Source organism: Erithacus rubecula (assembly GCF_903797595.1).
Source record: "Erithacus rubecula genome assembly, chromosome: 3".
NCBI lineage: Eukaryota > Metazoa > Chordata > Aves > Passeriformes > Muscicapidae > Erithacus > Erithacus rubecula.
In genome coordinates, this window is record NC_136689.1 from 66153357 (window position 1) to 66225445 (window position 72089).

The 72089-nt window shown below is 42.0% G+C and overlaps 1 protein-coding gene across 1 annotated transcript; it reads left to right on the forward strand.

Moving 5' to 3' along the window:
- Positions 1-25792: 25792 nt before the first annotated feature.
- On the forward strand, positions 25793-49850 carry PXDC1 (PX domain containing 1). The gene is made up of 5 exons (XM_079299701.1): positions 25793-26341; positions 39214-39305; positions 39588-39705; positions 42458-42569; positions 48237-49850. The coding sequence occupies exons 1-5, from the start codon at positions 26086-26088 to the stop codon at positions 48352-48354; spliced, it is 696 nt and encodes a 231-aa protein (XP_079155827.1). The 5' UTR covers positions 25793-26085; the 3' UTR covers positions 48355-49850.
- The last annotated feature ends 22239 nt before the right edge of the window (positions 49851-72089 follow it).

The window sequence follows — 72089 nt, forward strand, 5'->3', positions numbered from 1 at the left end:
AATTTCTTTTTTTTTTTTTAAACTCCTAAGAATTATGATGTGAGTTCTGCATTCTGATGAAACTTCTGGACTAATTATTTCACACAGTTACTAAAGTCAATTGAAAACAGTGGGCAGAGAAAAATACTTAGAGAACAGAAGATGTTTTTCTTAACTTGAGAACTGCTTCCCAAAGTAGAGCAGCATGGTCATGAAGTTTTTTTCTCACCTGCAAGCCTCAAGTGGGGCTTGAGGTTCTTTGAAACTTTCATGAACTGCTGATGAGAGACAAAGTAAGGGCCAAAAAATAAAAACTCAAGGAGAAGAGTTTAAGTGATTAGGTTAAAAAAATTTACTGTTCATCACATGGTTTTCCAGCAGCTGTTTACAGTGTAGCTGGCTTCATAGAGTCATAGAATGGTTTGGAAAGGACAGTAAAGATCATCCAGTTCCGTCCCCTCTGCCATGGCAGGGACACCTTCCACTACACCTGGCTGCTCCGAGCCCCATCCAGCCTGGCCTTGAACACTTCCAGGGATGGGCCATCCACAATTCCTCTGGGCAACCTGTTCCAGTGCCTCACCACCCTCAGTGTAAAGAATTTCTTATTAATATCTACTAATCTAAACTTACCATCTTTCAGGGCAAAAAGCCATCACCCCTTGTCCTGTCACTTCTTCCTGGAGTATATTCTGAAGTCCTTAGAAGGTGAAAAAGTTCATCTTAGGTAATCCAGGAGTCTGTGCTGCCAGTTTTTATTATAGTTGTCCCTGGTGACTCTTTCAGTTACAGGACTGCTGTTGCTACTCTAGCATTGTATTTATCACCATTGTAGGGTGCTATGTAGACATTGCACTAAATAATATAATGGTAGCCTCTTTCCCCAGAGGGTTAGTGGTTTTGAACAAACAAACAAACAAATTAACTGAAGGGGGGTGGGGGGAGGGGGGGAAATCAGCATATATAAAGATTTAGCCAAGGCAACAGTCCCAAACACAGAGATTTCTCTCCCTTTCTATAGTGCAAGCAAGCAAGTCACATGTCTTCTGGGAAGACGCAGGGTACGGTTAATCATATATTTTGTGTATGAAATAACAACTCATATTAATGAACCATTCAAAGGAAGTGGCTGTGAGAACTTTTTCTATGCTAGTGTGCCTGATTTAGGAAGCTGTGGGTGGTGGAATGAGAGGCTTCTTTTAGATTTCATTTAATTCGAGAAAAATTTTGAATGCTTTCTGTTCCTGGTTCCTGTAAGTAGTAGTCAAAGTGTGAATATAGACCATGATTTTCCTCCCCTGTGGAAATACTGCTCAATCTGTGTTGGAAAAGCAATGTTCAGGCTCTTGCAAATTATTCAGGAGCAGGGAGTAGTTGTTAGTTTTCCCATGAAGAGAGCATGGGATTTCATGCTTGAATCTGGAGCTGCACAGGAAGAATCCTCAGAAGTTAAAAACATTAGAAGCAGAGAAACAATAAAAATAGGGGGATGCCACACCTCACTTTTCCCCTGTGCAGATCATTTGCTATAGAGACACAGCTCAAAACCAGCTGTGGCTGTGTGGAGCTGTGACTATGTAAGATGTCATTGCCAGCCCTACCCTGTGGGGTTCACTTTGGGCTGAGTCACTGCTGAAATTACAGTGGCCTCTGGACTGCCAGAGGAAGCACCTGCCTCTCACAGCCCACACTGGCTCTGCAAAACAGAAAAAAACATGAGGCTGCAGGGCAGGAGTCAAGGGTGATTTATTTCCATGAAGTAAGTGTTTTGAAAACACACAGATCAGGAGAGAAAGCAGAGAATAACACAAGGGAAGAAAAAATGAAATCAAGGGCTCCCCAGAGTTTAGTTCTCAAGGATCTATTTCTTGATTTTTAATTTTTTTTTTATTTTTGAAATGTCATGTGGTCTTCTTCACACAAGTTTGTATTACCTGAATGTTAACTGTATTGATTTGAATGTGCTTATCTAAATCATGAAGATATCAGCAGGCTGGTATCTGACTCTCATGGGGAGGAGTCCACAAGAGAAGAACCACCTCAGCAGGCAAACAATCTGAGAAGGGTATAATCTTGACTGCCTGATCAGAGGTTCATAACAGAGGTGTGTGCCAAAGGCTGTTGGTTGCAAGAGTGTGTGATGAATGTTTCTTTTGGCTTTCTCTCTGGAACTTGATGAAGAGACATGTGGCTCTTGATCCAAGAGTTGATAATAGTGAAATTATCCAAGTCAACTGACAATAAATCAGAGGAGGAGGGGAAAGGAAAAGATCCTGTAGTGATGTAAAGCCTTGTCTTTGTTTTGGGTGAGATAGAGTTAATTTTCTTCCTACTAGACAATATGGTGCTGTGACTTGGACATTGGATGGCAATGTTAATGACACACTGATTTTTAGTTGTTGGTGAGTAGAATTTACTCTAGGTCAAGGACTCTTCAGCTTCTCAGCTGATTCACACTGGCCAAAGAGATATTCCATATCATATAGAGTTGTGTTTGGTATTTAAGAACAGAGAAAAAGTGGTACAACATAGACAACAAAAGCTGTTTCAGTGGCTTCATACTAAGATTTCAAACAAATGCAGAAGTTTGTCTTTACTTTTCTGCCTCTGTGCAGGAAGGCTCCAGTGGAGCTATGCAAGAAATGTTTTTCTGATGGAGGTTTATTCAAGAGAGTATATTGCCTGGGGTGGGATTAAAGACTCATAAAATAAAGATATTTTAGACCTTGGATGACCAAAGACAGACAGAGGGAAGGCTTTTTGTGGACTTTGCAGCTTGTCTTGAAAGACAACTCTTTTGGGCTGGAGATATGAAGACATAGGAAAGAAATGGGATATTGCTGTGGGTGAAAAGGCACAGCAACAAAGAGATTTTAAGAAGGGCAGTGGGAAAATACCAGTGGATGCTGCTTCCTTTCTTGTAAGATTCCTTCCTGCAGTTTAATGAATTAGACATGAGTTGTTTGCAAATCAAACTTTAGCAGAGACCTGAGGTTTCCAGGTAATAGATTGCAGCAGAAACAAACTCTATGAGGGATTGCCAACACGAGTGAGACATCCACTGAGGTTATCAAGCCAAAGTTTAGCCTGGTGTGCACACTGTTCCAGCAGATGCAGAGGAAGTTACACAAAGGCTGTGATTTACCCTGGCATGTGCAAAGTCCTCATTGTGCCTTGTTCAGTAAACTTAAAATCTCTCAGGGGAGAGGAAACATAAGAAATTCCACACTTTACTTTCCAGCTCAAGAAAATTATCATAGCTTGCCCTAAAGAAACCTGCAGCAAAGGCTTGGCTGCACTGAAATTAGTGGCAAAACACGTGATTTTGTGCTGCTTCACATCTGATGGCTTTTTCCTGGCAATTAACCTCTCTGACTTCTGTCACACCTTGAATCATGCTCATGAATGCGTCTATTGCCTCCAAACTGGAAAGTGCTTTTTGTGGGCCAATACATTCATTGCAACCACCTCCTTCTTCTTTCTTATTCTTCTTGTCTCCTGTTATTTCCTTTTTCCCAGAGAGAAATTATAGTTGCACATTCTGCTTTTCCCTTTCTGTGTACATGCATGTATTTTCCAGATGTCAATCCTCAGGTGGACATGGTAGTTCTAGGTGGGGTCTGAAACTCTAAGAAGGTGGTCCACCTCCTCTTGGAATTTGGGTCTGACCTAAGAAAAGCCTTGAGGCAGCTCTGGGAGCTGTTGCACAGTGGTTATTGCTGTCCTGGGAGAATTTTCTGGAAGTTTTTGTAAAAGATGATCTAGGGCCATATTCAGATTTACTCTTTGGTTTCCAGCTCTGCAGCTCTGTGGCCTTTGTGAGATGAGATGGAGTGTAAATGCTCATCCTAAAAGCCTGTTAATCTAAACCTCATCTGAAACAAATGCATTTTTTTGAAAAGGCTTGTCATTTTATATCCAGTCACTGGTGCTGGCTCTTCCTTTGCACACAGCTGTCTCATCTTTTTATGTGTGGATGTACATTTAAGAGGTCACCTACTAAGAACTGACATAATTTGATTTTGCATTTGACCTACAAGGTTGCATTCTTTGTTGCTCCCATAGGCTGTATTTCCTGGGCTTTGGAAGAAAGTTTACAAACTATTTTGTGTGTCTGACCATCCTTCTTTCCCAAGTGCTTGTCCCACAGCTGCCTGGCAGGTGCTGCCCTTTGCCCTGCAGCAGTTTTCTCTCTGCTCTCACTGGAGGGGAGCATGCATCTCACTGCTCCTTTTCTCCCTTCCCTCTTCTATTTTGCCTGGGGAGTCTGATGTGCTCCAAACTGTCCAGTTCTCCCCTCTTCCAGTTGGCTTTTCAGGGTGCTTTTGAGGCTTGCCAGGAGACAAGCAGAGCTCAGGCAGGTAGGGGAGATGTGGCACATTGGAGTGCTAATGACTGGCCCTGTGTGATATGCACAACTGCAGGGGTGGCCCAGGCTGCCAAAAAGGTACTGGCCACTCTTTGTCTCACTGTCTTGCTGGGAGAGAACATCAAACTCCCTCCAATTCAAATCAATAGATGTCTCTGCCTTTTCTTACTGTGTTTGAGCTCATCACACAGCAGTGATGGAAGTTACAGAGTGCCCAAGAACATTGATCATGGGAAAATTGTTTCTCTGAGCTCTTCTGCCTCAATAGCTCTCAGTCAGTCTCCATTGCTTAAGGTATCCAGGGCTTTTCCAGAGACTTTTTTGGTTTTAAAGCAGCAGTAAGAACTTAATGCATATGGATGATAGATCTCAAAAGGACATACTGGACAGAATAAATGTTTTCCATTAGCAAAGTTTTCAGAGAAGGCATTCCTATGGTCTTCCTCTTGTATGCTACAACTAAATTGTCCTATTTATGTTTACAACAAAAGTGTAGGAAAAAAAAGTTCAGGCACTAAGAATGCCTTTTCATAGGCTTTGTTAACCTTCCATGTCTTGTTTCTAGGAGTCATCTTTTTTCTACATTGTAAGCTCTGATGCTTGCTGGCATTACTGTATTTACCAAGGCCAAGTTTTCAGCTGATGGATTTGCAGTTCTGCAGCTTGCAGAACTTCCCAAAAACAGTAGGCCCATATCCAGCAGTACAAAGGGATCTTTCTTATCTCTCTTCCTTGTTCCAATTCCCAAAAGTACACACCAGCAAGTCCAATGCACATTGTCTGGTATTTCCTAATAAAAAACAGTTTAGCCTTGTAACTGCAAATGGTCTTTACATGATGGTATAGTTGTGGTGTCCCCTTTCATGATGGTGCAGTGATAATGTCTCCTACCATTAGACTTAGGCTTTCAGAAGAGCTGACCTGTAAATAAGCTCTTTTTTGGATGAAATGTCCAGAACTGAAAGCTAGGTCTGCCACTGTTGTAAGCCCCAGAGCACCAAGTGCATTTGGTGGCAGCAAGCTCAAGTTGAAACACTCAAAGTTTGTGTTTAAAACCTCCAAACTTTCTGCATTACTGTATTATTATGCTAGTTTAAATTGGATGTTATGTGATGGCTGTCTAGGAATTATCTGAGTTGTGAGTATGAGTTTGTCAAAATGCATCAATTCATCTTTTGCTAGACAAGAAGGAAGTGACATAGCAGCTATAAAAAAACCCTCCCAAACCTGTCCTTGCAGAGTGTCCCTAAAAGATCCCTTTTCAAAATACAAAAATGTGATTTGTATACGTATGAAGAATTTCCTTTTCCTTTCCTCCTCACAGAGGTGTTCATTATGTTTCAGTGTGCCCAGGTTGATTCTGTGCTGGGCTCTTCTTCTACCCAAATACCTCTCTTGCCCCCAGTAACCAAGATTCAATTTGAGAATATTTTTATTGATGTACATAGGCCAAATCCCATCATCCTACATGGGATGTTAACACAATTACAGGAATATGTGGCTTTTCTCTAGATTTGAATTCATGAAATAAAGGCTGAGCCTGACTTTGAAGATATTCCAGATTTATTTCTGATGGCAGCCATCATGCTTGGCAAGAGAGAAATGACCTCCTTGTTGATGAAGGCAGGTATTACCCACTAATCTTGACTGAACACATACCAACCCATGAAATGTGAGCCCTTCAGTTAATTTTGTTGAAGAAAAAAAGCGATAGAAAAAGCTGAATTTTTCCTATGGATCTGCTTCAGAAGAGGGCTACACTGTGAGTGAGAATGCCAGGTCTAACTTCTGTGATCAGGAGCAACTTCTCATAAGGTGTTCTGCCAAACAAACTCTTATAATGCTTTTGCTCTTACAGAATCTGAAAATAGGCTTAAATTTCTGGAAACATGGATAAAATCATGAAAGGAAATGAATAGGGTAATGAAATGCTCCTGAAAGTCACAGATTTCTAATGGAGAAGATTAAAGAATCAGTGTATATATGGGTGTAAAGAGACCATAAAGGGACCATTATTTCTTTTTTTATTCTTTTTTTTTTTTTTTTTTTTTTTTTTAATCTATTACATTTCATGCTCTTTTCTCTGGAAAATATTTTGGATATGAAATTGAGGAGAAAAACTTTTGTCTAGTTTCAGAACAACCAGCCAAACAGAGAAACTTGTTTTACTGCTTCTTTTTGTAACGCATCTTGAAATGAAAATGTAAGCAAATGAAAGTGAGAGGAGTTTAAACAAAAATTAATTTTTAAGCATTTTCTTTTGGACCTACAAAGAGAGGGGAGGCTGCTTCTCTGTAAGGAAAATGCTGCTTTTATCCTCCTTTTAGTTTTTGAAGGGGAAGGTCTTTGTAGCATTTACCACACAGGAGGGATTTATTGCCCAGAGCTGAGCACAACTGAGAAAATAATTTTGACCTGATACATAGAAGTAATGTCTAGACAGAGAGCACTGAAGTGCTCAAGGGGAAACTCAGAGTAGGAACCAGTTATGACAAATTGAGCTTTTGAAGCGACAAATAGAAGCAAACATGTAAAAACCTGAAGATTTCATAAAGTAAATGTGAGATTTGCTGCTGACCTAAATCAAACTGGAAGACAGGACAAGCTAAATCAGAATGTATTAGTTTCTGTTGCCCTCCTCTTCCAAAGAGGAGCCAGAGCAATTGCTGGTGGGGACATGCTGTGCAGCCAGAGAGGTGAAACCACCTTTTATATTTGGGTTGGTTTTCTAAACAAAGCCAAGGCTTCCTTTTACCTAGTTCAGTTGGAAATCTGGATTGATCTCACAAGAATTTTCATTAGGATGACCTAGAGGTGAATGGACTACTTTGTGTGGGCAGGTATAGTAATTAACTGGGCTGAGCTCTGTAGGCAGTGAAAGGAGCAGTATTTGTGAGGTCCCAAATGTGTCATTTTTGGGGGCATTTTGCCTTAGCAAAGCTAAATGATTATTTGATGGTGTTATGGGTTGTAAAGACACCAAGGTAAGACTCATCTGCTTCTGCAGAAATTAAATTGATGAGTGATTTCAGATTATTTGTGTTTCTGAAATGTTAGAAGTGGAAATCTGATATTGGGATGAGAATTTTGATTACAGAATAGAATTATCTAAGGAAAGACTTATAGCAAATTGTCATTTGTGCCCCCACAAAATATCCTGAGTTCTTGATGTGTATCAAAGCATTCAGCCTTTCTCTCTGCAAATCCACTAAAGACCCTGTGGCATTGAAATTGACTCCAGAGTCACAGACTAAGGAAAGTCACTTAAATACTGGAATTTTCTTGACTGGAGAACATAAAAATGAGGAAAGAGCAGGGGGTTGTTTATATTTAAATAAGCACAGTTAATAGGAATTTTCTTTTCTTTCTTTGTCTAGACTCTGATGGTTTTGTTGGTGTTTTTTTGGTTTTTTGTTTGTGGTTTTTTTTTTTTTTTTGCTAGAAAGCGTCTGAATGTTTACCAAGGCAAATAATAAATCCTCATGATCTTAATGAAAATGGAAACAAGAAGCATGCAATAGATGCTTCTCGAATTTCTTTGAGACCACATTTTTCCTGCTGCTGTGTGGTATAAAAAGTGTTTAATTTTAAATGGCAGTAAATTATTGAAGTCCTCGAGTTCTGATGTGTTCTCAGATATCAGCTTTAAGACTATGTGGATATACTCTACATGGTGGAATATCTTGCACCTCAGGTTTTTGGTCCCTTTACTTTGGAGGGAACTGGAGCAGCAAAGGGAGAACATGCATTTGGAAGTGTTAGGTGATCCTGTGCAACATCCTGTAATAATATCCTATTATGCTTGTCTGAAATGATTTGATCTCTCCTTTTTTTGGTGGGGTAGGGAGGTGAGGAGAGCAAAGTAGATGTCAAGAAATGATCTTCCTTCATTTATTAGGCCAAATGACTCTAGAAGAGTTAGCCTAGTCCAAACCTGGATTGACTGACAGTTAAGTGACTGCTTTATTGTTCACAGTCAATGACCATAAGAGTTACACATCACTTAAAGCATGGCAATGGTTTTAACAGAACCTGTTTCCAGCTCACACTCTCCCATGGAGCCAAGAGAATGACTCCACCATCTATCACAGGACAGGAAATGACCATAAATACGGCAGAAGAGAAGATGGTGTTATTGCAGGCTTTTGCATTTCTGGTATGTTTAATTTTCTTTGCCTGTAAAAAGGACATTTTAGGTTTAATCCCTGAAAGCAGGTTCATAGATATATAGAAAATGGAAGTAATTTATGGGGCATGAGAACAGCACAAGGGGAAATGTCTGAGAATAAATCTAAAAGGGAAATGTTTGCAGTGTCTTGCTTAGGGCACAATCAACATAACCAGAACATGGTATTGCCTGTTGCAAGAGTATGTAAATTACTTGGCAAGTGCAATGCACTCTATTGATGTATTGGTGTTCTTGGGTTGTAGCTAGAGTCCTGTATCACAAGTGATGAGAGATAAGAATTACCTGAGAGGCTTCTAAAAAAGCTCTTCTAAAAGCTTCTTTTGGATAGGTCTAGGTAACAATCCATGGCAGGATCTGATCCAACCAGAATAACAGGGTTACAGGCATGATAAAAACAATTTGCAAGCAAGGTATGAATGCCTAACAAAATACATGTGATAAGACTTGATAGGATTAGCATTGAAGTATTCCTTTGAACCAAGTGGTAAATATTTATCACATGTGAGCTGTATCAGTGATCTCTGGTGTAACACAGAGCATGCCCACACAGCCACATGATGCTGTGTGGGCAGGACAATCCGTTGTCAGGAGGCATTGCTTGGGAAAGTGTTCAAGTATAAGGAAAGTGTTCTCTTCAAGTATAAGGAAAATGAAATTGCTCCTAAATGCAGTTGTGAGCTGGTGTTACATCACTCTTTGGACTATATGCAAGGGGTTGTCTGCAGATACACTGTAGTTTTCTGCTTTCCATCAGGACAAGAAAACCATCTCCTTCTTTTCTGATTTCCTTTGTCTTTTTTTTTTTTTTTTTTTTTTTTTTTTTCTGTTGCTGACTGTTAGTAGGAACACCAAAAATTCACAGCAGAAACATTACTAGAAAGGGAAACCTTAAATCCTTCATGTGCTATTAGTTCTTTCTTACATTTTTAAGGATGTATATACAATGTAAAAATACTGGTTTTAATTTTTTGTCTCAGACAATTGTTTATGATAATTCACCTTCTTTCCCATAATAAACACTAGATTTGTTTCTGGCACATCTTTATTTCTGGCACATCTTTCCCTGTCTAGAAGGATATGTTGGAGACACACAGCAATCTCCTGAAAAGCACTCAGTCCATATATGTAATAAATTCTTCATTAGCCCTATTTGCAACTGTGGTTACAGTGAATAGTATCACATTTTCGCTGTAGTAAAAGGAAAGCCTTGTACACCTCTTGTAATTACAGGCTGATAAATATTACCTGGCATTGAAATTTATTCTTCTTGAACATACAAAATACTATTTTCTCTTTATTCAAAATTCCTGATTTATTTACTTAACTAAAGACTTGAATTTTTAAGAATGATTGAAGAAAAGGAAAAGAAGACATTTTCACCCAGAGATTTTCCTTTTAAATGTGGGAATTGTGTATAATTTCACACCAACATTAAAACAAGGCTTACACTTGTATAAAGTCAGGTTCAAGCCCATGGAGCAGAATTCCATGTGTGAAACCTTATAGTAGAGCCCTTGACAAATTCAGCAAAGCTGGAATTTTATCCTGAGGCTTTACCACCTCCTCCATGGTCATGACCATTTCAACTTTAAAACTCACAGAAGCTTGAGCTTTTTATTCCTCCTTATTTTGAATGATGGAGCATAATTACAGTCCCTGTGCTCCACATTCAATTTTTTCTATTTTGCAAAAGTGCTAAGACTTCAAAGCAGAGAAGACTCATGGGCTGGGCTTTTTACCACAGAACTGCTGAAGAAAATGCCAATTTTTGAAAGGCTGGTTTCTGAAAAGGCATTATAATACTTTAATATTTTATTCTGCATTTTGTAGTTAAAGCTCTAATCCTCCTACAAATTCCCCAAAGCATTTTTCTTGCAGAGTGGAGGGGGTTCATTCTGGAATGCTTTTCAAAATACAGATGTGTATGAAGGAGTGTTTAAACTTGCATGACCCAAGCAGGAATGGGAGTTAATTTGAAAACAGTGTAGCATTTCAAACACGGAATGAGGTACTTTTTCAGCACTGAGCTTACTCATCAACCCTTTAAGTTGCCATATAGATGATCTTTCCAGATCCAAAACCTTTCAATGAGCCCAGGATCTAGTTAGAAACTCTTCTAAATGTGGAAGCTGATCCTGCACATCTTTCAGGAGCTGGTCATCAGCAATCTAGGCATTAAGAAGGATAAAGCCAGACCCATGGGTTTGGATGCTAATGGAGCAGTGTGAGCTGCTGTGGTTTCAGACTCTGTTCCTTTAGGAGGGAAGGTGGTACCATGTTTGGCTCCTTGAAGGGACGTGCAGTAACCATTCTGGACATCTAATGCACATCCCCATACAGCTGAGAGGAATTCACAAGTCCTTGTGCAGGTGGTGGAGAGCAGCCTTCCCTATTCAGGTTTCACAGCCCCTTTGGACACACAAATCTGGGAGCTGAGAGTGTTCTGCAGCTTCCCACATATACCAACTGCCTGTTATCTTTTGACACCTTTTCATTCTTTCTGAGCAAATGTATGTTGATTGCTTGCTTTCCTTGTACAGTTGTTTATGCTGAAATCCAGCTGGGCATGCTTTTCTCAACTCCTGTAGTGTAGATTCAGAAGAATTTCTTTCTTGGGGAGTTGTTCAAACTTGGGCCACTGTAAACAGGGTAAGAGCCTCCCTGAACAGCACTAGTGGATTTAGTCTGGTTTTATATTTGTAGAGCAGATGTTTTCCTGGAAAGAATGGCCAGAAGTTCTATTTCAAAAGCTTCAACAGCAGTTAAGCTTTGATAATACACTCCTTTCTTTGTTTTGTTATGAATACCTGCCAGAGGAAAGGAAAGGGTTTCTTCCTTCTGGATCCCAAGTACATTAATCTCTGAAGTGACTGGTCAGGACAAAGTTGAAGTGTCAGATAATGATATCTGAAGTAGATTTTAGAGTAATTGCTCAATATTGTGTGCTGTTGAGGAAGGTGGGGGAGGGTTGGTTTTGTTTTTGTACATTGCATCTGAAAAATTCTGCTTCCTAAAACTTTAGTTTTTCTGTGGCAAGGGGTGAGTTGTTTTTTTAAAAACTTTTTTTGGATATGTGCCTTGTAAATGTTACTGCTTATTAATTTGTTGCAAAAAAACATTTAGGTTAGATGAGATCTCAGGAGGTCTGTAGTTCAACCTCCTGCCCAAATCAGGATTAGCAATGAGATCAGACCACGTTGATCAGGGCTTTACGAAGCCAGGTCCTGAAATCCCCCAAGGACAGATTGCACAACCTTTTGGCAGCTGAGCCACTGCCTGACTGTCCCAAGGGCAGTTTCCCCCTTCTATCCATGTTCCAATCTGTGGCCATTGTCTCTCTGCTGTGTAGCTCCTTTCTTATCTATTCTCAAAAGTGCAGGATGTCTACTCTCAGGTACCCAAAGCCACCCCTTCCCGAGCCTGAACAAGCCAAGTTCCACCAGTGTCTCCCCACAGACCTGTGTGACAACTTCCAGCCCTCCTGCACTTGTCCTGTCTGACTCTGTGTTCTCACCCTGGGGCCAGAACTGGATGCCATATTCTGGCTGCAGTCTCATGAATGTCAAGTAAAAGGAAATAATTGGTGGTCTGTTGCCCACGATATCATGTTACCTTGGCTATCAAGCAGGCTAAGACAGGTGGCCAGGTCCTGTTCACCCCCACCCTGAAGTCCTTCTCAGCAGCACTGCTGTCCAGCCAGCACTGAAATCAGGGATTTTTACTCAGACTATTCTCCCCCGGTGCAGAAGCAAGCCCTTGAGCTTTCTGAAAATGATCTCTTAATGAGTCAAAAGCTTAGGGACCCTTTCTGAGCACAAGAAACCTGTGGCCTAATGACTGAGATGAATTCCTTCCAGTGGTCTTTCCTCTCCTTGGGAACAGAAAGTTGGTGATGATGTTTCTGTTAAACACACGAACTCCAGTAATGATGTCTGTGTGAGACAGATATGCACAAAAGGGGCTCCTGTGCCACACTGTGTTTCTTGAATCCTATTAGGGAAAGCAAAGCAAAGCATTGCTTCTGTTTCTAAAATCATCATTAGTTGTTAAAGCCACTGTTACTTTTCAGAAATACCATGGTGCTATTAATAAGGCAAAAAGTACAGCAAAAAATGCCCTTTAATTAGTTATGCGGAGATGAACTCTTAATTCTGTAACTGCTGTCTGTGCTTTATTTTGAAGGAGCAGGAAGGCTGCCTGAAAAGGAATAAAGAAGAATGAAAGTCTGAATTCTGAGCTCAGTTATGCCAGCTAGTACGCAGGGCAGCTTGCATCCAAATCTGTTTTAGGAAGGACATGAAGATTTAGCTTGTTAAATCTGTACTAAATGAATTACTGCAACAAAGGAAGAAAGCAAGCCTTGTGGTGGTAGGACAAAAAGGGTTTTATTCCCATTTCTTCACAGAATTTCCTTGGTGAACTTGGTATTTTTAAGCTGTGCTACTTGGTCCAGCTTGGGCGCCTGTGGGTGGGCACCAGATATGAATATGCAGGTATGATTCCAGTAAGCAGCTTGATTGTGAGAGAGTTTGATCATCAAACCTTCTAGTTTGATGTGGTCTGCTTGCTCCCCCCAGTTTATCTGATCTGCTGTGGTCTGACTGGATCTCCTCAGATAAGCAGCTGATGCTTGCACAACCACATCTGTGCTTCATGCTTTCTTGCAGGAGAGAAGGACTGATTCAATGCATGGATCTACCTTAAACCCAGGCAAACAGGATTTGGGCCTCCAGTCCTGTTTGCTGTTTTCTAGTTTGGTTTTTTTCAAATTCTGAATCAGTAGACACAACTGATATCTTGGGTTATATAAGTCCTGAGTGAGAGACTTAACTCAGTGTCAGCAATCTGAGAAAAAAATAAAAGATGACACTATATTCTCAAAGAGTTCAGACTGAAATCTACTATTTTTTTAATGTCCCTTGGCATCTGAGGAAATTGAGCATCATTTGAAGAGGAAAACTGTTATAGGGAAGGTCTGATCACAAGAAAATGAGCAATCTGGAAAGCATTGTGTATTTTTAATCATTTTATACTGACAATAGTGGGAAGTTAGCTGGGAGGCAATGGCAAATTTATATGGTTTATGTATTCTGATGTTTATTTCCCTCAGTTGTGTTCTGGGATCTCTTGTCTGGTAGTGGTAACCATGTACAGGGGTTGATGCCTGGAGAGGCAACCTAGAACAGAAACTAGACAGAGCTAAAGAAAGAAATGAAGTACGTATTTATTAAAAGGCCTTTAAAGGATACACCTTGGGCAGTACAAGAGCCCAGCCAGGCTTCACCAAGATGGACCCAAGATGGACAATATATGAACTCTGAGGCACAAGTTTCACATTTTTATAAGTTTTGGTCCATTTACATATTGGGGTTAGTTGTCCAATTACAGCTTCAGGTTGTGGAGTCCCATCCTCCCAGATTACTCCCTCAATTAGCTTTTTATACTTTTTGGGCTGAAGCTGAAATGATGTCCTTGTTTCTCAGGCTGGAAAAGGATTGTTTTGTCTGACTAAACTATGAAAAAGAACTTGCTAACACTTTATATGAAGTTCAGAGTCACACACCAATGCAGTACAGAATCTGGAAAATATAAAAGCTAAAACTTAAGGCATCAGGGTAGCTACTCAGGCTCAGTATTTCATGCTGGACAACTTTGTCATTGCTCCAGTAGGCAAAGAGAGGTTGCTTTTTCTGGGAAAATTAAGCCAACTCATTTGAGTACCAAATACGGCTTTGGAAAACTACCATGGGATAGATTAACTTTTTGGGCTTACACTGGAAGTAGCTGCTTATCAGTTTTAAATGTTGTGATATAGCATTGAGGAGAATGTCAAGAATAATTACTCAAGGGCTAGCCAGTTTTGCCCTCTTGAGTGTTATGGCATCACCAACCCTCAGAACTAAAAGGAGGATGAAAAAATCTACTGTTAGAGGAAAATGAGCTCTTCTGTTTTAAAGCACACTGCTCTTGAGTTGTACTGTGGTAAATTCCTTTGCAGACCTTCTATCCATCTGGTTTGCTTTTTAAAGAAGATAAATCCTGCTAGCAATTGTCAGAGAAGCTAGAAGATAAATTAGTGTGTGATTTTCAGCACTTAGCATTACTAATACTTCTCTGCTGTAACTGCTCTGTGTGGTTGTTACATACTGGCACTTCTCAGTAGAAGACAGCAATGCAAACAAGTATTTTAACAAGTCTCTGCTGCAACATCATTGATTGTAGCCAGCTATTGTTCTTCTGAATCCTGCCTAGGACAGGCAGCGAGAAGCTTCCTGGGATTTTAGGCCCAGACCTTTTTGACAGGAAGCTGAGGAACAATAAAGAGGCATTGAATCCCTTCCCTCCCACACATACACTTCTCAAAATTGAAAACTGTGGAGAAGAGGAAGCCAAAAGAGTTTCCCTTGTTTTATTCAGGTGCTGTGCAAGGGGCTGGCTATATATAACATAGTTATTTTCTGAACTGCTTTGTAGACAGGACTTTTTCTGACATGGGGTGGTATCAAGCCACTCTAAAGAGAGAAGTTGCTCAACTTCTCACTCAAAAGAAGGTGACATTTGTGAGCTATGGCAAGGCAGGAACAGAAGTTTGCTGCTCCCCCACCTACCAGGACAGGCTTGTATCTGTCCATCACCTATTGGAAAGCACAGGACTGGCAGCTCCCCACAAGCAGATGGCTGACACTTGTGCTGCTTTGCCTTTATGCTCTTTGCTTCCATTCAGGGTTGGAGGATACAAGCCCCTAGTACTGATTTTTCTGTGCAGCTAAAAGACATGAAAGGTGCTGTGCTTTTGAGGGCTTGGACTGTCAGTTTTCTTATTCCCTGTAGGTCTTCCCAAGGTCTCTCATCTCTTTTTCATCTCTACAGATGCCTCTGTCTTCACTAGATTCTTCCTAGTGATTCCTTTCAGGGAGGAATAGAAAGCTGAAATTCTGGTCCCTTTGAAACATTTTGCTTTAAATCTCCAATTCTGTGCCTAATTCTGTGTGGGGGTCATTGGCATCTTGTTTAATTGTGCTGACACATGGTTGTACATGGGAGTGATCAGAGATCCCTGGTGATTTGCACCAGTGAATCTGTGCTTGTGGAGCTACATCACTACAAAATTTTCAGTAAAACTTTCAAGTTCATGGGGACTGTTTTTGGAGATGAGTGAGAAGGTATGCCCCAGTGTCCTCAGTCCCCTCTATTACCCCTCTATTCCCATCCAACCCCCAAGATGAATTATTAGAAATTTATTGGAGGAACCAAGACATCTTTCTTTGCATTTGAGACCCTGTCAGCAGAGAGTATCCTATAATATTAATAGTTCCTTTAATTACAGATCTTTTGGTCCATTGCACAAGCAGCATTATGAGGTTTTAATCAAAAATGTTAAGAGAAAGCAATTTAAAAGCAAAAGTATCCCCAAAACAGATCCTCACAAAACTATTACCTGTTGTATTTTTTAATAAACAGAAGATGCACTGGCATATACATTGGCAAATGAGTTTCCAAAAGCAAATACAAGTCAAATAAAATTGCACATCATAGTGGTATTTAGCTAACTGTGCATACCTCTTATTTAATCTGAACTCATTTTTAGTAGCTCTAGCTGCAGTAGTTACCACAAGATGACTTGGAATGGGATTTAGGTCCAGTCCTTTTTCATGGGAAGAACAGGATCCCCTTAACATAGGAAGTTCACCAAAGATTAGGGGGAGGGAAACATAGTGCTAGTTTAGCACTACCAGTAACAATTCTAGGCAGTTTTTATCTCCTCATCTTGAGTTATCATAATAGGAAATAAGAAAACTGAGAAATCTAAGTGGGAAGGAGTGGAAAAACAAGCCTTAATATTTGTCAGGCAACAACTGACAAGAAGCAGCTTGATCAACAGGCTAGCCCACAGATGCATATCTTACCATATGTTTAAGATAAGGTTGTGTTATCCTATCTCTTTGCCTTAAATAATTGAATCACAGGATGTTAGTGATGGCACTGTTAGGTCTGGCATAAAATAAGAGTTTGGCACCAAGATGGTGTTCCCACCACAAAGAACCCCTTGTTCATGCAGAGGTTCCCATCTGTTTGTGACCATGTCTTTGATAATTAGGCCCTGAATTGAAGTAGAGTAAGGTTTTGAACCCTCATTGGTAAATTCCCAGCTAAACTTCTTCAGAAATATTTTTCTTTAATATTTAGATTCTTAAGATTTCTTCTTTTGTTAATTTTTTATTCCAGTCAGACCATATGCATTTTCCATCAGAAGTCTGTATTTCATCCTTTGTTGCTTTCTCATTGTATTGAATCTTTAATTTATTTAGGTAAAATTGTTTTTAACTACTCTCATTAAAAGTCCTGGAGTTCTCCTCCAGGAGGGCTCTTTGAACTCTCTTAATGTCTGCTTGTTTTCTGGGATCACTGATTGTGAGTACAGCTGCCAATTTCTAATATAAGTAATTTCTATTTACAGAAGTTTCACTGAAGAAGCAGAAGAGATGGTCTTGGACTGAGGGCTGTGTTGGGATCATATAGTGATGACAAGGGGTAAATCTTTGGTGGGAAGGCCTAAAGAAAATATATACAGTAATCCTGTGGTAGGATATTGCAGCAATTCCTGCTGTGTAGCCTTTGCTTTCAGCAGAAAGTGGGGATTTCTACTTTTGACATTGACAGTAAAGACCCTCCCTCTCTCACAAGAAGAGTTGGGTTGGTGCCCCGTGTTGCATTGTTTGTTGGCTCTGACCCATAGGATATGACAGCATTGTGTGCTGAAAACTGGAGGTTTCTGTAGATTTTTTTTAGTTGCTCTAATTTGGAGCTCACTGCACTTGAAAATTAAGTTGGTGTTCAGGGGGATGAGCACTGGAATACAATGAGCTTTTACCTTCATTGTATGGAAACAAGAATGGGCACTGGTTTTGCATCCCAGCTTCTCCCAAATAAAACAAATACCATATCATTAATGCTGAACCTGATAGGTTTTTGTACTGGAAGCATCTATGCAGTCTAGACCAGAGTCTTTTTAAAGTGGGTAGAGGTTGTTTTTCCAGCAATTTACATGGCAACCACTGTATGTCTTTTGCTTCATTCTTCATATTTATCTGAGGCTTTACAGTGGGTTCAGTTGAGAGTCCTTAGTTAATGTTACAGAAAAACCACCACTGTCCTATGCAAACACAAAAACTATGTAGGTTTTTTTATTACCCTCATTTTTTAAATATTGAAAGTGACAAGAGTTTGCTATCAGATTTTGTCTTTATAAGGAGAAAGTGCTCTACTAACTTTTGTGATCTTTTTCAGTTTGTGTTGAGTGAACATGAACCCAAACCACATGAATGTTTAAGGTCTCTGGCCTCTATAAGGTGACAAATAATAATAAGGATTTAGGGAAAATATTTCTCATATGTCTGCTTGGAAGGGAAAAAAATCCCATAAGGCCAACACAGTAATTGACTTAGAATGCTATAAAGGGAAATATCTTTTCTCATGGAGATAAAAAGCCTCGATTCACACATGAGCTGAGCCAAGTAGAACTGATGAATATAGCACAATAGTCCAAACAGATTCACTACAAGCCCCGTCCTGAATAATGAAAAAAAGGAAACAAAGAGGAAGAGGGCAGGGAAATGGTTACCTTCTTGCTCTTGGGAAGAGTTAAAAAAATAGAGTGCTAAGCAATATAGGGAAAAAAGGAAAAATAGTCACATATTATTCATGCTTCACTTGTGTTTGGTACATTCACACAGGCATATTAAGCATGAAAAGAACTCTGAAATGTAAATAGAGACATTCATTGTGTGGTTTTACTTTATTTTTTAAGGAGGAAGGGAATAGAAAAAATGGACTCCCCACCCTGCTCTTTCTCAGAAGAAATCTCTTCTGAAGCCATTCTGGTGAAAGCATAATTAACCTTGTTTTCATTAATGGATCCTTCCTTTGTGGCTCCGATGACAAAAAATGGAAGAGAGCATGGGCCACCCTTGGTGATCAAGGAAACATCAAAATTGAGGATAAGGTTGTTGTGCACAAACTGAACTATCAAAGGTATGACGGGCTTGAATTCAATTCCCGTAATTATACTAATGATGCAGAACGTAGCCAGGCCAAAATAACTCAGGTAATTACTTAGCATATTGCTCCAGTTTCTGCAGTGGCAGTTATTGTTTACATCTCTAATTATTCTGTGTAGACACATCCAATCACTCACGCTTGTTTTGACTTAAAGTATTTGAAGCAGCAAACACCGATGAGCTGTGTCTTATGGATGCTGCCGTGTGAGTGAATGCAATTCAGCAATACTTGTTCATCGGGCTCAGGGTCCAATCCTGCGTGTCTGTCATACTCAGAATTCCTGCTGCTGTGACTCCCTTAGGTACTTCTTTCATTGAGAACTTCTCCTTGCCTTAAGCAGATGTTGAAGGGCTCCTTATTCACATAGCTGAGCACTTTGTGTGCCCTTAATTTTAAGAGCATGAATAGCCTATTGCAGGTCAGCAGGACTGCTCAAATGTTTTACGGCAGAGTTACTGCTGGTTTAGATACAGAGTTTTCATCTAAAACAAGGGCAATTTCTTCTCCTGGGGTAGTGTAGCAAGAGCAAAGGAATTACTAACAATAGCAGCAAAAAAAACCCCTCGTTTGAAGTTGTTATCCACTGTCTACCATTTTTAAATGGAGTGATTTTTTTCACAGGAATGGGGGGAGGTAAAAATGGAAGAACATTAGAACAGTTCATCCTCAAAAAAACCCCGGAAAAGGATTTGTTGGTGTGTGCAAATGGCTCTGTTGGACATTTACACCTCTAGTGGTCATATGCAATGTGGTTGGTTTCTTTCCCCTGCAAAACATTATGTTCTCTGAAGGTTGTATACAAGTTCACATGCCAAATGCTACAAATACTTCAAACTTTAGGATGACTTCTTTCTGTAGTCCTAAACAAGCTGCTTTCTCTGCTCTGTGTCTCAGTCTCCCCTTCCGCAGACACAGAATAATAATGCTCATCTATTTTAACACTTTAGGGCTTCCTATTTCAAAATGCAATACAAATTTGCAGTGTTGGGCCATTTGAAGGATCATTACAAGCCATACTGAAGGCCAGCACTGTGGAATTCTTTATTGCACAGATGGCTGATTGCACTACACTAAGCGTCTGAAAACACAGATAAATTTTGTCCTGTATATTTTTATGCCAATGGTTTTTTTAGCAACCTGCAGGCATATTTACTTTATTTTGCTCTTCTAGAAACATAGTGAAGATATAATTTCTAGGTTGTCTCTGGAGAAAAGGCTCATAAAGGGTAAATTGTCCCACTAGAAATATTCTTCTACTAGATGAAGTTAGTTTACCCTTTGGCAGGAATATACCTAGCTTTCAGCTGCAGTTACAGCTCCTTGAGCATTTATAATACACTTTTTAATGGAAGGAATTTCAGGCTGTTCTATTAAATCCAATTCAATGTCAATTCTGAGGGAGAAGAAGTGGTCTTTCAAGCATTTTTTTTACCCAGAAAGCGTGCTACAGATTCTAAAAATAGGCTGTGCATACATTAATGCCAATATTATGAGGTAGCCAAAACTGGATAGATGCTGAGGACTTTTTAAACTCCTGTTCGCTCCAGGAAGGCTCAGTGCTTCACAGAATCTGCCTGAGGGAGAGGGAAGGAGAACAAAGTGAGAATACACAGTTCCAGCAGTGCTCTGGCTATGCATGCAAACCTTTTGCAGTCAAAACTCCCCACAGGAGCATGAAAGGATGTTTTAATCTGTAGTTCATTTAATCAATGGCTCCCCCTAAACAGAGATATTCAGAAGGAAGAGATCTTGTCATGTGAACTAGAGGCTAAACCAGGTTGCTTTTACTTTGGCTTGTGCACTGAAAAAAAACCCTTTTAGCAGAATAGTGCCTATTGGGGGAGAACAGAGAAAAAAACCATGCCCACCCCATGTTGTTTGCAGGTATTACAGAGGAGAGGGCTGCTTTTTAAAACACATTATTTTCTTCCATTTCTTGAGTAAGCATATAAAATTTCAACCCCTCTTGCTTTACGAATTATTTTATTGATCAGTTGATGAGGATTTTCATTACTCCAACACTGCACTGGCAACAGAGCCAAATGAGCTGAGCTTCTTTGCTAAGACTCCCATCTCCTGTGTTTCCAAATCTGATAGCTGAGGATGGAAATGTTACCCTGCTCTTCACTGGAGTGTCCAGGCCATACTGGTTCTCATGACAGAAAGATTTTTAAAAGGCACCAGACAAGAGCTGACAGATGACTCGAGATCTGGGAGTTATGGTGGCTTTTTGACTTAAGTGACTTCAGGAATTGAATAGTAAGGAGCAATTATTAATGGAGCCTTGGATACAATTTTTGCTTCTTTGTGCAAAGAAAGCCTTGCACAACCAGAGAGCCTCCTAGCCCAGGACAGGTATTTCACCTTCCTGCCCCTCCTGGACTCTTCCCAGGTGGATGCACCAAAGCTATTTAGACTGATTTTTTAGATCAGCATTTTCCAGCCCTTGAGTTTTTGTGGCAGTGTCAGCTAAGGGAAATACTCCCTTGTCTGCCCCTGTCTGGTTATTCCTGCTCTGTACCTCAATAAAGTGCTTTTAAGCCTGGTAACCTTGGAGGGTAATCAGTGTGGTGCAGAAAACATAACCCTGACAGTGCTGCCAAAGCCAGGCTGCCTGCAGTTCACAGCCTTCCTTTGGCCTTGAGTTCCATGAGGAGCCTCCCCTTCAGGTGTCCCTGTCCCAGAGACACTCATCTTGGTTTCAGATGGAAGTGCATGTTGGCTGGTTAGTGGCTGCTACTGTTACAATGATCTGTTTCCTTTAAAGAGGTTAATGATCTAAACTGAAACTGAAATGTGCCAGTTTCACTGGCCAGGTCATGCTCACAAAAGATATGGCTCTTTTATTCCTTATGGTGAAAATTTTCTTTATCCCTTATTTGCAGTCAACACTCCTTATTACTTTAGCCTTGCTAAAGGCCACTGCCAAAAATGAGGACTTTAATTATAAAAATAGTAGAAAAGTCTCTTCCTCCCCGGAGAAGTATATAGTTGATGGATGTGGACAGAAAGAGTGTGAATCATCATGCCTCTGTGTTAAGGGTGTTGAAGCCACAGTGGTAAAAAAAAGGAGTCTTAAAATGTCTTTGAAACAATGACAGGGAGAGATTTTCTTAGATATTTAGATGAAGTTCCTCCTGAATCGAGCTGCAGTCTGGGAGACAGTAATTGTTGGGGACTATAACTGGTGAGGGCAGAAGAAAGTGCTGCAGTGGACTGTAGGCTGTAAGATGTTTGAAGAAAAATTTAGATAGTACAGAAATCGCCTTTAGATGTCTTCATAACCTACTTTTACATGACAGAAGCCAAGTATCCCTATAATTTCCACTGCATTGATGAAGAAACCTGAAAAAGCAGGGCTGACATGTCACAGCACAAGGTTAGAGCTACAAGCTCATTTGACTTCATTTGTGTTTCTAACCACAGTTCATAACACAGATACAGAGCCAAGACTTACCTGCCCTTGAGCTTCTTTAGCACTGTGATTTGGCCCTGACCTCTTTTTAAATTCAGGCAATTTTGCTGCATCACTTCAATTGTGTTTGCATTGGTTTGGCCAGAGCAATCTTTACAGGGCCTGAGTCCTTTCAGCAAGGTTATTAACAGTATGTGGTAGATACCCTGCATGTATTTTAAATGAATGAAATCCTTTAAAGTTTGTGAAAGTAAAATGCAAGACCATAAAATTGATAGGTTAAAATCAATCTAATAAATGGTCAAGCAAATGCATGCATTCTCATAACATTTTATGACTTCAGTGAGACAGTAAGATCACAAAAATGCAGTGGATAAACATAGGCTGTTGGCATCTTTATTCTCTAAAGTACAACTGCTAGTAATGGCTTTTGTCTCCAGACTTCAATATGGATAATAGTAAAACTGCATGTCACACAAGAAGGAATAAAAATGTATTTAATAAAGCACATCTTTCTACTTTAAAGTCAAATACAGTTTTCCCCATTTTCTACTGGAAGAGCCACCATGGCACAATGGTTCTGCCTGTGCTGCATACATGTAAAAAACTTGTCAAAAGTAAAGGCCCAGCCCCTCAGTATTTTTAAAAGCACACAAGAAATACAAGTTGTACTCTGACAATAAAAAGAGCTAACAATAAAAGATACTTTCATCTGGATGATGTCTACGTCCTTTGGGACAATCTGGCCTTCCTGAATATCCATTTTACATTCTATGAAGCTGATAAACTTGTGAATTCCACCATCCTCCTCAGCACACTGCTAATCTAAAGCAAACTTTTCTTTTCCACATGTAAGCATTTTCCAGGAAAACTTTTCTGGAGCCACACAGTAATAGATACTTATTACTAACCCAACTTTCATGAATAGCCATTGTGCCCATATTTAATGTCTGGTCAACATTGCACTGCTGTAATAGGGGCTCTCCTGACCCAGGGAGAGAGAAGACATATATATATATATGTGTGTGTGTTTGTGTGTGTGTGTGTGTGTGTATATACATATGCATGTCCTGCCACCTGAGCTGAGAATGAGGTTAGATTGTGGTGGGCTACCAACTTGGCCCCCAGCAATGAGTGCCAGAAGTGCTCAGTGGCAGGATTAAAGCTGTGCACAGTTCTACTTTTCACTCCAAAAAGGGAATGCTGTACTTCTGGACTTTACTGGATTAATGTTTTCCTGAAACAGGATTGTGCTCATGGGGGAATAGCAAACTGACCCCAAAGGTTCAGCATTAGGTATAGGAGTACTTCTACCTTTCATACTCAGAAAATTCAGCAGCATCTGGCATCAGGATGACAGTTTCCAGCCCTTTAGGTATGGAATTTTCAGCTTAGGCTCATTTCCCATGAGCATGCAGTGACAGGCACACAGAGGGTTCCGTGATTTGAATATTTTTTGTGTAAGTTGGAAGCATGGCACCAGTCAGACTAAAAGAGAAAAACAGAACTAAATACTTAATGCTTAATTCTATAGGATGGCATATGCCAACTTTAGCCCAAACTGAGAACTCCCAGCCAAGACCTTGAGGTGTCCAGCTGAAGCCAAAACTCCTACTCAGTGTTGAGAACCTCAGAGGTTTATTGAGTGATACACAGGTGATGGGAAGGCCAACAGCAGCAAAAATCATTCTACTGCAAAGGCAGAAAACATCAGTCAGAATGAGCAGAAGTCAAATGCTTTCATTGCTTCAACAGAAGCAGTGCAAGGGTGACATCTTTAAAAAAGGAGGGGTTACTCTTGCGGTTCTCTTCCTAGAAGTTTCACTTCCTTAGGTTATTTCAGGTTAGCACAGCAAGTGCCAGAAGAGAAGACATTTTATTTGCTTGGGTTTTTTTTTATATTGAAGAATGGTCAAGACCACCATGTACTAGAACAAGAGGAAGGATTACAAAAGCCTACCCTGAACAAAAGGAGCAGTGTGTGGATCTTTCTATAATACAAAGATTCACAGTACTCCTTTCCTGTGAAGCCACACTGAACTCTCTGAACAATTAATTTGTGATACTTGGGACGTGTCTAGCCAGACAGTGATGTGAAAATTCTTTTTTTGGTGATCCATGATGATCCTCTGCCACATGCTTTGCTCTGTGAAAGGCTGCACACCCTTTATGGGAAGCGAGTGCCTGCAGGTTGTTTGCTTTTTCTGGTTGTGTATCACAGTTCTGGGCCTGGTGCTGTTCTCTGTGAAATTGGTTTAGCAGGAATAGGATCTGCTCTGTCATCCTGAGTATCACCCACCTGTTCTTAAAACCACAGATTTCTCTAAAGAAATGGCTGCAGGTGCTGTAGAGCAAGGCTGCAGCAGTCACGTGCCTTTCTGTTTGGAGAGATGAGGCCTCATTTGTTTGTTTGGCATTCTTTTTTGTGACTGTGCTTCAGAGAGAGCTAAAACCCAGTTTTATTATGTAGAAGCAAAGTAGAGAAAATATACAATTGAGACACCATTGCAGTTGTTGGAGTTGCTTTAATGTAGAGGCATTTGGAACCTGAATGGTGGTAGGCAGCTACTTGCAATATTATCTATTGAAATAATATGGTTTAGTTATTTAATTATGCATTTTAGAAAAAAAAAAAAAAATTACCTTTGTGACATCCCACGTGCTTTTTGTGTTACCCCAAGCTAATCCAGCCGTGATGCTCTCCAAACACTGGCTTTTTGGCTGATCCTTGTAAACAGTGGTCTTTCCTGTTGTTTCTGCTGTTTTAACTGAGAGATTATACAGCACCTGAATTTTTACTGTGTGAATTCTCCTGAGCCACAGATGTCACTCTGGCAGAAACTGGCTTAAATTCTATTATACATAGTGTGAGTGTAACGACCCCTGACCTCCCCAAATTATACAAAGAGGAAGGGTCTCTCCTGCCCGGGGCCATGGCATGACCCAGGGATGTCACTCACTGCCTCCCTTTGCTCTGCCGAGCCCCTCTGCCTCAGAAAGCCTCATCCCTGAGGCCACTGCCTTCTAGCAGAACTCTTTTTGGATGATGCATCCTACATCACTGCGCTGTCATTTGCTTCACCTGTACTGTGTACGAGTTAACCCCGCAGCTCCAAGGCATTTGCAGGCATCCAGGCATCTCCCACACACCGCCTTGTTCTACAGTGCTGCTCCGGTTTTGCCAGATACTGATGCTGCAGCTCTCCCCGTGCCCCTTCTCTGGGCGCTCGGGCACTGCACGGCACGGGGTGGAAAGGAGGGAGGATGAGAAGTCTGCACTGTATTTGCAGCACAGACCTGCCCATCTCCCTCCCGTACGCGGTGCTGCTGGAGGCTCCTTCAGGGATGCCGTCCCGCCAGGCTATTATTAAAAGGCCGAAGGAGTCCAGGCACCAGCTGTGTGCTCCTTCCTCCTGTTTTTCCTCTCTGTGCCGGCCCCCCTTCCCGCTGGAGGTGCAGGCTCGGTTATCGGGGGCTCTATCCAGGTTTCTCAGGGCACAGTGGGAGCGCCGGTCCACCCTGTGCGCTGATAGCCCGGCAGTCTCCCTCTGCCTCCCTCAGCTGGCCGGGTCACTGGGAGGAGGAAAAAAATCCTCGTCATGTCTGCGAAGTCTACGAAAACGTCCCGAGAAGGAAGAGGAGGATCCCGCCCCGCGGGGACCGCAGGGTTCGGCGGAGGGGCCGGGCGCTGGCTGCGGGGCCGGGGCGTCCCCCGCCTTCGGACGGGAGGGGCTCTGCCTTCTGCGGAGCCCAGAAGAAGGGCCGAGCCACCCTGCTCCCCCCCCGGAGCGGGTGAGAGCCCTCCTGCTCTGGGCAGGGCAGCGTGCCCGGCTGTCCCCTCGCTGCGGCCGCCGTCTATGAGGCACTAGCGAGCCTCTCTCCAGCGCCTGGAGGCGACACAGCCCCGGCGGGCAGGGCCGGGCCGGGGGGGCCGTGCGGCGGGTGGCACCCCCCTTCTCTCTTCCTCCTCCTCCTCCTCTTCCTCCTCCTCCTCGTCTTAAGTTGGCCACGGCGGTGCGGGGCGGTGCGCTTCGCCCTGCGCCGGCGGCGGGGGGATGTGCGGGCGGCGGCGGGATGGCTTCGGCCGTGTTTGAGGGCACCTCGCTGGTGAACATGTACGTGCGGGGCTGCTGGGTGAACGGCATCCGGCGGCTCATCATCAGCCGGCGGGGCGACGAGGAGGAGTTCTACGAGATCCGCACCGAGTGGTCGGACCGCAACATCCTCTACCTGCACCGCAGCTACTCCGACCTCGGTCGCCTCTTCAAGCGGCTCCTCGACTCCTTCCCCGAGGACCGGCCCGAGCTGTCCCGCTCTCCCTTGCTCCAAGGTTTGAGCAGCGGCCCTGGCGCTCTCCGCTCGGAGGGCGGGCGGGTTTCGGGGTCCCTCGGGGGTGGCGGTGGCCGGGGAGGACGGACGGGCGGGCGGGAGGGCGAGCGATCCCTCTGGGCGGATGGAAGTGAGGAGCTGCAGCCGCTGAGAACCGGACGGGGCGGGGGGGGGCAGAAAACTGCGGGGGCGTTTCGCGGTCGGAAACTCCTCCCGGGATGTTGGTTTGTGTTTCTTTTTTTTTTTTTTTTTTTTTTTTTTTTTTTTTTTTTTTTTTTTTTTTTTTCTTTTTTTTTCTTGGCTATGCTTTTGGGACCGAGGGCTCCCTCAGGAAGGAGACCCTAGTATCGCTGCTGCTGTCTCCAGCTGCGCGGCTCCGGGCTAGGCTGGACTGGGGGAGCAGAGGGATTCCCGTTGACGCTGTGACTCTCCTCCGGTGCCTTCGGGCTCCCCGAGGAAGAGATGAGGGGTGCTTGGCAGGAAAAAGGGTGTAGCTGAAAAAATCTCTGCATGTTGGTATGTTGTTTGCCTCAAGGAGAAGGCAAAAAAAAAAAAAAAAAAAAAAGGCTGCGGCGCTTGCCAGAGGACGGAGCAACTCTGGGAGCTGGCATAATTCCTCGCATAACTTCTGTGGAAACGGGAATTACAGCAGCGGTTAATAGAGGAGTCTGTTCTCTTCCAGTTTCTGAAGTGTATTAACCAAACTCTGGGGATGTTGTTCATGCTCAGGCCTTGCTGTGCAGAAGCAGGATATACTCGAGCTGTCTTGTGGGTTGGGTTTAGTTTGTTTAATGTTTGGGGTATTTTAAAGATAGAGTTACGAGTTCTACTCTGACGTATTTGAGGTGTGTAGAGTGGTGAGGAGCATCCAGTCATCTGAAAATGGATGTATGCCTAGCACTTCTAGTCTCCCCACTTGTTTGAGTTACGAAGTAAATGATTTGATTGAACAGGAACGGGGAAAAGCCGATATTCTGTGCATTATTTTCTCTGTGAGAGGATGGGAAAGTTTTCCCCGGCTCTCACTTAGCCTCTCACCTTACTAGTGGTCCCCCTTGCAGAGGGTCTGCGTTTTGCTGTTCTCGGAACCGGGTCTCCACCGTTCGTACCGGTGTCAACCCACCGGACTTCATTCCCGAGCCGTGCCTGTGTGACAGCGAGCTCTGTTCCCTGCCAGTCGCTCCCGGGTTGCCACCCCAAGGATGTTTATAGTGAGACAGGTCTTTTTCCACGCTCCTAACCCCCGGTGGTGGGCTAGGTTTTTATGTGCCCCACATGAAAACCTTTCCCTCCCCAAGCTTCCTTGTGCCGCGGGAGCCGCAGCCCTCTCCCCGCCGCTGTCCCCTGGCGCTGGGCTTTCCCGTCCCCGCTGCCAGGAGGTGACAGCTCGGCCCCGCCGCCCCGGGAGCCGCGGCGCCACTGGCGGGCCCCGAGTGCCCTCTGCAGACGGCGGGGATGGCGCAGCGTGGGCCGGGACAGCCCCGGTGGGATGCTCGGGAGATGCTCGCAGGGATGGATGCCCGAGGGGGGCTGTCTCCTCCTGCTGGGAGTGGGGCTGTTCCTGCGGATGCCAGACCCCACCTCTCAGCCCTGGTGTGTGCCGGCACGAACAGCGCCTCATGCGTTTCTATTGCTGACCAGGGATCTAAAGTGCTGCAAAAGCTTGTTGCCCACCTTGTGTCCTACCCAAAGAACTGCGGGTGTGATTTTAACTAGGGCTGAGTGGCAGTCAATTCTCAGTAACATGGCCTTCAAGTGTATGTGGCACCTGGACCACAGCTTTTGAGGATGCTGGGTAGGTTTGGAGAGAGCCTGCCTGTGGCTTCCAGGGCACAGCACCTGCCAGAGATACTATGAATAAAAATTGACATCTCAGGGAGCCAGTAGTCCTTCTTGTTGGCTTTATGGTGCTCTGAAGAGTAGCTTGGCAGCTGTACTGCGGTGTGTGCTGTGTCTGGCTGCAAATGGACTCGATCCTTGGCCTCCTGCCCCTCCCGACACTCCTTCCCATTGGTTACACACGGGAGCTGCTGCTTTTCCTGAAGTCATTCTCATTCCTCAGTGCCTCTCCTGGTTCCTCTCCTGTCTCAAGGCCTGCTAGAGCTTTTGTAAAGTATTGAACTCTTTTCACTTCTCTCTGAAGCATTATCTGAGCAGTCTGAGCCAGATGGGATTGTAGTCCCTTGCACTGGCTTTACTTGACAGTCCCAGGTAGATAGACCATTCATGCATGAACAACTGGGAAAGATTAACCATCCTCAGCCTGTGTTGCTCAATCTCTGCCTAAAACCTAGAGCCAGCAACCTTGACTTACCTTTATCTCAGGAACATGCACACTTACTTCAGCAGAATGGGGAATGAGCAAAGCATCAATTCAGGATTTGAAAAATCGAAACCTAATATAAGTAGATTATGATCTGTTTAGCTTGTTGAGGCAGTGGGGGTTAACTTTGCAACAGAGATGGAATAAAAAATCAGGAGTAGTTTCTAAGCAATTACAGCATGCGTCACAATTTCAGCAATACTCTGTTCAAAATTATGCTGCTCCTGCTCTAAAGAAAATTACTTTGCAGAGTATGCTTCTCTGCCTAAAGAACACTTCATCATACCAACATTTTAAATTGGCTGGCCACAGCCTCTGATAACTTGACAAAGTTGAAACATAAAAATCTCATTTAACTTAGTGACAGTGATGCAAAGGTTCGTATGTAAGAAGAGATTGCATGGGGCATGTCCAGTCTTTACAAAATTAATGGGGTAAGCATGGTTTCTTAATGCCCTGTTTGAAAGCAGATGTCCTGCTGTCTACAGTGAAGCTCAATATACTTAACCCAACAAAAACACCTGACAAAAGCCCATTCTTCTCTGTGTTAGCATGTCATATACATTTGTGTGTATTCTTATATATATACACAAATGTATTCGCATATGTATGTGAATTTGTATGTGTGTGCATGTATGTTTATCTTGGGCTTCCTGAAAGAAGGTGAATGTCAGCTGTGCCTTTTATCTGGATGAAGTGATAAAGTGTTGCAAACCAAATTTGCATTGCATGGAAGGACTCCAAAGTCCCTACAGATTTGCCTAAGGAGCATTAAAAGGACTAGCATTATCCTACAGCTCAGTCAAGCTGCAGTGTGTTACATTCAAGGGATATGACTGAGAGTGGAAGCTTGAGCTATTTGATGTTATTAACTTTTTAAACGAAGGTTGTGATTATTTTAAAAACCTCAGCAATTTTAGAAAGAGTTGGTTGTTATCTTTATTGCTGGTTTCAGCAGACAGTTCATGCTGAGCAGGAGTGTGCTCCTTTTCTTGCTCAGCATGAGGAAACCATCCTCTCCATTCCTTTCTTGACCCCTCATCCTCCTGGACTGACTTCCACAATGCTCTCCCCTTCCTTTTTTGTTGGAGCTGCTGAGTGCTTTGAGATTGCAGGGGAGAGGATGAGAGATGTAGCTGTCTGCAGTGGCTGTTCATCTCACCCTTTCTGTGATATGAGAGAAAGTCCCAGGCAGGAGTAGGGCATTCCCACAGTTTGATCTTATCTTTGGTAACTAATAAGAACATGTGGCAGAGTGCACTCTCTGCATCTGGAGTGTGCAATGATGCTAAAGGACGTTCAGCAGCACAAGACATCTCACTAGGAAGCTGGTAAACAAAGTTAGATATGTGCATACCTGCAGGCTGACTAAGTATGATTCACTGTGATGTTACCAGTGACTTGCTAGTATTTTATTTGTCTTTGAAATCTGCCTGTCACTTGCTCTAGGCAAATGTTCAAAAGAAGTTCACAGGAAAACACAGGTTTGTTCACTCCTGAAATGAACACAGCCTGATGTTAATAAACTATTTCTCTATGCAAAGTCTACTTTTGAATCTAATCAGTTTTCTTGAGAAAGGCAGAGCTATGGACTTAGAAATTGACTTAAAATTGATAGAAATGGAAATAGTGGCAACAGATCAAATAGACACCAAAACTGAGGTGTAATTCTGGGAAAGGACTCTTCCCCCACCCTCCTATTTTCTCTAAATACTGCTTGTGAGGAGGTTTCATGTAAGATTTATCCTAGAACTTGAGCCAACTTGGATTCAGTCAGCAGTCACACAACTCCCTCACCTCTGACTTCAGTTCGGGCAGAATCAACCCCTTAAAGGAGCCAAAAAAGCACATTAGCAATCTTTCAGAACTGGGATTTGTTTTGCCTTTGGAGTGGCAGGGTGTTTTCTGGCAATCCTCCTCTGCACTTTTTTGTTGCCTTTGTTATCAGAACAGAGGCTCAGATACTCTTCCAATGTAACTGTTCATGTTGTACCTACCTGTAGTTCCTGGTACTGCTCTGATACTCTGAGCTCCCAAATCAGAAACTCTGAGAGATTTATTTTATTACTAAATGGTCCTCTCTTCCCAAAGTTCTCATTTTCCTCCTTTCTGTGCCTCCTCTGACTCATTCCACTTTGTCGTGGTCTTTTTTCCCCTTGCTCTTCTTGCTGTTATTTCCTCTCTGCTTCTCCAAGTTACTTTCCCTGAGCTGCTTTCTGTTCCTTTTCTTTGCCTCCAGGATTCCCTGACTGGTGTGCTGCCATCCATGGTTATTTATGGCTCTGCAGAGCTCCTCTATTCCCTTCCACCTTGCAGGTGCTCAACCTCTGTCCTTCCATAGAAGTTTTCTAGTAGTGATGGGGATTTGCTATAGAAACCTTGCACCTTCATTTTGCCTCATAGCTTTGAAACAGTCTCTTGACCTGCAGCAGACCTGAGCAGGCTGAGCTCCAAGCCTTGTGCCTGCCTCTGGGGTGCCATCCTCCTGCAGGAAGCAGGTGATCAGCTCTTTTCCATGTCCGAGTGGCTGCCATTGGAAGGATGTGCACAACACAGAAGGCAGTTCCCAAAGGGCCAGCCCAGAAACATTGTTTGCTTGCAAATGCTGTGTTCAGAACTTAGTTTTCTATATGCTGCATTATAGCGTTGTTGTTGTTGTTTACAAGACCATCTGGGAGTGTGATTTATGAGAAGAGGGAGCTCTGCAGAAGCAGCATAGTGGTTTCCACAGACAGCAGCTGTTTCTTGGTGCTGTGACAATGCAGATAAATACACTGCATCTATTGTGCTCTTTTCATTGTTGACATTGTCAACAGTTCATTAGTGGAGCTTGCTCAGAGCTTCTGTCTGGCAGACAAAAGATGCAGCTCTTGGTTATCAGGCTCTAGCAGAACTGTATAACCAAAATTTAAGTTTGTGGCTTCTGGGTTTGTTTTTTTTTATCAGCTGAATTTCATGGTTCATTTGTAATGATGGTGATTAATGAAGCTGATTGTGTTGTTATAAAGCTAGACACAAATTGCATTTTTGTGGTGAACCAAGGCAATGTGTCAGGGAATTTTTGTGGTGGAAAGGAATAGAAATGAGGTGTGTTTTTCATGACAGCTCACCTGATAAGAAATCAGCATTAGAAATTGTTGTAGGAGTTTGCATTTTTCATCAGGTTTTGACTGCTTTGTTCACTCCTATCTCATGATTCTTTGACATCTTTTTCTTTCTTGTGACTCATGAAGACAGGGAGCTTTGCAGGGAAAGCCTGTCTGCTGTGTTCTGCCACCAAAACATGCCTTCTCAATTCCAGAGATCCTGGGAGATCCCATAACTAATAATACAGAAAAACTCATCACTTTGAGGGTCTGGGTTTCTCAGCTTTTAGCTTGCCTCCTTTTTTTTTCATGGCTATTTGAGTGTGCCAGGGTCCTAAGGTCATGGCCATTTTTCTCTGGGGGATTTCAGTCAGGCAGTTATCGGGACAGGACTTATCCCCATCCTGCATCTGCTTCATATGAGCTGCAAAAAAGAAAGGTGTGAAAGCTCTCTCTCTTTCTGCATTAAACAGATTTATCTCAGTATCTTCAGTATGTTTAGTACTACCTAGTGGAATTTCTGAAAATACGGGGTGACTCACATGCATTTTGTGTACTGATACCTCTTTAAAAAATGTTGGTCCTCATCATCAAGTTTAAGAAGGGTAGCACAATGTGATAAATGTCAAAAGTCCACCTCCCTACACCCACCACTTTTCAGTTCTTCTGTGTCCTTTTAGTTGCTCCCTCAGTAATGCCTGCAAGAGGGATCTTGTCAGGGATATTGCATCAATAACAAATCCTTTGTAAAGGCTGTAGTGACTCCTGTCACATGAGATGGATGAGCTTCCCCACAAGGGGAAGGGGCAAGTGTGTCTGCCCCAAGAGAGAGGGGTTGTAGAATTAGGCAAGGGGCATCAAAGAGGAGTTGTTAGAGTTGCCAGACTTAGGTCAGACCAGTGCTGTAACCAGGTTTAGGATCCTGTCCCTGGTGATGAGAACCAGATGCTGCAGAGGCCAGCATAAATAATAGGCAGAGAACAGAAAAATGACAGTCCTGGTCTCTAGTAATTGAAGATCTGACATCCCTGATTGCCTGTAATTATCTGCCCTTCTCTGGATCTTATCAAGTCCTTGGACTTAAGAGATCCCTGTGGTGTTATTTCTGCAGTTATTGAAGAAAAGTCGTGTGAAACAAGCTTTCCCATCTGCTGGGGTTTTTTCATTTCCTGCCTTTACATACCCCTGAGTATTTCCTTGCCCTTCTAGCAATCTTTTATCCTCCTCTTCTTCACCAGGGAGAAGGCAGCTGTTAAGGGGAGCTGGTTTGGGCTTTTCAGAATCCAGTTTGAGGTGGCTAATGCCATAGTTCCTAGGTGGCAAGGTTGAGGGAACACATGTTGCAGTGAGGGGGGATCCTACCTGGGCAGCTGCTTGGAGGAACAAGGTATGGTGGCCACGAAGCAGGGGAAAATGTCAGCTGAAATGGTATTGAAAAGGCCCTGTTCAGCAGAGGGAGGAAGTAGGAAGAAGTGCAAAGGAGTAAAACAGCAGGAAAAATGGGGCTGAGTTGTCTAAGTTTTCATCTTTAAGTCCTGATCCATGTGCCAGCTGAGTAGCTTGCATGTTTCTGTGAATATCTGTCTGTGGATCTGTTTAGAGGTCAACTAGATATGGTCCCTAGCAGCCTGATCTGACTTTGGACCTGCCCCTTCTTTAGATGGATCAAATGAGATTCTTTTATTTAACATTATTCTCTAATGACTTGGACTTTCCTTCTATTGCTCCATCTAAATCTTGGATTGTGTATGTGCACAAGGCTCAGAACGTATCTGAGGGACAGGAGGAATGAGGGAAAAGGATAAAAAAGTTTTAGCACTGTAGTGGTAATGAATACTGTAACTGGGGAAAAGGGGCTCATCTCCCATTGAAGTCTGGTCAGGAGAGATAGCAAAGTAGCAGTCTCCCATGTAAAGCAACTTGTATGTCTTCCCTAAAGATTTGAAATCCTTAACTGCTGCCTGGGGTCTTGTGCAAAGAGAGAAGGATGGATTCATTATTTAAATCTATAAGCCTCAAATCTTTCTTGCAGTGTAGATTAGCAGAGCACATTGGGATTTCTCTCTGGATTTATTTGTTACTCCTTTTTTCCTCTTTGATACCTACTGTCCAGTCTTCCTATAGGGAATGGAGAGAGCATTAGATGAGAGGGGCTCAATGTAACTTTAATCCTCATGTGCATACTGGAACACACAGCATTTAGGACTACTGGCATTCCATCTTGCATGTATCTTCAGAAAGTACACCTTGACTTCTGCTCTGGCTCAGCTTCCTGTATGTATAGAACTGATTCTGGGAAAATAGGGTATCTGTTGGACAGTCTTTGCTCCTGTCCTGACCACAGACATGAAGTGTAATCCTTTAGACTGGAGAGATGGGCTTTGCCCACTGTTTGGTATCACGTACATAGTGACTTGTACATAGCAACACATCTCCAGAAAAGCAGATTTCTGTGTGTCATCTCTGATGTGACATTACAGATAGATACTTGACTTGGACGTGAACTTACTCTTCCTTGGAAGGCACTAGAGAATTTTTGAGACAATGCTCATTGTGTATGCTGACTGTCAGGACTGCTCTGTGATTTCATTATGAGCCATGAAACACATGCTGCAACTCCTGTCCTGCTTCCTGTGGTAGGAACATTAGTGCATTATCTGTGGTTTTCAGAATGTCATTGCTTGCAGATTTGGTGGCTCACATAGCAGTAACAGGACAGCCCTACCAAGGCTTGTGTGTTTACAGCAGGAGCTGGCTCTGAGTTCATTCTCCTCTGCTGCTGAGCTCGTTTCCTGCCTGTGTGCAGCTCTGGGCCCCTCTCCCACGCTGTGAGCCAGCCTGCCAGGTACACAGCTGCTGGCCTGCTCTCCCAGCTCCTGAAGCTGCCCCAGCACCAGGGACCCAGGGCAGGAAGAAAGCTGCAGGCTTCTGCTGCTGTTTGTGCCATACTTTTCCAGACACATTGCTCTGCACAGAGTTGCTGTCTACACTTGGTCTCAAACTGAAAGCAAATCCTTTTCAGTCTTAAGGACTCTGCCTGAGGCTCTTGGTCTGGGAAGGGGCAGAGAAAATGTCAAAAAGGATTGAATGAGGTCACTGAATATGCAATTTAAAAAAGCAGTCTCCCAGGCACAGATGAGTGCCACGCTAGGTTAGGCAGTGTCATCCCTCCCATAACCCAGCCTGTTGGCTCCCCTGTGTGCAGGGTGAAGGAGTCTTAGAAGTTCGTGGTATTCGGCAGCAGGGTTTGTGGCAAAAAAAACCAAAAAAACCCAACAAACAACAAACCCAGAAAACAAAACAAAAAAAAAAAAAAAAACCCAAAAAAAAACCCCAAACAAACAAAAAAAAAACCGAAGGAGCCAGTGGGACTACAGTTTACCTCAAACCCTATAAACATAGGTGTTTATAGCATTTAAATAATTTGAAATAATAGCTAATTGTCCAATTGCAGTAGAGGTAACAAGACAGGGAGCAAAGTTTTCCTGGGAGGAGTTTGTGCATGTTTTCCATTAGCAGTCCAGACAAGGGCCAGAGCTGAGAAAAAGGCATGGGAACAGCCTTTCACCATGACCTCACTAGCACATTGCCCAGCTCTGAGTTCAGCTCTGTTGCATGACTGAGCAAGTGAAGAAAGCACAACTGGTTCAGGATACTGATTGCTTTACTGGTATCTTTTTATTTCATAGCAAACAGAGTAAAGGCTCTTGGGTAGTAAAAGCCCCTGATGGAAACATAGGCTAGACATGTATTTATGGCCCATGGGTACAAACAACAGCCTTGGGACATGTTGTATCTGCTGTATGGAAGCTTCATATGTGGCCAGGGGGTCCCACACTGCAGATGCATCCACATTTTGGTGCATTTGTGTCAGGGTTAATGAATGATGGGGGTGCTGGGCTCTGTCTGCAGTGTCAGCTGGCATGTCTGTGTGTCTGTTTGTTCAGGCTCCAGAGTCTGAAGACTCTACATCAGTCTCTGGCTTTTTTTTTTTTTTCTTTCTTTCTTTTTTTTTTTCTTTTTTTTTTTTTCCCCTCCTTCTTTCTGCCTTGACAAATCTTCCAAATAGAAGAAAGAATACAGGCAAAGGAGAAACTCCCACAAAGTGAAGAATAGGCCTGGATACTTGGGTGTGGTTCTGTGACCCTTCTTTACACAAATTCTGATTCCTGCTCAAACTTATTATAGTACCTGGGTGAAAAAAGGAGCTTGGATAGGGCATCCTCACCTGCAGTCTCTTGCTTCTTCTGTGGAGTCTGGGGTTTCCTGAGGTAAAACCTTAAACAGGAGTGGTTTGAGGTATTGCCTGCTGCTCATCTAATTGTGCTGGCAAAGTAGAAGCAGCTCTGTATTGTGGTGTGGGAGAGGAAATGAGGTGCAGGGGAGGGTGGGAGCACCTTAAGCCAGTGTTGGCACCAGACACTTTATCCTGTGAAATCCCAGATTCCTCATGCACATAAGTGCTGTTAGAGAGTGCTGAAAGGGTTGCAAAGGAAGGACCAGGACCTCCTCTCTTCCTGGGTGCTTGGGCAGCAGTGCCTCACTCTGGTTAGCATGGCTGTGGGGTTGGGAGCAGCCTCTCAGGTTGTGGGATCATGGTCTATGACTAACTGAAAACCACAAGAGCATCTGTTAACTTTTAGAAACAGAGACTTGTAGAATTAAGATAAATGAGGGCCTTACAAACTTTATGACAAATGCAGAAGAAATTACAGGTTTAAATGTATGTATATAAGGCTAGTCAAGTAAGCAGTTTTTGTTTGTTTTGGTTGCAGATGTATGAAAAGAAAGGCTTTGGCCTGGCCAAATTGAACTCCCTGTATGGGAAATTCATTTAAGGTCAGCAGCCTTATGCCAAAGCTGTGCATCTGCTATCATTAAGCTCATATATAGGAAGCTGTCCAGGCAGATGTATCACTCTCCTTCCTACGCTGTCTGCTTTTTGGTCTTGATATTGCTGAAAGCTTCAGTAAGAAGCAGTTTTTATGGTGCCAGATGTTACAAGTCTTCCGTGCCAGTTTCCAAGTTGGAGTGTGGCTTTGCATGGCTGGTGTTTTTCCAAGAGGTGGAAGGAGATAATATACCAGGGCTGGAAATTCCTTGTGCATGCAAGAAGCTGTAAAACCTCCCACAGGGCGATCTGTGACAGTGCAACAGGCTGACAGCCTTGTCTGACTTCTTGGTGAAGCATAAAAAGGCTGTGTGGGGCTGCAGATGCTTTCCCTGATTACTAATGAGAGAAATCCTCACCACTTGGCTGGTTTTCCTCATGGGATGAATGCTCAGGGTTGTTGCTGAGGTGGTTTTGTTGTTTTTTGGGGGTTTTTTCTCCTCCTCCCAGTCTGAATATCTTCATTTGTTTGAAAGTATCCCTCTTCCTGATAAAATACTAGTTCTAACAGTGCATGCTTATTCTGGGAAGGGGTCTGAGATCGAGGGCAGTTTTGAGAGGGAACAGTTGAATGCTGAGTCCCTGGTGGATGGGCAATGAAATGGGAACCACAGCTGGGCAGTTTCTGCTCTGAGTTTATGCTGAGTGGACCAAGAGCAGCAGGAGAAGTGGAGGCACCCCATGGCAGCTGGCACCAGGGTGGCTGGCTCTGTTTTCTCTGATGTGAGCTGCAGCAGGGCCAGCAGCGTGTTTCTAACATCATGGATGGGTGTCTGAGCTGTGGGGCCATTGGCAGCTTTCTCTTTCTTTTAGGGAAGATGAAACCCCTTTCATTGAAAAACCTAAACTTGATCCAAGTGTGGGATGGGAACATATTTGTGGAGGAGCGAACCAGATCCACCCAAGCCTGCACCCCATAGTTAGGATGATGAATGGTGCTGGTCTGCAAGTCAGGTCTGTAATGCCAAGCACAGCCCAGTAGTATGCAGTCTGTGGACCCATGAACATGAGTTTATTCACATTTACAGCCTTTCAGAGAATTTCCAAGCCAAGCTACCTGACTGGAGTGTACACTAGCCAAAGCAAGACACACACCACCTCCCTTCTATGCCTGCTGTCAGCATTGCTCTGCTGTCAGGAGAGTTGTACTGAGGTGAGGTGATAGCCATGCTGAAAAAACAGGCAAAATTAATTATTCTTGAGCAAGAGAAAGGCTTATTCAAGCAGGGGACTTTTGTGGGACAACTGTCTGGTAAACCCAGTTGCTTTGGAGACAATCTCTGTTTTATTTGGAGCTGTAACTGGAGGAGGGCTGACAGCTTCCAAGTCACACTTTTGTCTGGAAGGTTTCTGTGGGATTGTATCTTGGTAGCAAACAAGGACTGGTGCAGACTGAAGCTGTTTGTGGATGCTATTCCCACACTCTGCAGGTTTGATGGCTCTTACGAATAGGAAGATGGAGATACACTTGTTTTAACACAATTGTAGTATATTGAAGTGCTTTGTCACAGACTGCTTTGCAGATTCTTAATTTTGATAGTTTTGATTTATTGTGTCTTTTCCTGTTCCAGCTTTTTGTTTGGTTGTTTGTTTGTTGTGGCTTGTTATACTTAACAATTTCTCTGAGATATTTAATTTTCATGGGTGTATCCTGCTCCTTGGAAAAGATGCACAAATGTAGAAGTTAAATGATGGTTTCATTAGAAAAAGTAGGTTGCAAATATCAGCAATAAAAGGCCCCACTAGAGGGATGTGAGATTTTGGAGTTTTCTTCTCCTCATATGCCCTTTACATGCATCAAACTTGTGCTGTATTTCCTTCAGTCTGCTAGAGGAAGGGTTGTCCTGCAGGTTATACCTACAAAATACAGTATTAGTGTTTAAGATCACTATACCAAGTAATTCTGTATTACATTGTAATGTATCATTCTGCAATTGGGCAGTAAAATTTTTGTCTTAATCCCTTCTGCAGCACTGTGATAATTCAGTGGCTGAATAGATGAAAAAAAATCCTAACAGTTATCTTGCACTTGAAAAACATGATACTGACAAATTTTCTTTGGACCATTCACTGAGGCTTACAGTCAGAGAAATACAAAACTGCTCTCAAAGCATTTTGTTTAGCTTGTGTTTATTTTTTCCCTCTCTTATCTGTAGGATGTGTCTTTTGGTTATCTTGGGTTTTCTTTTGCTTTTTATTTTCAGAAAAAAAAAAGATTTAAAAGGATGAATAATGGTTCTTGGAAGCAGAAAGTGGGCTGTTCAATTATCACTGCTGGGAATGCTGTGTAGTGAAACTGTGGGTGAAGGGAGTAGGTGGTTCTACTTCTGCTTGTCTTGCAATTCCTAGATATGGTCATAAACAGCTGAGTTTGTGTCAGGCTTGCAACTCTGCTTGTAAACTACACCCACCACAGTTTGGGGTGCACACTTTGTCATCAGTTGGTTTAAAAGACATTTCTGGAAGGCATGTTTGAGGTTGTTCCACATCTTCCTGAGGGGCTGCTTCTGGCTGCTAAAGTGTGCATAAGCGTGCTTTTGTTTATGCTTATGATCTGTGTACTTTGTTTCTAGGGCTCATCACAATAAAAGAAGCCCATGATATAGAAGCCAGACTTAATGAAGTGGAAAAGCTTCTGAAGACTATTATAAACATGCCCTGGAAGGTAAGCCAAGTTCCAATTCAGCCCAGCTTGACTCCTCCTTCATGGTGACATGCACTCTTATGCAGATTAGAATGTGATGGGCTTTGCCAAATTCTGAGAGAAGCAGCAATTTATTGAGTAACTTGGAGAAATGCTGAGTGCCAGAGCGGTGTAATAATGCCTCCAAGCTGTCACTTGTAATAAGTCTTTCTGTCATTCTATGAAGGGGTGGAAATGGAGAAGAGAGACAAAGCAAACTACTGGTTAAAAACTGATACCTGTTTTTATTTCTCTCTTTTTAAGTATTCAAGGTCTGAAGTTGTCCTCACGTTCTTTGAGAGATCTCCGTTGGACCAAGTTCTAAAAAATGACAATGTCCATAAAATTCAGCCAAGTTTTCAAAGTCCAGTTAAAATATCAGGTAAGAGTTGTTATCTTCCTGTGGTTGACACAAGAATTGAAGAATGAAAATTGCTTCATTTACTGTTTCCATTATTATTTCGCTATCAACAATTCAAAATGTAGTTCCCAATGGTGTACTGTGATATAGAACATATAATTTTCCTTGATATACTGTGCAACATGCATTCAGGCAATAAAGTGGCAGGTGAAATGGGAGGCTGACAAATACAAAGCAGTGAATGTGAGGAAAATGCAGTCCTTACTGCATACCATCACATATAATAGTGCTGTTACCACTTAGAAAGGAGATTTTGAGGCTATTGATACAGTTCTGTGAAAATTTAAGTTTAGTGCCAAACAATGGGCAATGTTAGCAGTGAGAATATTAGATCTTATTGGGAAACAAAGAAGAGGAGCATAACCCCATCTTGAATACAATATGAGATTTTGGTTTCTTCATCACAGGATATAATAGAATGTAAATTATACAAATAAAGGGTTAGGATTCAAGTTGTTGAACAGTTTCTCTGAAAAAGGGTATAATTAAAGAAGGACACTTCACCTGTGAGATGACAGACTGGTATGATGGAAGTTGATAAAGCTGTGAATAGAAGGAGGTCAATTACCCTGTACTTCTTGTGAAACAAGATCTATTGGTTATCTTATATCATTGGCAGACAACAGGCTTTAAACAAACAAAAGGAAGGTTATAATATTGTTTTGTTTCCATACAAAGCATGATTAAGGAGTGGAACTCACTGTCATAGGATATGGTGAGACTGAAAGCAGAAGCGGCTTCAAAAGGGAATTAGACAAGGAAGTGGAGGAAAAGTACATTGAAACCTGCCACAGGTGGAGACATAGCAAACTCCTAAACCACAGATTGCTAGTGGGTAAAGTGGAGAGCCTATCCTTACCTATTCTTTTAGCCTTTCCCCTCTTCATCTGCTACTGACCCTTGTGAAAAGGTCTGTAAGCTTCTGGTGTGACTGGTTTTGTATTTCTATACTGAAACACTTTGAACCTCAGGAACCAGGAAACTCCTGGTTTTGTGTCACCAGAAGAGCTTACTTGCAATTAATTGAAGCAAAATACTACATAGTCTTCCAAGGTTTATAGTGTCTGGCAAGGAACTGGTATCAATTTTCTTTGGTACTAACAAAACTATCTCAGCTGGATAATATTATGTTTTATTTCTAAATTATTGTTGGTAGTGATGAGTCAAATCTAATTAAATGGAGGAAGATTCTCCTACCTATGCAGCTATCCAAAAGGATCTTGTAATTAATTTTATAATTCAAATGATTGCTGCCATTAATGCTAAGAACATAGGTGGAAATCTGATGTTAATTGATATTTGCCTCATCTGGATGTTGCACAATGGAAATGTTCTGTGTCTGGCAATGCTGTCAGTAGATGGCAGTAAATGATAATGGGTAAAGCAGTTCATGCAGCAGTGAAATGCTGTAACTCTTCGGTCAAGTCAAGGACACTAGGAAAATACTGACATTCCTGTTAGTCATAGTGCAGCTTTCTACCTTGCTCAGTCTTGGAAAAGCAGGCAAAAATGGTTTGTGTTCTCTGAAAAAACAAACTGTCCCCCACATGGTCCTGCTCAGAGTGATAGGTGATGGAGAAGAGAGAAGGGGTCTCCCTCTAGGATGAGAGCTGAATTTGAATTTATGGTGTAAATCTTATTTTACAATCATACCATGCTGGCTCGGGATGAGTCACGTGAAGTGTGATTCTGCTGGGGTTCAGTGTTTTCACAACCCCCAAATGTATTCTGCTGAAGTGAGTTGCAGTAAAATATGGAATGAAAGTCAAAATTACTCTCAAGAAAAATATGGAAGTGAGTTTTGGCTTTAACTTAATGAAAGAGCATGAAATGTTAAAAAAAATTACCTCCTCCCTCCTGTCTCATCTCCTGTTCATTGCCTGAACTGTACATATAGCTGAAATTTGTTTTCTGCCAACCATATTTTCTGCCACAGACTAGGTTTTTTCTTTTTGTTGTGGTCATAATGCAAGTCTGTAACACAGGGTCATAGTGTCTTGAGGCAGACCAAGTGTTATCCTAAAGTCAGTGCTAATTATTTTTTTAAATAATTTTCAAAATTATTTATTTTGAAAATATTTATTTCTTTAAATTTTGTGCTGGTCCTGGCTTCATCTAAAATTGTGTGACTGAAAGAAATCCTTGTGACTTGCCCAGTTTGACTTTCCATTGAGCGCAGATGTGGATTAACTTCTCATTCACATCAAATAGTCTTCTTTAGTCATCAATTCTCCCCATGGTAGTAAGTCAGTGGAATTAGGTGTAAGTTTTGATATTCTGTATTGGAGGCTTCTAACACAGTCAGAAACAAATAAGCAGTATCAAGGGCAGTGTAAAACAGGGTGCTTCTTTACACAACTTCGAGTTGGTGGTTGAATTAACCTGTAAGGTCACTTTTCATTTCCCTTTTCATATATTTTTATTTTTGCTTAAGCCTAGGACTCTCAAAAAAACCCACAATTATGATTTGGTAGTGATATTTGCTTCAGATGATCTCTGTTATGAATTGGTTAGGTGAATAAAATTGCTTGAGAGCTGTCAGCTTGCAAATGTAAGAAGCTGTGAAACCAACTCTTCTTTCCTGATTTCCTGTGTAGGTTTTCAATGTCATATACACATCTCAGTTCATAACCATATCAATTACATATGATACACAGTTGTTTTACTGATTTTTTTTTTTTTTTTAATATTGTTCTCTTTCTTCTCCCAACAGAAATCATGCGATCAAATGGATTCTGTTTAGCCAACACTGAAACCATAGTCATTGACCACAGTATACCTAATGGGAAAGAGAAGCACCTGGATGTAGATTCTGCAGAACATTTGTAAGTGGAGTTTGAGGAAAAGCAATGCTGTCACTTTCTCTCTAGCTTTCCCACCCCCTAGCAAAATGTTATTTTCTGTCTAAGAGCAACACTGGTACAGCTGTCACCCTGACTGGTTAGAGGTTACTGGGCCTGATTGCTAACACTTCACAGCAATTTCCTGTAAAAGTGGCTAAAATGGGAGAATGATTAACCCCAAAGTGATCAATCCTCTGTGTATGAAAAAAGAACTGAAGTTGCTGTAGGGGTGCTGCAAAGGGAGAACAGAACTATTTCTTTTTCTCATGACTGTGATGAGTGCTGGCTTGAGCCCAAACCTGGAAACTCAAACAGCCTAACAAATGGTATATCCTGCTACAAAGGGTAGTACAATGTTCTGGAAGCAAAACACTCCTGAGAAGGGAGCACATCCCTGAAAGTAATTGAACAAAAGCCAATTGTTCAGCTGGCACTTGGTGTAGCAAGTGTATATCCTTAGGGAAAAAGCAAGCTAGTCTGCTTTCATTGGAAAGTTGTGCTTCCTAATGCACGTAGGTATTCTGGGGTCAGAAACCTGTAACCAGGAGGGTTTCTGTGGCCATAAACTAAAGCACAAGGAGTTCCATCTCAACATGAGGAAGAATTTCTTTATGTTGAGGGAAGCAGGGCATTGGGAAATCAGTGAATCTCCCCCTCTGGAAGCATTCCAAACCCACCCAGATATCTTCCTGTGTCACCTGCTCTGGGTGACCCTGCCTTGTCAGCAGTTTGGAGTGAATGATCTCCAAAAGTCCATTTCAACCCCAACCATTCTGTGATTCCTTGATTCATGTAGGTCTTAAATCAGTGACTTCAGAAATTCACAGATGGATATTGATGGAAATATGCTCCTACAGATTTCTGTCATACCAGGTGAACCATTTAAATATTTTTGATGAGAAATGTTGACCTATTTTTTCATTAGACCAGTTGAATGAAGGAGAGAATGCTGAAACACTTATGGAGCTTTTATCTATGAATGCAGTGATCTGTCTTGTCATATCTGAAATGTCAGTCTGTAACAAGGTTTAGAGCTTAGCAACATTTTGTCAGGGGCTGGAGAGTATGTCTGGTTCCAGGGTAATTTCTTGAAGTCTTTTTATTAACTTATCACTTAGTGTTTTGAACCTTGACCTTGATAACAGCATTTAAGCTTATAAGCTTGTAATAATGAGGCTGAAATGGCACACTAGAGGTAATTCTGCAAGGCAAATACCTGGAAATTAAAATTGCTATAGATCACAGTATATCACTCTTTGTACTGAGAATGGCATATTATAGGAGAAAATTACCAAAGAAAGACTTTTCCTGCCTTACTTTGATTTTTTTTAATTGTTGAAAATATATTTATAGCTAGTATTGATTTTAAAAATGTCCTCCATCCCAACCAAAACTTAGCAGCCTGGAATCAGAAACTACAATCATCTAACTGCCATCCCATTGAAGTCAGAGACTGTTAAGGTCAGAAAGTACTAATGTGATAAAAACTGAATGGTAGGCATAGTTTCCCATAAACTGTGGTGGAAGAAATGAATCCAGGGTAACAGCCTGACTTTGTGCAGCCTGACTTAAACTTTCCAAAGGATGTGAAGTCAGAAGTCAAGAAGTTAATAAATTTCGAATGTGTGTTTTATACGGTGCCCTAAATTTTCCCATCCTGCAGCTGTATTTTATAGCCAAGACATAATAGCCAGGAGATAATGGAACCAGTGTAGCACAGCTGTTTTGTAAAAATTGAACATTTTTCAAAAGCAGAGATTTTCTGTACTGTTGGTTTAAAAGTATGTTATTAGCCCAGAAAGGAAACTTTAAAATCTTTCAAATTCTATGCTGTTCCCTTTCGGTCTCAGTAAAATTGGATTTATGGTATGCTCTACCCTGAAATCAGTGCTAATTCCTTGTTGACTTGTTACCCTCAGATGGGAATTTTTTCCTTTCAGCTGCATTAAACTTTATATGGGTTCTGAGTTTTGGCTGCTGATGGACTTGAATGAGACATTTTTCAGATCAAACCTGTATTTTTTGGCAAGAAGTTCTTGAAGCTTCAGCAGGAAATGCTTATTCTCCATACTGGTTAGCTGTGTGGCCTGCAGTGCTACCTGCCCAGTGATCCACCAGCTGAAAAGTCTCATACTTGTTGCAAAAGAATCCACAGCATTTTTCCAAGTTTCAGTTGCTTCCTCTGTTGTCCTGAAGTAGGTCTGTTCTGCTTCCTTCATTTTCTCTCTGATTCTGGTTGGCAGTACACCACACTGTTGCAAACTGTGGTGAAGCCAGTGTGCTCAGCATCCATGTGGCATAACCAGTCCTTTTGTGTGTGGCTCTTGGAGAATAGTCTGAAGTGCTTTTTAAAGAAAAAGGTGGTAAATAAAGGCATTTGAACTTATGCTTTGGTTTAGAGGTACCTTCTCTGCAAAGACTGTTTGCACTTCTGTCTTCTAGGCCAGCAGCAGAGTCTGTGGCATTGGATAAGCTGCCTTTTTGGCAAATTCATTCTAGTATCTGAAGGAGATGTAGAGGAAATGTTCATGGTAGCATGTGATAGGATAAGAGGGGTGGCCTTAAGCTGAAGGAGAGTAGGTTTGGATTAGCTGTTAGGAAGGAAATCTTTAGATAAGGGTTGTGAGATACTGGAATCTTCCCCATGTTATGGATTCCCCATCCCTGGAGGCATTCAGAACCAGGCTGGATGGGGCTCTGAGTAAACTGGAAGGCATCCCTGCCAATGGCAGAGGGGCTTGGAACTAGATGATCTTTAAGGTCCCTTCCTATGATATGATATGATTCTATGATACGCACATCTTTTAAATACTTCCAGTGGTGGTGACTCAACCACTTCCTGTGTAACTTGTTCCAATGCTTGATAACCCTTTCAGTCAAGAAATTTTTCCTAATATCTAATCTAAACTTTTCCCAGTAGAACTTGAGGCCCTTACTTCTTGTCCTGTCACTGGTTACCTGGGAAAAGAGACCACCCCCCACCAGCTACAGCCTCCTCTCCTCAATATCCTTCTTGTAGTGAGGGGACCAGAACTGGACACAGGATTTGAAGTGTGGCCTCACCATTGCAAAATACAGGGAGACAATCCCTGCCCTGGTCCTGCTGGTCACTATTTCTGATCCAGGTCAGGATCCATTGGCCTTCTTGGTCATCTGGGCACACGCTGGCTCCTCACTGTTGACCAGCACCTCCAGGTCCTTTATTGCCAGGAAGTTTTACAGCCACTCTGCCCCAAGCCTGTAGCTCTGCATGGGGTCACCTGTTGTGATGCAAGTGCAGGACCTGGCACTTGGTCTTGTTGAAGCTCATACAATTGGCTTCAGCTGATCAATCCAACCTGTCCAGATCCCTTTGGTAAAGCCTTCCTACCCTCCAGCACATAGGTATTCCCACTTATCTTGGTTTCATCTGCAAACTGACAGAGGGTGCACTTGATCCCCACATTCAGACAATCAATAAAGATATTCAACAGGACTGGCCCCAAACTGAGCCCAGGAAGACACTACTTGTGAAAGGCTACCAAATAGATTTAACTTCATTCTTCACTCTTTGAGCCCTGCCACCAGTTTTTTTACCTAGCAAGCCTGTCCAAACCATAAGCTTCTGTGATGTTCCCTCTTCTTCCTGGCAAATTTGAGTAGCAAATCTAATGCATTAACAGAGGTTAAAATGATAAAGAATTTTGTCTTACAACTCAAGAAGTAGGCTCTTGCAAAAGATAGTGTGTCTGTCAGGGTACTTTGGGGAAAAAAATTAAGGGCAGTAGTTTGGACATTTAGGAATCTGAAAGTCCATAGTAGAGTTGCAGAATGTCTTTTGAGAGAAAGACCTGTTGGTAACAGCACAAAAGCGTTTTGGCTGTTGATACCCAGATGCTGACTGTGGTGAACAGTCCTGGCTTACTGAGTTTGGGTTTGTGTGAGCACTCTAGAGCAGTCCCTTGCAGACTGCTGTGCACACACTTCCTTTTTGGTGGCAAGAAAAGCTTTCTTCTTAACCACAGCATCTGTCTTCCACCGCTTTGCACCTCAGATTCTGCTTGTAGTAACCTATCAATGAGGCTGGGGAGCCACAAAATCTGTGGGACCTTTCAGATGTAATCATGTATCTTTATGCTGACAAGAGAAAGACAGCAGAATCTGAACAGCCTTCTTGACTCCTTTTCTGGTTTCTTCATTCTATCTGCCCCACTGGTATTTCATAATCTGTTATTTCTGGATCACTTGCAGTCCATAAGACAGCACAATGTGATTTGTGAAGGGTTTGCAAGATACCAAGTCAGCTCCCTTCTGTGCACGTTCCCACACACACAGGCAAGTAAACAGCCTGGAGGGACTGGAGGAATGAGGGCAATAAACATTCCAAGTTCAGTCTCATTGCTGTTTCATTTAAAGTGAAGAGCAAAGCAACAGCACTGTGGGAGAAAATCCATGAGTTTCTGCTAAAAAAAAGTCCTCTATTTTGGCTCTCATAGTTAAAAAAAAAAAAAAGAGATTAGAAGGACCAGGAAGAAGTATGGAAAAGACAGAACTTTGGCTGTATGTTGCAGGATGTATAGACTAGGCTATCCAATAATCCATGATACTTCTAAATAAAGTTTTCAAAAGAGATGGGAGTGGGGGACTTATCTGTTTGTTTCCCCTATCACCCTTCTTCAGGTCCTCTGAAATATTTAACTCTCAGGTCACCCTCTAGAGTAAGGTTAGAGGGATGTCTGCAGTTGTTTCACTTATCTAAAGAGTCTAACCAGTTCATGTGTAGATGAGATGCAGTTTTAAATATTAATTATTTTAATCATCTGTTTATCTGCCATTCAGAGAACTGCAGTGGGCCAGCTAGGCTGATAAAGGTGTTAGGGACATGCTAAAAGGGAGAGCTAGGTTAGAATTTCTTTTTCCATCTTGTGCAATTTTTCAGTTTCTGCTTCCTTTTATTTTTCACTCTGTCATAATGTATGAAATTTCTTTCAAAATATTAGAGAGAGACAGTTTGAGAAAAATAAATTTTACTGTTCATCAAGTCCCTTTTAGAACTGAGGTGAAATTTAGTCCTTGGCCTGCAGGGAATGCCTTTAACTGCTGGGCTATCTAGGAAGAAGATAATGTTTCTTACCACAGAAATTCAAGCCTTCTTGGAATGGGAATGTGTGTAACTGAGAGAAGTGTAGGTTTTAACATGATGCTTCTGGTTGAGAGTAGGTATGAGACAGTAGGTAATTCTTGCAAAAGTTCAGGTTATGAAACAGGTGTTGAGAAGTGGGGAGGAAAATACCAAAACTTTTTATATTTGGAGATCCTTTGATTGTCAAAATCTAAATCTTGTACCATGGGAAGGACAGCTAGACTCTGGAGGAAGGACACTGTAATAGTTTTTTCCTACCTATGTTAGACACTTGGCCTCTTCTTAGAAAAGCCAAATCCAGAGAAAGTGCCTGTGAAAAAGGCTGAGCTCAAATTCAGATGGGAAACAAAGGCAGTTTCTGTTTCACTTTTATGTGGGAATTGAGGTGTTTTGTGTTGCTCACACATGCTGTGGGAACAAAATAGAAGGATGTGGACTTCAACTGTATTTTTTTTTTCAAATTCCTTTGGTTTTCTAAATTACTTAATGCTTTTTGGTGTTTGTTTTTTTTTTTCATCTCTCCTTAGGTTTGAAAGTGTTAGTGACTTTACCTCAGAGCTGGAAGACAGTGATGATCCAACAGCTTATGTCACCAATTTGACATACTACCACCTGGTCCCATTTGAGACTGACATTCTGGACTGAGGCTGCTTAGGGGTTCAGCCAGCCAGCATCCAGCCAACCTCTTCATCCATAGGTTCTGCTATCTCTGGCATTGCATCTCTGTGAATAACAGCAGGGAAGCTGCAGCAAGAGCACCACAAAGCTGGTTTTATAGGTGTGGTCCTCTGATGTGTTTTATGGAGACATCTTACAAGGAGATATCTGCTTTGCTGCTGACAACAAACTCACTTTCTGTGAAAGCAGGGCAGCAGAGCCTTCCTGGGGATCAATGAAATCTCTGCTATGTCTGTGGGAATTGCCACCCCAATGCAGCTGTCAGAAACTTGTGCTGTAGCAGCCACAAGTCACCCGTGCTCCTTGTGGTGCAAGCTGAGTTCCCCTTTTAGGATACCACCAGAAACTTCCTCGGATGGCGTGACCACACTTTTTATGCTTTGTAAGCAAGAAGACAAGCAAAGCAGCTGAACTTTGTCAGTTCCCTCTGCAGTTGCTTAATGGAGGTCTCGTGGGTGGCTTTTTGCTCAGCTGCTGGGTGAGTGGTGCCTTACACGAGATGTCAGAAATACCACTGAGTGCCTCCAGGAAACAGAACACACCAGCTGTCAGCTTCACTTCTTTCAATCATGGGCTTTTGTATAATCACTGAAAGGCCAACTGCTCTTTGCTGGAATAGTAAAGCAGACAGCAAGTGGCATTGCAATGAACTGTTTGGATGATGTTTGGATGGTTTCAGAAGTCTGGAAAGCTGATGGGAAAGCTGAGCTGCTCCGCTAAGAAGGGCCAAGGCTACAGCAGGCACTTTGATAATATTTTTTCTTTTCATTTGGACCAGCAGATGTGAATGGTGCTTACAGATGTTTACATCAGAGAGATAATTCCCTATGCATATTTCTTTCCAGAGAATGGGAAGGAAGACACTGAGATTTATGTTGTGTTTGGACTGAAAAAGAATGGTAAGCTGCAGTGTGCCTACAGTGGTAGGAAAAAGCAGTCTGTCCACTGCCACCCTGTCTCAAGGAGTTTGTCCTGCTTTCTGAGACCTGCCTGCAGGGGTTAGGTGCAGGCCTCCTTGTTGTGTAATGCCATGGATTTCAGCAGAGATAGGACAGTGGGAGCAAGAGTGGGATTGGGCCTCTTGACTATTGAGTAGTGCAATGTGAAAGTCTCCTGGGGTCTCTCCCTTGCAGAGTGCTCCAAGTTCCTGGCTCTCACTGTGAGTGCTCAGTATTCACCAACGTGTCTGTTCATTGAGCTTTTTGCTAATATAAATTTGAAGGGACTGAAATGGAAAGAAATGCAATTATGGACATGTTTCTTGGAAAAGAGGCTTGCTTGGTCCTGATGAAGCTAATACAACCCCCTTCTGCAGACTTTTCATTTCTGTCTATAGAAAAACAGTCAAACAGAATTTGTTAATGTAAATAATAAATTATTGAGAATCATAATTCTTTTACACAGTATGTTTTTAAAATATATTTTAATGAAATAAAATAAAAATATAACTTACCATCAGTGCACCTCTGCAGCTTCAAACAGTGCCTTTTTTTTTTTTTTTGTCTTGTTTTGAGTACATTTTCCCAGACATGTCAAATCCTCTTTTTGAAACATGCTGAGTAATAGCAATTTCTGTGCTCCATATGTTGCTCATACTGTAGACATGGTGTGTATCCACATGAAACCTCTGCCTAACTGTTGATCTTGGGTCTGGGTGTATGTGGTTTAATGCCACTCAGCTTAGTGGAGCATTTCTCTATTTTCACTAACATCAGTGACATCAAATTTGGCCATTATTGTTTTTGAAGATGAAACAGATTCTTATAAGGTAAATTTCTATAGTAGAAGGGAATATGTTATCACTCACTCAAAGACTTTCTGAGCAGTCTCTTGAATTAGAATTGTGAAGATTTTTTTGTTTGTTTTGCTCTCATTAGTTTTAATTATTCTGCTAGTGTTCTTAGCTAGCCGTGATGAAGTAGAGATAACATCTGGTAGACGTGGGTTGGACTGGATGTTGGAATATTTTAATTCAATTACTGACCTTGCTGCCAGCCTACCATGTTGCTTTGGGTAATTCTACTTCATCTCCCTATCACTGAATTTTCCTTGACTGATATTTTGGAAAGCAGCATCAATGGTTTTTGACACAATGTTGTCCCCTAATTCATTTGAATTTTCCTATGAATTATTGACCCCATGGTAACATCTTTTAGAGAACTTTAAATTACATGAGTTAAAAAATGAATTCATAAGTACTGCTAATTTTTAAAATGTACAGCCACATTCCTCAAATGAAAGCCAGCTAAGCTGTGTGCATTTGCAGTTTGTCAAGCTGAATGTCAGGGCCCTGTGAGGGTCAGTGGGCTCCCATGGGGCTGTTGGGGCAGGGCTGGGCAGCTGGAGCCTGTCCCATCACCCTGCTAGGAGCAGGATGCCTGCCACCAGGGTGGCATCAGGCACCTCCCTGAGGATGAGGGTGGGCAAAGGGCAGGCCAGGATGTGGCTCTGCTCTGGGGAGTGGGAGAGCAGCCCAGCTCTGGTGTTGCTGGGGCAGGGGCTGATGAGCTGGGGGGATTGACATGGGATCCTGGACCATGAGTAAATGGCAGAAGCCCAAGGGGCAGGAGGGACAGCCAGACCTGTGGGTGGCCTTGGGGCCCAGATGCTGGATGGTCAGGATTTTTGTTGTGCGTGTTTTGGAAGTACAGTACAGATGAGTGCTGTGTGTGATCCTCCAGAAATGTAAAAAATCAACATTGTTATTAATTTTTGTCCCCAACCCCTCTCCACACAATGCCAAGACACTTCCTATGTAAGACTTGTCCTTGAAAAGCTGGTCTGTGTTTTCTCTGCAGCTTTGGCTTCTGCCCTTGGCACACATTGTGGGGATCATGTGTGCCAGTCCTTGCTATGAGCTGCCTGAGCAGAACAGAGCTGAAGTGTGCTGGTGTCTAGGGAAGGAGCAGGAGGTATGTGTCTCTTGGCAGGAGCAGCAATGACAAAATAGTTTGGTTTTTATTTCTTGGGTCATGAAATATGCTGACATTACAGTGTTGCCAAAACTTGGGAGAGTTAGGGAAGACAAAGTGTATGACACTTTTGTTTTGTTTTGTTTTGTTTTGTCCACCAGTCTCTCTTTTTTTTTTTTTTTTTTTTTTTTTTTTTTTGTTACATCAACTACATTTTAAAAACTCAGTCTTGGATTCCAAGTCCATTCTTCATAGCAGCAATAATCTGTAGCTCAGTATCAAACTCTAAAATAAAAATGACAGAAAAAAGAATTTTTTCTAATTGTTTCCTGTAATATCCATTCCTGCTCCAATCAGCTATCTCTGAAATCCCTTCCCCACACATACACAAATTATTCAGGCTATTTTACTGATCAGCTCTCATCAGTGTAATTGCTTTCTTGTTGAAATATTCACACCCTGAAGTGCAGTTCTCAAGTTTTATAGCACACAAACCATTCCCATTTTCAGTGCTGTCAGATAATTTCTTCTTGCTCTAAACTCATTCTCATTCTAATTAACTCTGTTAGTAATACATACATTGGGGGATTTAGATAAGAGCAAAATGCCAAGGTAATAAACATAAAATATCTAGATCTAAGAAATGGAGAATTCCTGTTTACCTAAAAGCAGCAGTGAAGATTGGTAGAATGCAATTTACAACAGAGCTGTATGAATTCAGACTTTCCTGGGCTTTCTCAAACCCTGTTAGCATGCCTCTATTTCTTACAATTAATGCATATAACCCACTGTGCTCTGTTGAGGGAAAGAACAGCCTGAACTTTGGTATCACAGAAGGGAAGATGGAACGGCAAGAGTTGGCCGAGACAGAATTTAGCAGTGCTTAGTTTTTGTCTTAGCAGGACATCCAGCATACAGGTGAGTTGCACTTCAGGATAGGAGTTTCTGCAGAGGTTTGGCCTGTCATTCTTCACACACTGCTATTAGGGGAACCTGCTCAGGTAAGGATTTAGAGAAAAGCTCCTTATTTTCTGAAGATGCCTTGTCTAACATTTCAGAACCATAAAATTGATTTTCTGTTTTCCTGTGAGGCTACCTACATGACTGAACTGAGGAACTGGCTGGTTAATCATTTCTCAGCTGCACAAGTGCCCACTTCTGCCAGAAAGTACTGGATTAGAGCCCAGCCCTGGCCTGGGCTGTGGAAATGCCTTTAATCATCCTTCTTTAGCCCTCAAATTCTGCTAAACAGTTTTCAGGAACTTTTAGATAGAAATGACAGCTGATATACTGGAGAGAAGAAAACCCAAATGTGAACACGGAATCTTGATTAAAAGCATTCCAGCACCAGCTCTGTGTATGTATTTTCCAATGAACTTCAAAAACTAGAAGATTCTTCATTAAAGTGTTTTACAGCATCTGTTGGCACTCTATGTAAGGCCTTGCATGTCCCTCTGGTACAGCTGTTTCTGACACAACCTGCCAAAATCAACACTGACCCACAGTTGCAGCATGTGTGCTCGTGAGGTACTGAGCTTCCTTTGGATCCCCTGGCAACTCACAGGAGGCTCTCAGTTCTTTGGAGGACTGGTCCTCTCTACAAATCTCAGCATTCTGGGGGTTCCAAGCAGCTTTGATAATTTCCATTAGTAAGTTAGGTCCATTTAGCATTGCAGTTCACTTTGGAAATCATCTGCAAGTAATCTTGTTTAGCTGTATCACCTTGTACTGGGCAGGCTGGAAATAGAAATAATTACATGTACCAGAAGCCAACTTTGTTATGTAAAATGGAAAAAAAACACCACCAGCACCATCATCAGCAAAACAGCTATTGCCCATTGTTTTCCCTTGTAGTCATTAAAATTAAGTTGAACAGATTCCATGACTTTTGAATGAGCATGGATTCATTTCAGAAGAGAAATGTCCCAAATTTTGCCAAGTTTCCCTTTGTATTATTGAAGCTGGCTTCAGTGGTTGAGCACTGGTACATCCAGCCATCTCGAAGTGACCTTCAGATAGGAAAACCAGCAGTAGGTGTATGTCAAAGGGAGGGCAGGAGGCAAAGGAATGGCTTGGGAGGAGAGGGAATGAGAAATAAATGAAGGATTGTAGTGCAAACAGAGGAGATCTCCAGAGATAGTTCCAGTATTGAAGCTGAAATAACTCATCTTTGTCAGAGAGCTCTGATCTGGCAGTGAACAGGTGCTGAATCAAACTGTTCCTCACCGAGTATCCTGCAAGGAATGTTACCAGCCCTGGCTGGTTTGGTTGAAAGAAGTCTGTCTCCAGGTCTCTCTCTCTGATCAGGTGCCTTTGTATAGAGTGAATATGCTGAACTTTCTGGAAACAGATATTTTGCAGCAAAAATTTGAATGTGGTTGCCACTTCAAAGTATCTCACAGCTCATGTAAATAACATGGGAATTCAGTTTCTGTTTCAGCTATTCCCACATGCACCTTACTCTGCATATTTCATGCCCAAATCCCACAGGATTGAAAGTGCAGATGGCTGCAGGTGATGGCCATGAGGGCCCTCATAGGCTTGGATTGCCCTGACCATTCACCTCACCTGGGACCTCACCCACACCCTCTAACCAGGGGCTCTTATTCAGCTCCATCCAAGATCTTTAGCATTTTTTAGGTGGGCTACAAGAATGGCTGCCTCTAGTCCTGCTCCTGAGTTGTTGTGGGGATTCTCATGTCAGATGCCATCTGACATGAGATATATCATGCCTGATACTCACTTAGGTGACTGATGACCACCCTGCTTCATTCACAGTGAGTTCCTCTGCTTGGCTTATTATGATAAACCTTGTCTTTGCTAACATTTCCTGATATTAGCATGATCTTTCCTGTTTTAGATAAATACTTTCCAGAAATATCTACAAAGATTATATACCTGGGGATACATTTTTTGTATAACAAGTGAGTTAAGAGTATAGTTAGTTTGTTCTGGAAGGTATAGCTGCTTGATGACTCAGCTGCTAGAAAACATTGATGTGACATTGGTATTTATAATAAGTTAATGTTGCCTTGGGTTTCAGAATAAAATAGCAGCATCTATTCATGTGTAGGTTCCAAAAATAAGTTACAGGCTTTGATGGCTGGGGGATTTCCTTGTGTTTCTTCTCTGATTCCAACCATTTTTAGAAGTCAGTGGGCAGTTCACTTGAAATGACTTAATAGCATCATCTCTCTGTAGAGTTAGTAAATATTTAATCCAATAAACAAGATGACATAATAATCACAGATTTGAACCTATATTGGCCATATAACCTGTGGTTCTAGGTGGTAAACATGATCATTGCCAGAAGAAGAGTGGAGGTGCTCTCTGGCAGGAGACCCACAGAGGTCAGGGTTTGATGGGTGTGGTGTCACCATGGAGCCTGCACAATCACTGGTGCTGGGCATCTTGAATGTGCAAGCAATAAATTTCTCAGAACATTTTATATCTCCTTTCTACTTTATGCCATAATATCCTTGGGTTCAGCTCTGGACAGGTTAAGAAGGCTGGCAGCCCCATTCCTCAAGTTGAGGAGACAACAGGGACATTTACCCAATCTGCACTGAAATGTGCAGAACCGCAGCTTCTGAGCTGTGAGAAGACTTGTAATTCAATTTGTCTCCTTCGTGCTTAACAACCTGAGAAATGATGAAGGTGGCAGGCCAGCTGTGGAGGATGGGTGATTAGCATGACTGAGGGGAGAAAGACTGGCTGCTAATGGGTACAAGCAGATAGCAGCCGAACAGGAACAAGAATGCCAGTCGAGGGATACAGTAACAGGTACTGCAGCAATATATTGTGAACTTATGGGCTTTGGCTTAAGACATCTGGGGCATTTAAGTGGAAAACAGACATTATTTTCCACAGGGCTACAGTGCCAGACAGGATTTTTATGAGGCATGCAGCAGGGCAGAGAATTGTATATCTCAGTGAGTCAGAGGAGAGGTGCAGAGCAGTTACATGCACATGATAAATAGAAAAGATGGAATTACCACTTTAGGCAGCTCTGAGAGTGCAGATCCAGACTTAGGGCTCTAGTCTGATCAGGGAGTATCAGACACTGTAGTGCCTAGTAGAAGAACAGGGTTTTTTTCACCAATAGAGTGGCTCAGGTTAATGAAGGAAGCAGGATACTATTAGGATTTAATGTGCAAGTTTATTAGGCATCTAAATGGTGATTCATTAATAGCTGCAAAGGAAGATTAATATCTTTCATTTTATATGCAGTTAGATGCTCTCACTTGGAAGCCTCTCCTAACAGACTTAATTAGCCAGAAGAGGGAAATTATGCTCCCTATGTAGAGTCCTGTTATCATTCAGGTCGCTGAAGCAGCCTCCAACCTAGCCCACATCCTATGGGACTGCTGTGCTAAAAATAGGCACCATTGATACAGCTGCAGCAGAGGGCAGGGCTGCAGATTAGACACAGACACCCACAGCACTGCTGGACATGGAATTCTTGGTTAAAGCAGATGTGTGCAGCACACATCTGAAGAAGTGTTATTCTGAGCAATTAAAGCCTGTAGTGAGCTGTCTAGAGCATAGCAGTGATTTCCTCAGGTGGGAAAAGCAGCTTCCCACCTGGCTGTTGCCACACTTCAAGAAGTGTTGAAATTGAATTTCTGCTTAGATCAGGACTCGAGATGACTCTGCTCTGCACAGTCCTGAGTGGTATTTATAAACCAAGCTATTCCCAAGTAACTCACCTCTGAATTAGTGTCAGAACATGTCCTGTAGCAGGATCTGCTACTCACCCAGTGTAAATCCATTACCATTCATGCACCAGCCTGCAGATTTAAGGTAAGGATTTTGTATGTCTCTCTTTAGATCCAGCACAACAATTTAAACCCTTTGAATGGCAAGGACCTGGAAGAAAGGATATGACATGTAACAAAAAATCCTGACTCCTTAGGCCCTCTTCCTTTGACTATGTCCTAGGTTTATGTAGCCTGAGGCATTTATGTGGGAAAAGCCCTCTCTGGCAACCTTTTAGACCAGGATTCCTAGTCCTTATTCCATTTAATATTCAGAGCTGTGGAGTGTCTTGTGATCCATTGTAACCATTATTACCAATAACCTTTCCCATACTCTGTGTGGATGCTGTAAGAAATTCCCTGTTCAGAAGCCAAGTCAGGACATTCAAATGCAGGATTAATGTTGAAAGCTGAAAGTGAGGCCATTATTATGTTTGTTTTCGTTTTACCCTGTTAATACCGGTGCTGCTTAGTCTTAGAGATGGCACTGGAATCTGATTTAAGATAAATATTTTAGGCAGCAGAGGTAAACATTAGTAGACATGAATGTAGGTATGACAACTTTTTTTAAGAGACAGAAGTTGTAGAGAGTTAGGTTGTATTAATAGGAAATTATATGGATGGGGGGAAAAAAGGTGAAACTTGTAGCTAGTCTTCCTTCATAAGATTTACTATGTTCTTATAATCATTACCAACGTAATTATTGTAAAACTAAACAAGCCACAAATATTGTTTCAGCCTCCAGGCCTGGTTTTCCATATATTTCTCTGTATGCCATTATGGCAAGGCTTTTCTTAAAGCAGTTTTTACCCTGAACAGTTCCACTATAATAAGATATATTCTGATTTTTCTTTTCTTCCCCTGGGTGTTTGTATCACTTTTTTTCTCCTTGCTCCTCTCTTGTCACTTTACCACCAAGGAGGCTGCAATAAAAGAGAGAAAAGGAGAGAAGGAGAAGCACTATAAAACTGCATTAGTTTTCTTGAATAAAATCAGGAGAAATGATATTTGAATACCACAGGTGGGTTTTATGCCAATAAGACCTGGTGTTTTGAAAACCTGTCTTTGTGGCATGTTCTTCCTGCTTCTGCTCCCCTTGCTGTTCACTTATAGCTTGCTGAGACATGACTACAAAGTTTAAATTGACTTGTATATACAAAGGTACAAAAAGTTAAAAATAATTCAACACAGAATTATCAATACTGCATTAATGTTCTTTTTGAAGGCCATTTAATAATTAGTATGGTAGAAGACAATTTTCTAAACCACGGTCAGTAGAAGATTATATGTGATGTCCTTTGTAGATTGGCATAGTAAAATTGTTGTCAAAAATACAGATTTTTAAAAATGAGGATGTGCTAGCTGAGGCTACAAGCTGGCTACATTGACACAATATTATATTATATTCATGAGTAATTTTGGGCACTTCACATGAAAAGCTGTTCTCTTCAAGTTTCTGGGTGCATCTTGACAAGTCTTAGGGATATCTGATGCCCAACCACATGATAGTTTGCTTATGCATGTTGAACACAGAGGAGGACCATTATCTTTTCTGTGGATTTTCTACAGAAAAGCTCATCTTGTCCCTGGTCTGTAAATGAAACCTCTTTCTTGACTTGCTAAAGTTAATGGCAATCTTCCAAGTTTTCCTAGCTCTTGTCAGGGCTGTTGCTGTTGACATTTGTTACAGGGAGGGAGGAAGGAAGAAGCATTCTTTTGTTTTCAGGAGAAAAGTTTAACCCCTCTTAAGCACAAGAGGAACTGCCAGGGAGCAGTTAAACAACCAGATGAAGGTCATGCACAGGGATTGTGTGTGGTGTACAAAGCAGCTGAGCCTCCTCTGCTAACACCAGAATACACTGCAGGTCCCTTCTGTCCTCCCCACATCTCTTTCCAAAGCCATTCCTCAGGTTTGGTGATCATGGGTTTGGAATTTATGATGATAATATAATAGAAATATGAGAATCAGATAGGAAAAGGACTTGGTCATCCTTCCAGCCTGTCTGTCAAGCAGTAATGGGGCTGAGGCTGCTGCATGGGGGATGGAGCCAGGAGGGAAGGTGAAGCCAAGTAGGCAGGACAGTGCCTTCACTGTGGGTCCCAGGCAGAGAGAGCAGAGTGGGCTGGGTGATGGTGACCAGGGGCAGCCAGGAGTCCAGCTGGACACAGGAGTCTGTTGTGATAAGCAGGTGCAGGGTTGGGAAGTTAAATCATTGAGTCAGAGTCGGGTTTGTGACAGGCAAGGGTGGGCTCAGGGCCATCTACAGCATAGCTTGGGAAGGTACCAAGAGCAAGGGCCTGAGCTTAATACACTGGAAGGTGCAGGGAGCCCCAGCAAGGCTTCTCCCAGCTCTGCTGCCAGCAGTCAGGTCACACAGCTGCACCAGCTCAGAGGCAGCCTGGAGCAGTGGCCCTTGGAGGGGGAGGAGAGGCTGCAGGGCTAAAAGCAAGAACAAAACTTCCACCAGAAGGTTGCTAGGGCCATCTGTTAACCATGTGGCTAAGACTGCTGCAGAGATGATAATTATTTGTGTCAGCTTAGTGTAGAAGAAGCTGGGGAGACTCCCTATGCCATTCTTTTTAGCAGTGATTCAGCAAATGCTCAACCTAAAATTTGAAGCAATTCAGGAACAGGTTGAGGTACAAATAAACAACATGAAAGTTAGCACATTGCCAGGGCTGTACTTATCACCCATGTGTTCTGGAGGAGCTCAAGGGTAGACTGAGGAATTATCTCCTGAATTTGAGAAATGGATAGTAAAAGAGCAGATAAAATTCAGTGCATGTAAATTTAACTCCTGGGTGAAATTAATCCTAACTTCAAATATAATATTGTGAACTATTTGTTATTCTTATGTAAGAGTGAAACTGTGGGTTTGTAATAGTTCCATGAAACCATCAGCTAGTACTCGGTAGCAATTGAACAAAAGATTCAATATCGTTACTTTGTGGAAAGAGAACAGGGATAAAAATGTCAGACTCCAAGGTTTGTCCCTCCCCCTGCTACCCCCACAGTTTTGGTTTTCTCATCTAGAAAATATCACAGCAGAAGGAAGTCTGAAGAAAGGTAATTCATTTGGGCAAAGGTAGGAGATGACATCTTCCAAGTAACAGTTAAGTAGGCTGAAATTCACATTGTCCCTTTCCAAGGATGGAGGGATGGCTAGTGTGACACAGATCTACAAAATCATGAGTGGCACAGAAGAGAGGAATAGAGATTGACTTCTTATTATTTCTTTTTGCATGAGAGCCCATCAAGTGACACTGGTAGGAGGCAGGCTCAATGCAAACAGGAGGTGGCTGTTCCTGTGGAGTGAATGAGGCTTGTTGTACTGCCTGCCAAAGGATGGTTTGGAAAGGAGCCTGGAAAAGTGTTTGGAATAGAGCTTCTTTGAATCTTACTATCTAGATAAACCACAGCAGGCTCAGGGAGTCCCTTAATGCTGGGGAGAGTATTAATGTGAAATGCCTTCCAAGTGGTGCTTGTTTTTTACCTCATTTACATATACTGTTGGAGGCAGAATGCTGAACTAGGTGGACCAAAGTCTGCTCAGATATAACCCTACATTTGCTGTGATTTTACTCATATCTTTTTTTTTTTTTTTTGTCGCTTTTGGAGACAAAAGTCTACATTACTATTTTGAATTCAAAGTATGTCTGTCCTGGGCATGATGGCAAGTTTGTCGTATACTGCAATGAAAATTCACTGTTGTGTCCTTTGATCTGCCAGATCTTCAGAAAAGCTTTGACACTGTGCAAATCTTTCCAGAGCACAACAGCAATGTTAAAGATGAAACAGAGGACTTTGTCTAATGGCAGCTGTCCAGTGAGGAAGGTTACCAATCCAATAGCAAGGCCTCCAGCATGAAGATACTGTGTTTTATCCTGTCTTACATCTGACAGGATGCTGTCTTCCTCTTTGTGTGCAACATTCTTAAAATATTTGTTCCTTTCCATCCTTCTGCTTTTGCATTTTGAGGGAATTTGCCATGAGGGGTTTCCATGGTTACAAGGATAGGGCTGCTCTTGGAGTGGGAAATCTGCAGAGAGCAAACAGAAAAACCATTGCATCTGGGACAGGGTAAATGTGCTTTGTGTCCATAATGGTCATTCCGCCCCAGTTGGAAGCTGATACAAAATTGGGAAAAGAGAAGTTGTTCTTAACCACCCTGTCTTACTGTGTAGTGTAGATCTCTCCTTTACCATTAAGTCTTCTTAGATCACTGAAAGCACTCTGATTCCTCTGCTCCCTTGAGTGTTAAAGGGCAGGAAAAAGGTTATGTTGCAAAATATGCTATTAAACAAGTTGTGCACTTTTCTCATGTAAGAGGGAAAATGGTGTTTTCTTCCTTAGAGTTGTATGCTTCCATTTTGTTCTTTCCTCCAAATAAAATGGAGGAAAAGACAGGAGCAATGTTTCTCTCCTTGTCTATGCAGTCTTTGTTAATTATTTGTGCCTCTGATCAGCTCTGTAGAGTACTTGGTTGAACCCAGGAATAATGCTGGGCCCATCTACAGGGGTGTAGGGCATGGACAAATACCTTCTTTTTGTAGCTGCATTGAAACTAAGTTTGTTGTAAACATGAAGCCAGCCTTGTCCCATGAATGGCACTGAAGAGCACACTGCCCCTGCTACAAAATTTGAGGAAGCCTTCACTACAAATGCAGAGGGTGAATTAGCATGTCTTTCTGAAAAGGTCAGTACAGAGCCTCTGCACACACTTGTAGCCTGGTGGGAAGAGCTAGGAGATAACTGAGCCACCCTTTACAAAAACTTTTTATTCTGTGGTGGTAATTGCCAACCAAACACTGATTAAGGATCTTCTGTGAGTCCTGACTGTAGGGAAGAGAAAGGGGAGAGAAAAAGCAATAAAGGAAAATCCTACATTAAAAATTAAACTTGGTGGCTTCTCTTGCTCTCTTCCTCCTTAGATTCTAACTGTAGTCCTTTGGCACTTTTATGCAGAATTGTTTATCTGAGCAAGTATCAACACAATTTTCAAGGTGAGTGCAGCTGCATCTCATAGATGCTGATAGAAACACTCAGGGGTGTAACTGATGTTCCAGGCAAGACTATAAAAGGATTAATTCTAGTTTGCTTAATTTTCATTAATTGTTATAAATCCTTCAGTAAACTATGGTAAAAAAATTGAGCTTTTTGGCTAAATAAACCCAAAATTTTCCCTATTTTTAAAATGTATTTTTCTTATGAAGCCCAAGTTGCAGATGTCTTCTTGTTTGCAACTTCTACAATAGATTTCTGCAGTACTTGAGAAAAATTAAATGAATTTTTGACAGAAGACGCATTTAGGGGAGCTTACCAGTAGCAAGAACATTTCAAATGGCAATAAATATTCAAATCCCAAAGCAAGATATTTCCAGGCTCCCATATTCCAATAAAATGATGAAAATTAATGCCTTGCTATTTATAGAGGGTGGCAGCTTAACACCATAAGATATTCATATTTAATAGCATGCTCTTGTACTGCTGCCAGTGCTGAAGAGTTGAGGGACTGCTTCCCATGATGGATGGGTTTCAGCCAGGCACAACCTGCTGCTGATACTGCTGATGCTTGACCACAGCAAGCCACAAGGTTCTTCTGACAGGGCAGCAGCCCCTTGGTGGGGAGAATATGTGACTGGTATTTCTTGGTGCTCTTAATCACCTGACAGACATCCATATGGTACCACTATTTAATGCTGCTGGCAGTCATAGGGCACAACTGCAGCCACACCCAATTTGGAGAGAATTTTGAGATATGCAGTAGTAATTGTTTGTATGCCTCTGTCAACTAGCATTTGCCTGGTTCTGTGGTTTTCTATCCCTTTTACTTCATAAAAATGACCCCTTGCAGTTTTGCTTTCTTTGATAGTCATTCAGCAGTCCTGGAAAAATGTGGGGCTCCTCTAGTTCCACAAAAATTAGCTGGACCTTCAGGAATTGGTGGCAGAGGATACAAAAAAAAGCCCAATCCAGAAACATTTCTGCAAAGCACAGTATATTTTAGCTGGTTCTTTTTCTCCATAGTACTCTGTGAGAAGTTCTGCCAGCTGTGTGTTAAATGAGATGAGTAACATCTGCCTCATGCTCATTAAACATCACACACATGATAGTCTCTGCTGTATCTTGTGCTAATTAGGATCTGTAATGAGAGTTATTCTCCTTTTAATTAATATGAACAGTGTAGATTTTCAGTAATATCTGAGTGAGTGAGGAGCTTACATGTGCTTTTCCAAAAGCAGCTTAGAGAAGCATTTCACTGGACTGAAATGTCATGCAAACATTAGTAGCTGTGGCTCCTTTTTAAAACTGGGCCACAGGCCTGGCTGCACTGGAACTGTTGACTAGCTTAAGTCTGTTAATTTGGTGTAGGGAGTTTGGTTATCAGTGGGGGGATTTGATGGAATTCCTTTCACTTTGCTTCCTTTCTTCTGGCTTGCTTTCTCCCCTGAAGAACAGGTCACTATTTTAGAGAAGTGTTGCACTTGAAAACGGAGTCTTGGATAAAAGCCAAGGTCTTGATCCAGCTCTTAGTGCAGCAAGTGGAAAGATACCCATTCATGTGAGAAAAGCTTCAGATGGCCCATGACACAAGATTTAATGGAGCCTTTTTTGGTAGTTAGGTTTGCTCTGATTTCTTTGCCTCTGTAATGACTTTGTGTTCTAATGTGTGCAGTTCAGAGTCTGACACCAATACCCTTTGCAGGGGACAGGAAAGAGATGTTTTTAAAATAAATCCAAATATGTGGTGAACAAGACATCTGTGCAACCCATAAAAAACAGTCTTTGGGAGAAGTAGTAGAGACAGGTCTTCCAACTGCAGGTCAAACATGGGCTCAAGGAGCAGGAATTAAATAATGAGAAAAAACTGCTCTGATAGAGCCACTAGGGATCTGTACCATCCATGTGCCAGCATATGGCCAAGGATGGAGCTCAACAGCGGGAGATACAAAGGTCTGACTTTGCCAGACAGAAATTTGACCCCACTCCCTTGCCCAAAGACATCCCAGAACTCCATTCCTAATACACAGCCACTGTCATGGGAGCTGGAAGCTGGGGATCCCCACGAGGTGTGGCCTAGACCATTTAACTGGGAGCCAGTGAAGACAAGCTCTAAGTTATAGCTGAGAGGCAAAATAGCATTTCTTGGGAGAAGCTGGCTTCAGCAGGAAGAAAGAGCCCAGCTCCTTCTGATACCCTGCAAGGAGACATTCTGCTGCCTTACGCTGCTGCAAGCTTCTCCCAGGGTCCTGCTGCTGTGGATCAGGCTGTCTGTTCTGCACATCACTGCTCCAGGCAGCAGCCCCTTGTCCCTGTGCAGGAGGGCTGGAACCTGCTCCTGCAGCTCCCATCAGTGATCAGCAGCTCTCCTGCAGTGAAGGGGGAGCACAGCATGAGCCTCACCACAAAGGGCTCTGATGGGAAGAACTCCTGGTCATCCCAGGATTCACAAAGATGGATACATTTTGTGTGAGCTATGGGCAATGAAGGGAAATAATCCTTTGCAATAGGTTAAAAAGTCAAAAGGCTTTGAGCTGAAATTGGGTGCTGAAGCAGAGTTGAGCATGTCTGGTGCTGAGCTGATTGGAAAAATCAAAAATGCATTTCCTCCCTCTGGCTTCAGCTTTGTCATTTAAGTTGCTACATTTGGAGAGGCTTCAAAAGCAGCAAGAAAATCCACAGAGGAAGGGAAGGGTTTCAAATGTGTAAAAAATCAGATCTGCACAGCTATTCCCATCTGATTTTTATTGAATATTGTGGAACCTGTGATTATTTTGTAAGCAATAGTAATTGAATTACTAGTAGAGGTAATCCAGACTGTTTTGAGGAAAATAATGAGCTTTTGATGCTGTAATAAGGATAACTAGTTTTCAGTTTAAGGTAGGCTTAAACCAGCCTGGCTAAACAGATGTAGCATTTCCATTTAGAAATAAATGCCAGAAAAAGCCCTGATGTATTATGTTTCAAATGAAAAGGATGTATCTCTGTTCAAAGGAATCATAGCTACACTTTTGATTTGATCTACCAGCATTAGCTGAGTATATGTTCTCTGGAAAATAGGTCACAGCAAGAAAGGCAGTTAAATTTAAAGGAAAGAAATATGAGTGGTGGTGACTAGGGAGATTAAGGTGTTCAGTAGAGGAATGACACTAAGTGACAAACAGCCCTCTTTCAGTTGGGCATAAATATTAATGCCTTCCACATTCATGCTAGACAGAGCCTTTTATTAAAACCTACTAAATAAGAAAATTGTAATCTGTGTTTCTTAGGTTGGAGGCTTTGAGCCTACTGTGGCTGCCTAGTAGGAAAAATGTAAAGCTGCTCTTGCAAATAGTCACTCTCTCATCACTTGTGAGAAAGGTGAATTCCAAATCTGATTTGATATGTGACTTTTCAGGACAGTAGCTTATTAAATAAATATAAAATAAACACTAACAGCACTTCCTGGCTGCAGGTATCCGTTTGTTCAGTACTTGTATTCCCCATTCCAGCTTCCTCTCCAGCTTTGTTTCTGTGCCCATGCAGTGAGAATAGACAGGGTTCATGCTTGAATCTTCCCCTTTCCTAGCTAATACATTATCTCAGCTGTTTAAGAAATATAGTTTTGAACATTTTAGGTGATGCATTCAATATTGTGATTACACATTGTTCTTGTTTGCAATTATACCATCACAATTACAATATGGCTGTCTGGAAAAAGTCCACCATGTCATTCATAGTGGTGTAGTGCTGTTACTAGGGAAAAATTGTTTAGGATTGCCCTTTTCTAGTGTGATTAAAGGAATTAAATGCTTCATAAAATTAGATATAAATATTTAAGTGCACATACATGTATATTTATATGCATATGTATATATAATACATGTATGTATATTTGAATATTCACCAACATTTCCATATGCTGAAGAAGCTTTACACTTTAAATGAAGATTTTGAAAATTTAGATTTTCAATTTCTGGGCCAGGACTAAATTCAGTTCATTTCATTAACTCTGTCCCTGTTTGTTTCTTGGCTGCTTTTCACTTTTCATTCTTCCCTGCGGGAGGGAGGTTAATCTTAATGAATACACTTTACATGTTTTTTTCAAACATGAGGCATATCAAGGCATGGGCCTGGTGGAATTTGCCAAAGGTGCCCTTTTGCTGAGATTATTTGTGCTCTTACATGAAGCAATAGCAGTTTGTACTAGACCACTTCATGCAGGAGGCAATCTGGAATTTAACAGACACATTTAGAGAACCTTTTATCAAAAATCAAGCCTGTTTCTGTAGTTTTCTGCTGGCTGATGGCTCTTTATTAGTTTAGACTGGTAATATTATTATGAAAGGAATTGATCTTTATAATAGCTTTAGGATTCTGTGAAAGTAATGAAAGTTGTTGGAGGAAAAGCACTCATCTCATTGATTGAAGTCATCAATGAAATCCTCCTATTCATTCCAGTTCTTTCAGTGATAAATGACATTCTCTCCATGACCTACCAGAAAGAGGTATTTTTGTGAGCATTATTCAGTCAGAGGCTTTGTAGTAAGTCATGCTTCTATGTTGATTACTGGTGCACTCCAAATTCTGGTGTGCCTGTGCAATAGCTGATTTGGGATGGCGGGATATAGTCATGAGGAAATCCTTCCAGAAAGTGCCTATTTACTCTGAGCAGGACCAGAGCTTTGATGTTTATAGTAATTTGAATAACAATGAAGAACAGTGTCAAACTGTGTGATGAAAAGGGATTTACAACATCTGATAAGCAAGATGACAAAGATGCAACAGTGATCAAAAAAGGACACATGCCCTGGGAAGTCTGTTTCCAGCTCTTCAGGCAGAGAAGTCAGTGGCAATTTCTGTGTACTGGAATCTGTGACCCATTGCTGTCCCCAAAGCAGCTATCCTGAAGGGGGGAAAGCAAGCACAGGAATGGTGATCTTGTATTCTGTTTGCATCCATCCACTTTATAGGGAAGGCATGGGTGTGCTACAAGAAAATGCCATCTTCCTTCCACTGAAATGGAAAGAAATCCTACTAGATTCCAGAGACAAGCCACCCTCCTACAGTCATTGGACCAAGCCAAAACAGTTCTTTAGAAACAGTTTTCTCTCTTAATCTTGCCAGCAGTTTTAATTCATGCAGGCAAAAGAGTTGGCATTTGCTATCAATGTTGACAAGATATTTCTCATTTATTATACTGATTTTTCAAAAGCAAAACCAAGTAGGTCCCTTCCCCTGTGGTTTGGGATTTTTGTTGTTGTGGGGTTTATTTTGGTTTTCTTGGTAGTCTGTCTGTTCAATAATTTAATGACTCATTAAGCATCTTGGAGGCAGAAACCATCATATTGTACTAAAGATAACACAAGTCAGTCCTTCCTCTTGGCCAGGGCATATAAAAACTGCAAAATACAGATGTATCATTTGGAATACAAGTTTCCAAAGAACAGCTCTGACATTTTCTATATCCTCAGAATGACTCTTTTGTGCAAAATGTTACAAACACACACTGGAACTGTCATTTTCTGATACTCACTTTTGAATGTTCTAAATACTTTGTGAGCTGTCCCTTCCACTTAGTTGTTCTTGTTTGCTGTTCCCTACTGAATAGCAGGTTAACAATAGAAGAAAGGATAGATAAATTGTCGTGGGCGGTTGTCCAGAGAGTGTTTTGGAACACAGCTCTGCTCAGAATTAAAATCCTCATATATCATGTCCACAGCTACAGAACTGTGTCCAGGAGGGCTGCTGCTGCAGTCTCTGAGGTCACTTGCATCTTTTGGACATAGGTAAAGTTGAAAATCACCTTTCAATCAATGGATACCTCCTCTTATTAAGAGGAAGCTGGATTCTTGATGGATATGTTAAATTGCCAGTTTTGGGTGTCTTCCAAGACAATGGAGAGGACTCCCTCATACTGAAGAGGTTTGTGAACCAAATGAAACATATACCTGCAGCCTGCTGTTTATATGTCCAGCTGTCAGAGCATGATGGTCTCTTACCTGTCAAGGCCTGCTTAGAGAGAAGACAAGCCCATCAGCCCAGCTGTGTGTCTCACATGGCCCCAGATTGAAGGCTGGTGCAAATTTAGCAGCTTGTGTGCCTGGACATGTTGTCCAGCATCACATGATTGGCTGGCAGAGTACATTTTCTGGATTTAATTTACAGTGAAACCAGAGCAACAGATTAAATAATAAAGATAGTTGGGTAAATAAGGATTCTGCTTACACAGATTTTTCTCTTCTCCCCCAGTTGCTGCCCCCCAAATTGAACCTTGGCACTTTCATGGAGTTTCTTTTCTTGGACTTGTCTGTACCTAGATCTGGCTGCATGAGGCTGCCTGTGTTTCAGACCCTAGTTCATTCCCTTCATCTTCCTCATCAGCATCATTTGGCCTCTGATCAGTGAAGTCAGTCAGCCACTGATTTGCACTACTTGTGGTTTTGATGCAATGGTGCATGAGGTTAAGTAGGTAATGCCAAGGGAGGCTTGCTGCTGCTGCACATTCCATTCAGGGATTTACTTTTTTATGGAAACTGCTTTAAAATTCTCTCACACAGCACTAGAAAGTGTCTTTTCTTCCAGAGGTATGATGAAAAGTTAAGTAGGTCATTTTTTATCTTGAAGATATAAAGCTTGAAAATGAAATCTTCTGAAATAGTATCCACTTGGTAAATGTAGCAAGGGGTATTTTTGTCATTGCTTGATGATGCCATCAAAGGGAGATAATGCTACTGCAATTTGGGATTATTCTGTGGCACTGGGTCACTGTTGGTTCTGGGTTTGAAGTAGGCTTTCAGTGATGTGAGCTTTCAGTAGCAAAGTGAAAATATTGTGAAACTACAGTTGGTCTTCTGTGACTTTGGAGAGCAGCTGAATGTGTATGTTCACCTCCTGCTCCATGTTTGCTTCACCTTTCTTTTTAAAAGGAGTAAAGGCAGAGCAAACTGGAAAATGTCTGAAAAGTAAGCCTCTCATTTGACTAGGAATAACCTGAGTTGCTGGCTGCTGAGCAGGTTCCCCTGAATCCCTCACATCCCAATGGTCACTTCTTTATGTCCTACCTAGATCTGGATGCCTGGGAGATGTACTTTTCAAACCCATCTATTTAAGGAGCAAGGCATAAGCTTACCTTCTGCTCCTCAGGAGCACAGCAGAAGGCATGAAGAATTCCTCCTCTGAAAAAGAACTTGTTTATATGTTTATCCTGACATTGTAATTTAGGTCAGAGAAGGTTGGGCTTTGCTTGCTTTTTCAGAATCTCTGTCTCTTGTAAATATGGTACTGTTCATAATCTTTCAAGCAACATATACACACACTCAAGTGGTATGCATGCATACACATTGTCTTTAGGAGTAAACACTTCCTCTTTCTGCCACTGCCTATTTCTAGGGGCTTCCATACATCCCATATTGCATTTATCAACTCTTTTCCCTGCTGCAGCTCAAAGCTGTGTGCCCTGACCAGGATGGGGAAGAAACATTCCAGCTATGCCTAATTTTCTTTCACTGAAATAACTCATAGAGGCTTAAAGCTGATGTTAATTGTGGGGGGACAGATGAGGGATTGTTGGACACCAAGGCTCCTATAAGACCTGGATAAGTATGTGGTGTTCCTCTTGCATATAAGGTGGCCATAGCCTAACACAAGGACAAGTCCTCTCTGCATTTTTGTTAGTGCTACCTGCCTCTGTGTAGCACTTCCTCTTCATTCATAGTACCTCTGGTTTTCTGGCTGACCATTTATTTCCAGGAGCTGCAGCTCCAGCTGTACAGACAGCTCTTTCTTTCACCTCTATGTCCTATCATAAACTGAGGTTTGTGTTGCAGTAACAGCAGCAAGCTCTGCTAGAGTGAAAGATACAGACAACTCATGACAACTTGCAAAATCCCTGCAGACATCTCTTAAACCAGACTGCTTGCTCATTTCAGCTTAAGCAAACACAGAAGACCACAAAGGGAAGGGAACTGACTGTCCAGGTTAAAAATGGCAGGTTCAATCCCACCTCCAGCCCCCACCTTGTTTTTATGTTTCCCCAGCTTGGTACTGCCTCTGCTTCAAATCATGAACCCACAGGACCTTCTTTGGATCAGCAGCCAGTGATGTTTAAGAAATCAACATGAAAGGCATGGTCTATCTCCAGCTTAGTTTCTGGCCTGCAGTGTGACCAGGAAGATCACTTGGCTCTTGTGCCTCAGTTTCTCTTGTGAAAAATGGAAATGCTGATATTTCTCTGAAGTGCTACATGAATCTATGGGCAGGAAATGCTGAAGACAAATCAAATCTTGTTGTTGGTTACTAAAATTTTGTAGACAAGAGTGATGAAGCAGCAGTAGGAGTCACTGGTATAATGCAGAGATTTCTAATTCCACTGGGTGGCAGCTGAGACTGAGCTTAGGTGAGGAGTAATGCTTTCTCCTTTGGGTTGAAGAAAATAGATCCAGAACCAAGCCTACTGCAAGGTCCTGATGCTGTAAGCCTCTAAGATGGCAATTTTCTTTTTGTTTATATCATTTGAATCCCCTATTTATACAGACAATACAGACAATAAAACAAGATCTTTTGACCCATCAAACCTGTGGGTTTGGATTGCCAGCCATTTACAATACTTTAAAAGGCTTATAAACAAAAGTCATATCAGCAGAAGTCCACCCATTTTTCATTTGATACATTTCCTACTGCAAGCTGTTTGAAATCCAGCTCATGACAAATCATGTCTCAAAACTGCATTTGTTGAGGAGGCAGATAACCAAACAAACACCTTCTGTGTGTGGAGTGGATCATGTTGCCTACAGCCACCTTCCCCCAACTGTGTCAGGTCCCGGCATACACCAACCATGGTTCAAAGAGCCATTGAGCCTGGAATGGTATTCTGGCAATCCTGTAGTGCTGCTAACAGGGTGTTGTGCTGGGCACTGGCCTAAATGCACAATTCAAAGTGCTGTGCTGTAAGGAAAGGCACTACACTTTATCCTGTGCCACCTGGCACTATCTACATCCTCCTCCAAACAATCTTTCAGAAGTGTCTCCCAGTGTCCATCTCTATGCTAATCCCCTAAGAAGTAACTCTCTGGTGTCTGTTTCTTTCTTGGTGTTTTGTACTGTTTGGACCTAACAAATGGATACCAAGCAATGCAGGGTACTGAACTATTTAGTAGTTGTATCTTGATTTTCTGTTCAAGAGGTAAAGAAAAGCCTCCTGTGAATGATGGCAGTCTTATGAATTAGGCTACAAAGCCTAATTAATGTTCAGAGCTAGTTAAATGCTATATTGGTGTTTTGGGAGGAACTACTGTCTATGCTTCCAAAGGAAGGTTATCTTATCCTTATTTGGTGGCTTTTCTCCTGTTTCTTGAGCACCTTGTCCTTTCAAGGAATTCCTCCACAAGCCCAAGATTCCTTTGCATTTGGGGTTTCAAAGGACAAATAACCCTTTTATCTTTCTCCTTCTCTTTGTGCTGCCTCAATGTGGATCACACCAGGGACTTTGACATAGAGTTTCTCATTTTTTATTGCGTAGATACCTCATTGCAAGTACCTCACTTAAGGATTTTTTTATTATTATTATTCTTTCTTCTGTTCTTACTGTTCCTGTTCATTCAGGAAATGCTGTTTCTGTGGGGGAAGTGGGTAGGAAGGGGCTGCAGAAGTGGTCTAGGATGATTCCCTGTTTCAGAGGAGCTAGCACAGTTGTGCAAGGCTGGCAAAGGCAGCTTTCATAGGAATTGCCTTCAGGGCAGACAGAGGGCATGACAGGAACAGCAAGGCTGTGTTTCACCTGCCCCTGGAGTATTACTTATTTATTCTCCTGCCATAAAAGAGCCATTCTCAGCCTAGTCTTAACATTAGAGAGATCTGACACCTGGGCTCTTCTTTGCCCAGCAGATTTGGGCTGCAGAGGAGAAGCAGGCTGCCCTCAGCACAAGTACAGGAAGCCTCTGCAAAGCTATGTAAGGCTGGCTTGGGTGTCTGTGTATTTGCTTACAACATGGGAGGGTTTGGATGTGAGAGGGAATGCCATGTACAAATAGAGAGTGAGAGAGCATGGAGGTTCATTCTTGGGGACTGAGTGTTAATAAGATTTGACAAGAGTCACAGCTGAAAGAAGAAATGGTTGCAAAGCTAAAACAATCTTGGCTTCAACGCTGAGACATCTTGCATATTCCTGCTGATGACATGCCAATGAGCATGCAAAGTGAGGGGCCCCCTTGTTTGTGTCTGATTTGATTTTTGAAAGGCATTTGATGGCTGGTATGAATGATGAGCATGGGACCATCCATCAGGCCTTCAGCAGTACAGCTGCAAGAGTGTGGGGATGTGGTGTGCAGGAGCAGGTGCCCTGAGAAAGGAGTGGGTTTAGCTTTAGCATCTCTTTCTTTACTGCTCTGTGGTACTGCTTGACATCAGGTGATAAGAAGCAGTGCAGGCTGACATTGTGTAGGAGACAATGAGGATGGTCTTACACTTAGACTTGATAGACACTTATTGCTGCTAAGTGGCACACTAATAGCTAAAGAACAACAAAAGAAAGGTTCTTGGATTCGCATCTGTTGCACTCATGAATTGTCGTGTCAAGCAGAACTGATACTCTGGAAAGCAAACCGTAGCAATGAAACTGAATTCTCTGCCTGGGCAGCATAAACTGTCCAAAGGGAACCCCAGAAAAAGATATTAATCCAGGAAAAACTGAAGCTAACTTCAACTCTATAAAGAAACTTAACTGAAGCCAAGTGATTCAATGTAGTTGGCATATAGGTGTGATAGCTGGTGCCCTCCCAAAAATAATAGAGGACTTTAAAAACTTTTGTCCATCAAATGGAAACAAATCCTTCACTAATGATAAATTTGAGAAAGAACCTACCACATATTCACTGATCTGAAATACAACAGAAGTGCAGTATACAAACTCCCTCCAAGATGCTGTCAAACCCAGCCCAGTACCCCGTGAGGAACAGAAAAAGCCTAAAAACCTTTATAGGGAGAAGCAAAGCAGGGTGCAGTGGACAGCAGGCAGAGACTGCACAGCAGTGCTGGCCAGGGGCAGCTATAATT

Coding starts and splice junctions, on each gene's coding strand:
- PXDC1 (XM_079299701.1), top strand. CDS start 26,086: ATGGCTTCGGCCGTGTTTGAGGGCACCTCGCTGGTGAACATGTACGTG. Junction 26,342..39,213: donor CCGCTCTCCCTTGCTCCAAG/GTTTGAGCAGCG, acceptor CTTTGTTTCTAG/GGCTCATCACAATAAAAGAA. Junction 39,706..42,457: donor AAGTCCAGTTAAAATATCAG/GTAAGAGTTGTT, acceptor TTCTCCCAACAG/AAATCATGCGATCAAATGGA.